General features: G+C 41.3%; 1 protein-coding gene across 2 annotated transcripts; it reads right to left on the bottom strand.

Moving 5' to 3' along the window:
* Positions 1 to 4,951: 4,951 nt before the first annotated feature.
* LOC148014451 (purple acid phosphatase 2-like) lies at positions 4,952 to 48,707 on the bottom strand. Of its 2 annotated transcripts, XM_087666158.1 has the most exons (10): positions 48,366 to 48,707; positions 47,763 to 47,959; positions 47,414 to 47,595; positions 43,452 to 43,652; positions 10,535 to 10,646; positions 10,158 to 10,381; positions 6,405 to 6,543; positions 6,047 to 6,267; positions 5,616 to 5,737; positions 4,952 to 5,377 (listed from the first exon to the last, which is right to left on the bottom strand). In XM_087666158.1, the coding sequence occupies exons 3-10, from the start codon at positions 47,573 to 47,575 to the stop codon at positions 5,206 to 5,208; spliced, it is 1,353 nt and encodes a 450-aa protein (XP_087522284.1). In that variant the 5' UTR covers positions 47,576 to 47,595; positions 47,763 to 47,959; positions 48,366 to 48,707; the 3' UTR covers positions 4,952 to 5,205. The 2 variants fall into 2 exon arrangements, with proteins under 2 accessions (XP_087522284.1, XP_087522285.1); XM_087666159.1 differs by lacking the exon at positions 47,763 to 47,959 and having other exon boundaries at positions 4,953 to 5,377; positions 48,366 to 48,539.
* Positions 48,708 to 72,089: the final 23,382 nt, after the last annotated feature.

Here is a 72,089-nt window from a genome sequence, read left to right on the forward strand (position 1 = left end):
TAACATTGCTTTCAGAGATGCAAGAATGCTCAAAGAATTTTACTTTAGAAATTTTACAATATAATGAATAGAAGTTTGATCTGACACAATACATTGTATGAAAATGTGGATATTATAGAGTAGTTGTTACAAGGATGGTAGCCACATGGTAGGCAAATTTGAATAGGCACATTGGACTAACACCTAAGATATTCTATGCCTCAACACATTATGCGTTATATAGATGATATCATACAAGAGTTTCATGGATCATAGCCAATTGACATGGAGATTCAAATGGACACATAGGACCAACAAATCAAATAATGTTTGAACCTCGACTTTCTGTAGATCCATATCATCCAGCACAAAGGAATCACTCACCCCACATTGAAATATAGTCGATTGAGAGTTTTATGCTTCACCTAATCCTTACACAATGCCTGGATATCACAAAAACATAGCACTTCAATAACAACCAAAATAACTAATTGTCAATTATTTATTGTAATATAAAAGAGAAATTTTACCTATAGGGTAGAATATATACAATACTCTGTTGATTCCATTAATAACAATTGATTTTAAACCTATAATCATCAAAACCTATTAAAATCATAGACATGAGAAAAAAATGACTAATTTTTTCAATTGATGAATCTCTTTTAACAAAAAATATTTAGATAGTTACATGAATAAAAGTAACACAAAATAAGGTGAATTCACCTATAAGCTAATATACTGAAGATAAGATTGAATTGTTGTTGATCAAAATCTATTACAAATGATATATAAAAGAAAACATCAATCCCAACAAACATAAAAGTAACTAATCAAATTAATAAATTTTGGTACTATAAGATATAGCAAATTTACTTGCAAATTGAGCTAGAAAATCTTTATTTTACCTTTTCTTAAGTGATGCAACAACAATTGATCCATTGATCCCAAAGTTACAACTAGCATCAAACCCTATTGTAAAGATAGCAAAAAAGGGAAAACACAAAGAGGAAGAAAGAGAGTGTGTGTGGATGAGTGGGAGAGTTAGCATTTACATGAAGGTATAGTGAAAAAGTACTAGAAAAGAGAAAACACAGAGGGTGAGAGAGACAAACACTCATGCAAACTCACCCAAAATGATCACTGCAATAAAACAATAAGGATTAGAACCAACATTATGTTGTTTTGAAAAGATAGCAACAAAGAAAAATCAGAGAGAGAGAGAGAGAGATCGGCATCTTTACCTCTTACTCCAAATGAACTCTACAAGAAAACAACAACAATTAGAACCAACATCAAGGTCAATTGAAAACACAACAAAAAAAATAAACAATACATAGAGGGGAGAGAGAAAGAGAGAGATCATTACCTTTATCTCTTGCTCCAAATGAACTCTGTAAGAAAATAACAACACAATTTGAACCAACATCAAAGTCTATTGAAATCACAACAAAAAAGAGAATATGAATATATATATATATATATATATATATATATGAGCACTTGTGCATCCTGCTCAAAATAACCTTTGCAACAACAAAATAACAATGATAGTAAGAAACGATATCAAGCCCTACTAAAAAAATAGTAAAGAAGATAAAACTGAAAAAGAGATGGACACTTATGTTTTGTCCAAATTTTAGAGCTGCAAGGAGGTGAAAGTGGAGAGATAAGTTCAAATGCTAAAAAATCCCAATTACTCTCACTAGAGAGCTTAAATAGAGATAAAAATTCACCAAAATGGAGAAGAGAGAGAAAGTTGTGTGCTGCTCAGCTTTTGGGTCAAACTAATTTCACAAGAGGAAAAAATAGTAAAATTAAAAATTCACTAAAAAAATAGGAAAACAATGAGATAAGAGAAACTCAACTTTTGTGTACTATTCATTCTCCCTTTTTTTATCCCCCATTATTCTTTTTTTAAATTAAAAACCCAAGATTTTGAGAGAAGATTCACCCCCATGGATGTCAATATCTAGCCTTCCTCTCGAACAATCCAAAATGCCCACATTATAGACTATATTATTTTTAAGGGCCCATTTTAGTCCAATTTTTTTCTAATGAAATGAAGTTTGTACCATCTATCTTACCTTCACTAAATGTTGATGGATAAATCCTCAACATTTGAATTGCCGGTATAATAACACCTATACTTGATATACTAGACCACATTGCTCCTCTTCAGCTATTGAAGCCCTTGCCTCTCACATACTCTTTATTCCCTAGAGTTCCTTGGACTCTAATACCATGTAAAACACAACACACATAACCTCAACAAGAAGTAGAGAATACACAACAAATATGAGAAAAACAAAAACTTCTTTAATTCCAAACAAATCAATGCAAAGATGGCCCTATCAGCCCATGCACTTTCAATTTGAAACTTAGATGACGATCCAAACAAATGATATGTAAAGTACTTAAGGCTAGGTGGAAGAACTCTAACTAGGTGAAAGATAGATTGATGATGGATTTGGACGGATCTTCCTTTTATAGCCCAAGAAGATAGTCTAGTTGGCATGTCCGATCATATTATGAATCTTCCTTAGTCGACCAAGAAATATTTCATTTATTGTCAAGCCGAAGGCACTATCCCAAGACCCTCTTCAACACAATATCACTGGCCTCCCTAGGATCCCCCAACCAAGGGCCGCTTCTACGACCCCTTCTTCTAGACTAAAATAGGGATCCCTAATAATTCCCACACCTTGCAACTTGATGTATTGTACCTCAAGTTGCTACCAACATAACTACTCTATCCAACCCAAAGACTAGACCCAAAAATGTCACCTTTTTGACACCCAATCACATAGACCTCACCTAACCCCTGAGCTTACACATGGCTTCTCCTCATAATGGATTCCTTACAACTTAGATCACCATGGATCATTGATGGCATGTTACGAGGGTGGAGCATTGAACATATCTAATATCTCATCGATAGGCTATCTGTGCTACAATGAGGTTATCCTCATCAAGGTAGATTTCCTCCCCCCTTGAGTGCATTCCTTTTGGAGAGGAAATCTCTCCATGCCTCCAAATCAACAAATGTGTGCGCGTGCATGCATGTGTATTGCATAGATGTGTGTATATGTGCATGTGTGTGTATATCTGAATGTGTGTGCAGACCACCATTTCTCTGTTCCTCAGAAATTAGAAGAGCAATCAACTCCTCAAAATCAGGAAATCTTTCACGAACTGAAATGAATGTCCGAAACTGTGCATAATCCTTTCCTAGACCATTCAAGGTCACAGAAACTAAATCATTATCTTCCACTGGCGACCCAATGGAAGCAAGTGCATCTGCAATCTTCTTCACCTTCATGTGGTAGTCATTGATGCTCATACTTTCTCTTTGCACATTATGCAACTCTTGCTTGAGCTGCATTTTCCTGGCTTGCGTATTTGTGCTATACATTTTTGACAAAGTATCCCATGCCTCCTTTGGCGTACTTGCATCCTGAATATGCATAATCAGAGTCTGAAATGCTGATAGACAGCCAGTACATAACTTTCCTGGCTCTCTCATGCCATGCTTTAAATGCCTGCATTTGCTGTTGATTGGGAACATCAGGAAGAACTGGTTCTTCTTCATTTCCTGCAACAAATTCTCAATATCCTTTTCCCATAAGGAAATTCGTCATTCTAAACTTCCATGCTTGGAAGTTGTTCTTGTCAAGCTTTTCAGTGACAATCTGTGAAAGAGAATCAGACGCCATTACAGAACACTGCAAAAAATTCTGTCACTGCAAAGAACACAACTTCAGCCTCACAATGGCAAATCTGCAAAACTGACGAAAGTGGTATTTGACCACACAGTCACTTCCTAGTGACGATTTTGCATCAACAGGCAACAGGGATGATTTTGTAACTCCCAATGTCTCTGCGCACAGGCATACGATGTAATTTCTACAGTAACTTTTCACCGACCTGTAGAACAGTGGCTGCACAGCACAAAACTGAGCCTTTTCCTGAGTGCGTGTAGAAAACTTCCGCCTCCAAAACAGGCCCCGAAATGGCCTCAAATCAAAAAAACAGGGTCCGCAGCATATACTGCCCTCTTGCTTCACCGCGAAGGGCATCTCAACCTGAGACAATGCACTCTTGCAATTTCCGGCTGTGCTGCCTGCAGAGATCTGCTCCCAAAACAGAAAATGAAAGCAACACTGCTCCTCTTACCAGAACACGCGAGCTTGGCTTGCTTTCTTGAGCTCCTTACCACGAACAAGGCTCTGATACCATGTCAAGATTGTGGGAGAGAAGGAAGGAGTCTCACTTGTAGCTTTCTTGCTTGCACAATGGGGGAATACACACAAAGGTGGAGGCTGAAAACAGTTTTCCTCTTCTTAGTTGTGTAAGCCAAAAAGAAGTCTCATATAAAGAAATAGAAGAACCCTATATATGTGTCTCAAACCAAAGACAACTACTAAGGTGGCATACTAACTGAGCCACGAACTAGAGTAGATAAGGATAGCTGTCATCTCGCTATTATTCATGGGCAGTGTATCAACCGCATCTACAACTGACAAGTCGGTGACATAAATGCACAACGGTCACCCTGGCATATCACGAGTGGAGCTCGATATCTCAACAGTGGGTATGTGTATTTAGTTATGAGAGTTAAAATTCAATGTTTTATTTGGTAGTCATGCACATTTATATTTTGGAAAAAATATTCATAATATATGAACATGCTAATATGCATATGAATGTATGTGTGCATGCACTCACACGCACAGTTTGAATGCTACAAATATAGATTTTAAACTTGAAACCTAAGCCCATGCCATTTTTATAGAGATACTTTGGCCATTAGGGACAGCTGCAGAGATCTAGCATGGGGTGCTAGTATGACTAAGATAAAATTAAGTCATCAAATTTTAACTACTCCACTCTTAAGACTTGAGGCCTTCTAATTTTTGCAACTTTTGGTTGAGACTAAACCTTTGTTTAGTTGTAGCCTCTACTCGTGCTAGCCTCTATTGGTACAAGAAGGACCTCTTCCCTCTCTCTCTCTAGATGATTCATCTCTTGGACAATTATTTGAAGCAATGTATTAGATGGTAAAAAATAAGTCTCAAGATGTAGATGTCACAACAATTTATGAATAAGAGGGGGCTAATAGAAATGCAAATAGACGGTGCTGCATCCTCCAGTCTTTGGGGTAATATACACCGATTCATGTAAGATTTGTTTTATTTAAGAGTAGTATTGGACTTGCTTATGCGTTCAATTGGTGAAGTGTCGATTGTAGAGCCAGTATGAGTCCGCCACCACAGCTTCACCATCTGCATTGCGATGCCAGTGGTAGTATGCATGGGTTCTGTTTCTGATTTCGAGTATAGCATGTCCGAAGCTCGCTTCCCTGAACGCAGAGTATGCCGGTTGCGGCTCTGTGAATCTGACATGAATGAAGACACACAGTTTTGAGTGTATGCAAGTATTATGTGCACAGACAGCTTTTGCTAAATGCCAAGGCCATCAAATTCTCATCTCTTTACCACTACAAGCAAAGACTCTTAGTTTAGACAACCATCATCTTTCTTTTATGTGGAGCTAACCTTCAAAATTACAATTTAGAAGGCATGCATGGAACTGTGTGTATGGTGCAAAGTACAGGAAACAAGAGGAGACTTTACTCTGCAGCAAGCCCTTCAGCATTTCCACCATCACCGATCGTTATGTAAACAGGTGCAGAGTCATTGCGCACTGGCAGGCATTCTCCATTCACAATGTTGTACGCGACATTTGAAACTCGGTACTGTAAGCAATTTTGTCGTGTTATGCGAATCAATTCAGAGACTAAGACATCCATAAGATGAAACAAAGAGACAGGAACTAGCAGGTCAGCTTCTGTTATCTTTAAAGCACCAAATGCAGTGTGGTCTATTTCCAAGATTAACAAAGTCAAGCTTTTCATCAATGAATGGACACTAGCTCCGCAGACAAGACTATAGGCATCTAATCTATCTAGGTGCTAAATTAACGTTGCAAAAACAGCAGCCAGTCACTCAGAAGCGATATTCACTAGTTTTCAATGTACAAAAGCGAAGGAGAAAACGATACTTACTGTCCTCTCATATGCATGCACATGGCCAGCAAAAACAATGTCAACCTTGTACTGTACAAACCAGGCCTCAAACTGTACACGCATGGTTTCTCCCTCCATGTAATGATATTGATTACTATTGTACCATGGTGAATGCAACAAGACTATTAACCATGGTGTTTTAGATCGATCGACAGCACCCAGTTCACTCTGCAACCATCTATACTGTGGAGTGTACTTACCTGCAGCAAACTAGAATGGGTTATGGATTGTTTTTCTATGGCTATCTTCAAGCTTGTTTTTCTGAAAATTCGGTTAGAGGTTTAACTGCATCGACTTTTGAACATCCTGCGGAAAAAGGGACAAATCATTAACATACCATATGCTGAATATGAAGAGAGAACAATGATGTGGGCAGAAGCTCTCTTCAACGAATACCAGAGGGGTGATGTACTGTTAGAAGAGGCATAAGGAACTTCATAACGATGTAGGTATGGTTTAAATGGCTCAGTTTCACCCTGAAAGAAGTACAAGCAAAATTTGACTACTAAGTATTCAAAGAAAGCACTAGAGTCTCATGGTTGATCCAAGAAATAACAACAATCGCCATAATAAGCACTACTACTCCAGACTTTAAGACAATTAACCTATGAAATATTTAGATTTGTACCAAATGGCAAGCTCAATTTATAGAACTTTAAACGTGACAACATTAACAAAGATGCATCTACCTTCAAGATTTTTGTTTCAACAAATTTTCTCATTTACTCCTGAGTATGCTTTGTTCTACTCCTGGGGACATTTTCTACAGGCACCCTTGCATACTATGATACAGGTGATAACTCTTGCACTGGCAAACTCATTCTAACAAAGTGAAAACCTTTCACTCACCGTGCAAAAATTCAAACCATTGACTGTTGTCTTTCCGAAGCCCTTACTCTGGTATCTCTCCATGCAGTGTGTATATTCCTTTGCTATATTCCAAGTGAAACAGCTGGCTGCCAGCATGCATACCTTTATGTCACAAAGAATGAACTGACACAAGCCATCATGGCATGCTCCATTCTTTCCTGATTGTATTGCATCTATTGGTTTCTGAAAGACACATCATGGAATGTGTAGGAAACAAGTACAACACCAATATGGCCGAGAAACTTTATCAAACCATTTGTGTGTCAGTGCTGCGAAGAATACAGATATGCTTGAAGAGGGAAACTGGATTTTGAAAATCTAGCCATAATATATTGGAACCAGCAGAAAACCAAGAAAAACAGGTCCAATCTTAAATCCTGCTTTCTTCGATTGATTGGGAAAAACATTTTTCATGAGCACTGCTATGGGCTTCTTCCTACATGTATTGCAATTGCAGCCAATTTTCGTATTTACTTCCTTGATTTTTTCAGTGCCACATACACAAAAGGCCCACTTCCTTGATAGCATTTGTGGTGCCAACCATCTTCACACTATCACCATTGCACTTTCTTTGCAAAGTTTCTCTTCAGTCATGTGCAGATTGACCCTAAATTTCAACCCCGAGGCTGTTTTTTCCTGCTTTGGGACTGGCCTTATTTGAAAGCAACATGAAGATTCAGCCGTTATTCTAAGGTGATGATACTAATAAAGACATTGGCAGGCTGCATAAACTGCTAAGATAAGCATTAAATGCTTTTCCAGATTAGCTATCAAAATTTTCACCAAAGCCTATAAGGAAAACACTATAAAAATGATAGCAATTCTCTACAAATAAGGCAAATAACATTGATCATAAAAAATTGGCATGGCTTTGAATGTAGGATCTATCACCCAAGTACCAAGAGAATAGCAGAGCAAATTACATACGATTTGTGACAAATAAACAAAACAAACATACAGTTAATTTCCACAACCAGTAGCTTTGGCTGCAAATAAAGAAGTATAATAACTTGTTGAGCACATATTAAACAACATCCTGAATTGTGGACTGGCCCCATTTAGAAAATTCAGTTGGCACATTTAGCGTTTAACAGTACACAGCTAGTTCACTGTTCACCATCTCTCCCCACCTTTTGTGAAATAAGAACAGGAACTTGTTTAGCACAAATTGGAACACAACCTTGAGCCTTAGAACAGTGAACGGCAAGGTTCACCAATTCTCTCCACCTTTGACATAAAAGGACAGAATTCCTCTTAGTGTGAATCTACTAAACTGAGATAGATTTAAGAGTTGGATGTATATAAGAGCAGTTATTACAGGGCATGCTGGTTGAAATATGTGGATCTCGAACATTCAGAAGCATGTGGGACAAGAAAAGGCTATTACTTGATACCTCTGCGAAATGAGCACTTCTAACCCCCAACCATCATGTCAATATACATCCTGACGGAGATGTCACAACTTCCAGCCTCAGACACAAAGCTGTGCTATTGCCTCCTTCCATATGTATGCAATAATCAGAATGGGCAAGTGCATCTCTACATATCATCAAAAGAAATATGTTGCTTGGCCTACTTGAAGTATAGAGAGAGGAGCGCATCCTCAGATGCTTTTACAAGTGCAATGGGAAACAGGAATGAGAGACATTCAAAATGCCATTCCTTATTAACCGCATGATAGTTCACTGATTTTTCAGCATATTTGGTATGATGTCTTCAAATATAACTGGAGTCCCTTTATTGGCTTTTTGGATTAGGGCAAACAAACAATCCTCCCTTTTAACGGTGGGGATTGTTGGACGATAACTAGATGTGACAAAATTGAAGATATCCCATGCTTTGCAGTGAAGCCAGCCAGACAAGTTTTGGTTTTGAGACCAAGATTTGTTTGGTAGAAGAAACCAATCAATCATGTGTCATATTTCAGTTCACACTATTAGCAACTCCTCCAGCATATGGTTTGCACCCTTGAATAGGGTCTGTAGTGACTTGAAGCATGTCCTTCTGGCTACTGTGCTTCACTTTCAAAAGATTTCAACCCCAGAAGGGCACCCCCTTTTCCAGTTAAGTTTGAAATGCAAGTTGTTTGCTCCTCAGCAAATCTGCCAGAACAGTGACACTCCAGAAACATTGGGAACCTATATTTTTTTGATTCAAATAAAATGCTGGAACAAAAACCACACTCCTACAAAAGGTCAGGTTTCTTAATTCTTTTACTTGCTTTCACACAGAGATTACCAATCAGTGAATGGCGCTCTGTGGGGATGATACAAGCTGTCCCAGATGTCGTAACTGTGATAGCACTGTTCCCCACTGAATCTGGAAATGCAGAGATGCATCATGCACTGACAAAACTCCCTGGATAGCTGGCTAAAGGGACATCTAAACTCTTTTCCAGAGAGAAAAAAGGACACATACATGGTGGACAGTAACTTGAGTGTCATGGTCAGGGACCCAGCTTTTCTTTGAGGGAAATAACCACGATATGGCTAAAAAGGGTGGACCTTGGTAAGCTGAAAGGTGCTCCCTATGGAACTCCACTTTTACCTTACCAGCACATGCTTTGCTTTATTGGGAGTTGATTCATGAAAAATTTGAAAGCAAGTGTCCCAAGGGTCTCTAGAACTATATGCAGCTATCAGTGATGCATTTGGACAGACATCATTTAGACTCTTACGACCAGATAGAATTGCATCCGAACTCGAAATCTCTACTATCTGGGTAACTTGAACCTAACCAACTCAACATGAATAGGAGTGCAGAAGCCCATCTTTAATCAAAAGCACAGGAATGTTCCAACTTTTCTGGAAAAGAGAGACTCTACATGCTTCTTCTCGGTCTAAAACAAGTGCACATTAGCTCACAAATCCATCTTCAAGGCAAATGTTGTAAACCCCCAACCACAAAAGAAAATAAAGCAGAATCCAGCTGAGGAGGATCCTGATCAAATTGGCTAAGCACTTTCACATTTGAGATCTTTCTTTTGTTTATGGTTCTTGACAGACTGTGAGACTCTTTAGAGCAGCATATCTGTCTTGTATAACCCACTAGTTGCATACTGTGCAAGCACCCAATTGTGCACATCAGGTAAGTTATACCATAAACTTGGTGCCATGTGAATGAAAATATCCCAATGTTCTGGCCCTGATCATTAACAAGAAACATGGAGCTGGAAATTTCACTAGACATCGTGCTACTTGAATTTTGAAAGACAAATTACCAGTTCTGGAGCATAATCAAGCTCATGATTTCCTGCAGTCCAAATCCAAGGCTGGTATGCAGTGCTTGGTTCTACAAACCGACCCCAGCTGTCCCATCTTACATTATTATGATTGGGATAATTATCAGCATAGGACAGATCACCCACATATAGCACAGTTTGACCGTGGCTTTGCATGTAGTGGTGAAAAGTCATGTTAGAATCATAAGTTTGCCCCAGGTCACCTGCCAAATGAACTTCATGTCAGCAATTATTTTTTTGATTGATTTCAAAAAATATTAGGAAAGGAAAAAGGGCCCCAGTCCTGGGCCAGGGGGCAAGGGGGGCAGTGTGTGCAGGGGGGCACATTAAAGTTGAATGAAACATAATACTAGTACCAATGATGCCAAAAATGTAAGCTGCATCGGGACCAACTTCTGGGGGAGTGACAAACCAAAATTCTCGAGCTGATTGTCCTTTCCCAAGTCTATAATAATATTTTGTGTCATGCTGCATAAGATCAAAATATGCTTTAACATCTTTAACATACTTTGTGAGAAAAGTAGATTCAATGGAACTAATCTTTAAGTAAAACGTGGGCAAATCCCTGCAGAGTTTCATTAGAACTTTAAAACAGAAAGCTTCGAAAACCTTTGAACTATAATATGACAGAGGCACTCCTAGCTGTTTTTGCAGCATCACTCCAATGATCTTGCAATGTATTGACTTCAAAGAAACCTTCACCCCTGAGGTGACTGAAAAGTGACTACTTACAACAAAACCTATTAATCTTTTGTGCTCCTGGTCATTTCAGGGGGTATGTGAACCCTGATTTAGAGCCAAAGTGGGAGCCAATGATACAAAAGGGAGTAATATGCTAGTAATATGCTACATAGTATGGGCAAGCATCCCTGTGAACACCTGCATACCTGTTGCATAGCTCTTGATCCTTCAAGCCTACATTAGTTAGTACAGAGGGACCAACTAGCCTCCATACAGCTGCCAGGTTGACTGCAAATCCATTGACTTTTCATTTAGACTGATTGTCAGTGACACCCTGAAATGTTATTTCTCCAACACAGTCTCACAATATTACAAGTTGTATGACTGTTCTGGAACCCTTCAGACTAGAATTCTCAGGATACAGTTGGTGCAGTCAGTTCTCTCGGGTGGTGGACTTACGCATTTTCCTATCAGTTTGGGCATCCTTTTCAGCAGCCGCAGTTTCTGCGGCAGTTTTAGCAGGCAGTCTTTTGCCACGTGGGCAGGCAGAACATGTTGCATTTAGTGCAGGTCTGCCATCGGCCAGTTTTAGTGGGATTTGGGCCAGATTTGGTAGGTTGGCCAAATCTGGCAGCAGTCGGCCAGATTTGGCTGACTGAGGGTCATGCCATATTTTTCTCATTCTTTCTTGGCTATTTATTGGCCATTTCAGCCTGCCCTTATTACTTGTGTTTCAAGCATTGGTGAGAGAGATCCGGCTCAAGGAGATACATCGACAGCCCCTTGTACATCTGCCCTCTTCATTTCAGCAGTGCAGATTTTGCCATTCTTCTAACTCTTTTCTCTCTCCCTCTTCTCTCGTGTTCATTTTCTTTCAGTCTTGTCCATACACTTCCGCATTCATTGCACTTTGACATGGTATCAAAGCAGTGTAGAAAGGCTGATTGATCGTGGGCAGACCTGATCGGAAGGATTCTTCACGACAAAAGTATGTGTTTTCAGTCTATGGAGGCTGAGGTGAACAGGTACAACATGGAGCGAAGTTGCTGTTTTTTGCAGGTCCTTGCCGCTGTGGAGGAAAGGCCGAGTTTTCAGCCTTATGGAGCAAATTTTGAGTTTTCATCGCCTCTGGTGGGTGAAACTCTTTGAGCACAAGAGGAGGAAGCCCTAGCAGTCACCGGCACCGTGTGCAAAGTTAGAGGGGCTTTCCCTTGTTTTTTTGCATGTCATTCCATTTACAATGTCGCCCGAAATCAATGTAGAGTTTCAGGCTATTGTGGACCGTAAGGTCCCTATGTTGCCCGCTCTTCCTTCGGATCAGAAGCTCGATGGGGAGAATTACCGCATTTAATGCGTAATGATGCTTGCCATACTAACGTCTTATGATTTGGCAAAGCTCATAACCAAGTCTACAAACCGTCCTACAGCCCGAGATGCCTCCAAGCTTTCTATAGAAGAGAAAGCCGAGTTGATGAAGGTACAAGCACATTGGGACAAATTGAATGCCCACATCTATTCTTTCCTCTTTCTCTCTTGCACTTCAACCATCATTGCTCACATCAAGCACTTGACCGTGGCTTGGGAGATATGGTTGGAGCTAGACCAAATGCACAATTGGATGACCGTGATGAAGCGGGTGTCTCTAGAGGTTTTGATGAGGACTTTGAGTCCTAACAAGTCTTTATCTATGCAAGAGCATGTCAATAACCTTCCGCAATTATAGATGCAAGTCTAGAACGCAGGGAAGGCGATTACCTCGGAGGACATGGCAATAACTCTTATTTCTTAGTTACCACCCCGATTTAGTACATTCTACTCCATCTTAATTGCTTCAAGGCGGATAGAGACCCTTAGTGGGAGGACTTGGTTCCTATGGACCAAGAGGAACAACTCAAAGGTCAAAACGCTTCCAAGTCAGAGGCTTTGACCGGTCAATCTTCCCAACAGAAGAGAAAGAACAACAATAAGAAGGAGAACGAGAAGTCCAAATAGGACAATGCCAAGGAGTCTACTTTCCACATCTCTGGCAAGAAAGGTCATTGAAAGAAATATTGGTCCAACAAGGACAAGAAGGACACCAAGAAGGAGAAGACTACAAAGGACTCAAGAGCGGTGGCTGCTCCGTTAGCTGCCTTCCTCCATCTGGAGGTGATAGAGGATGTTCCTCCGACTGCCACTAATGCAGCAATGATGGCCCTACAGTCTCATGAGTTGATTGTGGGCAATGGCACTTCCCACCACATGACTCCTTCACATGGGATTGCTCGTATGCATTCGATGCATGGGAAAATTCTCATAGTTGACAATCCTTCGGTCCCTATCAAAGGCAAGGGTGATATGCAGCTAATTCTGGATAGGCAAGACGGTTGTACCAGGTCTAGGGTATTATCTACTTTCAATGAGCAAGATCTTTGCTCTTGGTTTGACAGTTGAGTTTAATAAGAACTCCTTTCAAGTTCTTGATGGAGTATCTCAACAGGTTCTTTGTGTAGGATATGAGGAGAATGGAGTCTACAAGATGTGGTCTTCTTCTATCTTTTCTTCTTTCTTCACAGACTCTAAACATGCTCGATTTGCCCATCTCAACTACAAGTACCTTTAGAAGGTAGCTCGTAGTCAACTGGTGCATGGATTGCTAGAGATTGGGGTGAGCCACCCGCCATGTGTATCTTGCATTTGTGGCAAGTAGCATAGGGATGCTATTCCCAGCAAAGCTTCACGATGGGCTAAGGAGCCCTTGAAGCTTGTTTTGATAGACTTGTGGATCCGTGAGAACAAAGTCCCTTAAGGGGAGTTTGTATTTTATGTTGATTGTTGATGATTTTAGCAAGATGACACGGGCATATTTCTTGGCCTTGAAGTCCGAAGCATTCGCACATTTTAAGGATTGGTTGATCTTTGAAGAGAACAAATCTGGCACAAAACTTAAGACCCTGCATTCCGATAAGGGAGGGGAGTTTGTCTCCCAAGAGCCGACTCATTTTTGTGATGATCATGGCATTCACCAAGGGTTTACCAACATGAATACTCCTCAAGAGAATGGCATATTGAAGCAAAAGAATTGTAGTGTGATCAAGATGGCCCAACTGTGAGGGAGGATCAACAGACACCTCAGTGTCTTTGGGCCAAAGTAGTAGCCACCGTTGTCCACATCCTTAATCGATCCCCTGCGTCAACCGTGGTTGGTATGACCCCCTTTTGAGGATTACTTTGGAGAAAAGCAGGATGTCTCTTATTTCAGTGTGTTCGGGTACGATACCTATGTTCACATCCCGAAGAAGAAGAGGGACAAGTTTGAGCCAGCTTCCAAGAAACAGGTGTTCTTGAGCTATAACTCGCAATCCCAAGGATACATGCTTTATGATCCTGCTTCCTAGGAGGTGTAGACAAGTCAAGATGTTTGGTTTGTGGAGTTTCCAGCTACAACACGAGGTGTTGAGCATCTCATTCTTAGAAATCCAGGTGACAGTTGGGCACTCGCTCCAATGCCTTCAAAGCCTCTGCCTATTGAGGCTCCACTCTCAATGGAGGAGGAGATTGCTTCACCACCAGATTCACTCGTTGAGTTAGTAGCGGTGTAACAGAGAGCAGCAAGGGGAGTATCGGCCTCCTCCTCATTGGGCTCATGATACACTCCGTGATTCAAGGATTGAGGGGGTCCCTAAGGAGTGGCAACCACAAGATTGCCCATGGCATTCTTGGACGACAAACCAGGCGCATTCCACCAAGCTTGTTTATACTAATTACTGTTTGATAACCCATGCCATGTAGGATAGGAAACCCACCTCCATGAAGGAGGCTTTGCAATCACAGCATTGGAAGCAAGCTATGGAGCGAGAGTTGGATGCTATTGAGCGGAATGGCACTTGGGATCTTGTGCCAAGGCCGGTTCATAGGTAGATGATTAGTGTTAAATGGGTCTAAGACCAAATACCACAATGATGGCACTCTAGATAAGCACATAGCACAGCTCATTGCAAAGGACCTTGCACAATGCCCAAGGGTGGATTTCCATGATACCTTTGCACCTACAACTCGAATGGCTACCATTAGGTCCATTCTTGCCTTAGCCAGCCCATAGGAGATGGTTAGTTTATCAACTTAATGTAAAGTCTGCCTTTCTTAATGGTGATTTGAAGGAGGAGATCTATGTTGAGCAACCTCTTGGCTTTTCCTCATCAGATCGAAAATTGTACAAGTTGAAGGAGACCCTTTACAGCTTCAAACAGGCTCCATGTGCTTGGAAAGAGAAGATAGACTTGTTCCTCCAAGCGAAGTTGGGGCATCGACATTCCTCTTCCAATTCCCAATTGTATGTCTATACCTTAGTAAGAGGACACGCGTTGTTCATGCTTTATGTGGATGATCTTATCTTGACAAGTGACTATGCCCAGAAGGTCAAGCTGATGAAGGAGGTACTACACGAGGTATTTGAGATGATGGATATGGGCCTTCTTCATTTCTTTTTAGGCCATGAGATTTATCAGACTTTGAGGGAGATTTTCATCTCCCAACAGCGGTATGTGCAAGACTTTTGGCCATGTTTGAGATTGAGGGATATAAGGCCATTGAGGCTACTTATGAGAATACAACTCTTGTCAATCAGGTACATCTCATGCGGAAGTTGGTCAACTTGAAGCTTGATGAGTCCAAGCCTGCCTTAGAGCATTTGAATGCTTTCACTGGTATTTTGAGTCAGATACAGGATGTAGGTTTGCTAGCTTTTAATTCTAAATTAAGGACTATCTTCTTGCTCATGACCTTGCCCAATTCATGGGAAGCATTGGTTGTGTCCATGAGCAATAACCCCAACTTGACATTTGATGGTGTGCATGGTTCTATTCTAAATGAAGAGATTAGACGCAAGGCAAGTGGGAAAAATAGTGGATCAGCCTACAATGTAAGAGGAAGAATTGAAGAAAGATATAATGCTGCAAATAAAAACCAAAATCGCAGCAAAAGCAAGGAAAAACAGCAAGATGTAACTTGTTATCAATGTGGTCAAAAAGAGCATAAAAAGCTCGATTGCAAGTACTTTAAAAAGGAACAAGAACGCAAGAAGCAAGCTAATGCAAAAGGCAAAAAGAATGAATAGGATGGCAGCTCTACCCCTAAAGAGACAGAAAAAACAAATGTGGTACCTAGTGTTGTTATTTAGGAAACAGAAGAGGATAAAGATGCTAATTTGCTGGTTGTGCTATGACAGTGAAGGACATGTATATCACTAAAACAGATGTGACAGATGCTTTGTTGTCAACTCATGATGGTTTGTCATAATCGTTTTGTTGACAACAGTGCTTCTTTTCATGTAACTCTATCTCTGGAGTGTTTTTCTACTTATGCAGAAGGTAATCTTGGAAAAGTCTACCTTGGCAACAATCATGCATGTGATATTGAAGGAATGGGCACCATACACCTAGCTCTAGAAAATGGTCAAGAATTGATTCTTCATAATGTTAGGTATGTACCTGGCATCAAGAAAAGCTTGCTTTCTATAGGCAGCTAGACAACAAAGGTTACTTCACTACTTTTGGTGATGGTATGTGAAAAATACAGAAAGGATCTATGCTAGTCACTAGAGGTGGTAAAAAGGGGACTTTGTATTATCTCTACTGCAAGGCACTTCCTGGAAAGTTTGTTGTAGTTGTTGAAGTACATTCACACATGGAGTTATGGCACAAGCATCTTAGACATATGAGCCAAAAGGGTTTGCACGCACTCTCTTCATTTGGAAGATTTGATGTAAAAAACTCAAAGCTTGACCTTTGTGATGATTGTGTTCTTGGTAAATATGTAAAGAGTCTATACTCTCATAGAGCCTCTAGGAAGGCATGTATCTTGGATTTAGTTCATTCTGATGTTTGCACCATACCAATAAAAACTCATAGTGGTTTCCGTTATTTTGTGTATTTTATTGATGACCATTCTAGGAAGCTATGGGTCTACTTGCTTAAGCAAAACAGTGAGGCATTGGATGCTTTTAAAAGGTTTTATGCATTGGTTAATACTCAAAAAGGCTTAAAGTTAAAATGCATAAGAACGCATAATGGGAGAGAGTGTGTACCTAAATAATTCAATAAGTTTTGTGATAACAATGGGATTAAACAAGAGCTTACAGCTCCTTACAATCCATTATCTAATGGTGTGGCTGAGCGAATGAATCGTACGTTATGTGAGAAGATTCGGTGCATGCTGTCCATAGCTAATCTCTCACAATCATTTTGGGGAGAGGCACTTAAAACCGCGGTGCATATTTACAACTGATCTCCATATCGTGCACTTGAAAGTAACATCCTTGAAGTGGTTTGGTCTGGCAGACCTGCTTCATATAACCGCTTAAAAGTCTTTGGCTGCAAATGCTATGTACATGTACTTGTTGATAGCAGAACCAAACTTGACATGAAATCTCATAGAGGCATCTTCATGGGTTATGGAGATGAAGGTGAAATGGGCTATAGAGTTTGGGTTCCAAGCATGAAAAAGGTGCTACGCAGCCGGGATGTGGTATTTAATGAGTCAAAGCGGCTAAAAAATGTCACATCTAATGACTCAGACAAAAAGAAAGTTAAATTTCAGCATGATCAGTTACTTAAGCAACCATTAGCCACTGAAAATTCAGCTCCTTTTGATGCTGATTATGACAAGCAGCGTATCATTATTGAGCCAGATGAAAATGGGCAACAAGGGGATGTTGAACATTAGCATGCTCAAAATGAATTACAGCAACCTGAACATTCAGTTCAGCAACCAAACAATGACGTCATTGGCATTCCCTTGGATGTGGATCCATTACTTGATAACAAGATCATTGGGTAAGAAGATCTACACGTGTCAAAAGACCTATACAAAGATTTGATTCTTCTTTGGACTACATTTTGCTCACAGATGAAGGTGAGCCTCTTACGTATAAAGAGGCCTTATCATGTGAGTTAAAGAAAAAGTGGGAGCTAGCTATGTAAGAAGAAATAAAGTCATTATATCAGAATAATACTTGGGATTTGGTTACATTGCCCAAGGATAAGAAAGTCATTCCTAACAAATGGGTATTTAAAATCAAATGTGTGGATGGCAAACCCAAATACAAAGCCAGACTTGTGACTAAGGGCTATACACAAAAGGAGGGCATTGATTTTCAAGAAGTGTTTTCTCATGTTGTCAAAATGACCACTCTTCGAGTGTTATTTGCCATTGTAACATCTATGGATCTTGAACTTAATCAGATGGATGTTAGAACTGCATTTATGCATGGTGATCTGGAAGAAGAGTTGTATATGAAACAGCCCAAAGGCTTTGTTATACATGGAAAGAAGCATTTGGTATGTAAGCTTAAGAGAAGCTTGTATGGTTTGAAACAGGCTCCTAGACAATGGTATAAAAAATTTTATGCATTCATACTCTCACATGGATTTAAAAGGAGTAGTGCAGATCACTGCTTATATATTAAGAAGGCTGATGATGGAAGCCTTATTATACTTGTGCTTTATGTGGATGATATGCTTATTGCTAGTAAGCATAAAAGCCAAATTAATGCATTGAAAAGACAACTGAATTCAGCCTTTTCCATGAAGGATTTGGGTGCAACTAAACATATTTTGGGCATGCGTGTAACACGAGATAGAGAACAACAACTCTTATTTCTCTCACAAGAAAAGTACATCAGCAAAGTACTTAATCATTTTTCTATGGTTGATGCTAAGCCTCTTGGTGTATCTTTTCCACCTTATCTTAAGCTTAGCAAAGCAAATTACCCAAAAGATGATAAGGCAACTAGTACTATGAAGGGTGTTCCTTATGCTTCAGCTTGTGTTTCACTCATGTATGCTATGGTTGCCACTAGACCGGACATTGCTTACGCAGTGGGAGTTGTAAGCAGGTTCATGTCAAATCCTCGCAAAGCACATTGGGAAGCAGTGAAATATATCTTACGGTACCTTAAGGGTACACAAAGAAAATGTATTTGCTATGGCAAGGGTACGTTAGATCTGCAAGGGTATTGTGATGTAGACATGACAGGTGACTTGGATACTCGCAAGTCTACTAGCGGGTACATCTTTACCTTGACTGGTGGGGCAGTTTCTTTGTGCTCTAGATTGCAAAAAATAGTAGCACTCTCTACCACTAAGGCTGAATATATTTCAACCACTGAAGCTTCAAAAGAAGCAGTTTGGCTTGGTCGTTTGGTCAAGGATTTTGGGCTGCCCACCAAAACACCTGTACTTAGATGTGATAGCCAGAGCATTGTATGCCTGGCTAAGAATGCCATGTTTCATGCACATACCAAACATATTGATATTAGATATCATTTTATCATACAATTTCTAGATGATGGTCCTCGATTAATGTGCTTTCTCTCATCTCTCTTTCTCTATCTGCTTCCACCTCAACTCTACAGTGGACTAGCAAGAAGCACCCCACAGTTGCCCTTTCTTCCACAAAGACAAAGTATAGAGCGGCATCTTCTACTACATGTGAATAAGTGTGGCTTCAGAGGTTATTAGGAGAGGTTGGCTGCCCTCGGATAGGTCCTACGACCCTTCATTACGACAATGAGAGTTGCATTGCTTTGGCACAGAACCATGTTTCATGCTAGGTCAAAGCACATTGAGATACAGTATCATTTCATTCGACAAAAGATCTTGGATGAGACTATTGATGCAATTTACTGCAAGACACAGGATAATCTTGCAGATTTGTTTACGAAGGTGCTTCCTCAAGTTGTTCTCTAATAGCACTCCAAATCCCTAAGCCTTATGCTGCATCTAGGATCTAAAAGACAGTGTTAGAGAATAGTCATCCCCTAGACTAGCATTCTCAAGATACAGTTGATGCAGTCAGTTCTCTCAAGTGGACTTACGCATTTTCTTGTCAATGCCAGTTTTAGTGGGATTTAGACCAGATTTGGCAGGTCGGCCAAATCTGGCAGCAGCCAGATTTGGCTGGCCAAGCTGCCATATTTTTCTCATTCTTTCTTGGCTATTTATTGGCTTTACTGACTGCAGATTTCTGTGTTCTTCTATCTCTTTTCTCTCTCCCTCTTCTCTCATGTTCATTGTCTTTCAATCTTGTCCATATGCTACCGCATTCGCTGCACTCTGACACCCTTCTTGATTATGTCTAGAGCTCGTATGCCTATTTTCACCATTCATCAGCTACAATCTCTAAGTATGACAGAGGGTAAATCACTCTGTACCATAGGACAATACAACGATCATTCTTGAATTTCTTACTCTAAATTATGCACACTATAATGAGCATTCTTTGTTTTCTTACTTTAAAGATTTAGAACTTGTCCAACTGCATATGCTGCCATCATCCAGAATTGTTAAAGCCTGGTTGGACAAGCCTGAGTACTAGTTCTGGTTTTATGTAGTAATCTCAATTCTTCAACCCAAAAGCCATAACTTTTACACCACTGTTTGACCCTAGTTGCTCAACCTGTTTTTGAATGGAGTTGATTGAGAAAGATCAAATTACTACTACTGGATTTGTGTGGTAATTTTAATTCTCCGTCCACTGAAAAAAGTTATATTTTGACATCAAGGAAGCTCCAGATGAATACTGCCAACTAAAACTTCACATCCCTTGACTGTGGCTGACAAGTTACTAAAAACTTTGACTATCTAGGTCCTAATCATAGTATGTATTCTGCCCAGATAGATGGCTAAATGGATGGATGGATGAATTGTATTACAATTTACTTCACTGATTCGTTGTTAGTAGAAAGTCATTTTTCTTACTATAATCATTGAGACCCCTCTTAGGCCTCAATGTTTCTTATCGTGACTAGGTTTGAGGACTGTACAAGACGTTGTCCGGTCAGTCTTCTGCCATATCTGTCATTACTTTCGGGTTCCTCAGGTTACAAGCTGATTTGAACCAGCTCGGAGGAATGGATTTGGCATCATTTCCCTTGCCTATTTCACGCTTCAGCCCCATGTGTGGACTGGGCTACTGTGTACCTGGACGTTTTCCTGAAATGATCAGTTAATCAGGTTTATCGTAAGGTGGTTGAGGATAAGAGATGGGTGATGGAGAAAGCAAATAAAGTTTGGTCTTTTTGGAATAGTAAACCTAAGTCACATGATCAGTTGTTTCAATTGAGGTCTGAGCTTCGCTATGAAACCCAAGTAGTGAAGGCTGCAGAAAGGGCATAAATTTTTGGAAATTTTACTAAAAAGGTCAAAGTCAAAGTCTGGTCAAAGAAACCATCTTTTTGAAGTATAAGATATAGCACATGCACTGAAAAAGTCCGCAGGTAGCAGAAACTTAAAATCCAACAACTACCCATTACTTGATGCTATCTTCATGCATTTTAATTAAAAAGTAAGAGCCAAGCTCACTCCCATGTAAATTGTAGAATATCTTGGAGTCATAGTTTGTATTTTATTTTCTATTCATTGTCCACAAAGATGCATGTACGGCTTGCAAGAGTAAAATGAGAATTGACAAGCAAGTCAATCAGTGAAATAAGTCACAAGCATGTTCAAATGAAGTGACTAGACATGGAAAAGAGGCCAAGGATTAAGGCTACCCAACCAGGAAGCCCTATGTATGTAACGTGTATAATAGATAGAATTTATCATTCTTCTGCATGTATTTTTGTGTATTCCAACACTTTTCTTCTTCTTTTTCTTGCTTCTACCATAGTGCATGCGCACGTGTGTGTGTGTGTGTGTATGTGTGCTGAGAGAGGTTGAGAGAGTGTGGGAGTGAGAGAGTGTGAGGGACTTGGAAAGTGAAGCTCTCTCTTGCATTCTATTCATCTCTTTCTCTTGTCCTTCCCCTCTTTTACACCATGTGAGCTTCCTTGCGGCACCCATATCCATTCTTGAGAGAGAGAGAGTTAGAATGGAGGAGAGAGTGAAGGCTCAAGAAGGAGAAGCCTTCTCTTCTTTTGCTCATCTACCTCTTCTTGGCAATGTGGAGTAGAGCACGCCAATGTGGCAGATCAAGAGCTTGGCACATGAGAAGCATCCACTTGGATCTTGTGGCTGTCTACTACCTTCAGTGGACTAAAACAATAAAGTGAGCAATAGGTGAGCCTACTACAAACTTTGAATCCTTCATGCTTTCATGCGATTGAGACAGAGGCTTGGTGGGTTGGAGCTAGGTATGAGTCAACTAAGTGAGAGGTAGTCTAATCTCACATACACAAGAAGCTCTTGAAAGAATAAGAATCTGTCCGAAGTCCCAATCATTGGAGATCCACAGTGAGCTTTCAACTTTCCCTACCAAGAGAAATTTTTTACACAGAGGCTCCTTATCGTGGATCTCCTTGCAATCTGCAAGGTATATGATGCATCATTGCAAGATCTCTAGTGGTTATCTTCTACTACATATGATGAGACTACTCATCTTATTTCTTGCCCACTTGTTAGACAAGTCTAGAGTTTCATTTCTTGAGTATGGACAGCATACAATCATCTCTAGTGGTAGATGTTGTTGCACTAAAAAATCATTATCCACTAATTAGCTCTTTAAAACATCCCCAAAACAGTAAATTACCAAAAGTTTCATTAAACGGGGAGCCGTTCTAGAGAGTTTCTATATCCCAAATGTAAAACCCTAATTTTGGGAGGATCGTTCCACTTCTATACATCTATAAATAGACAAGCTGCCTACCATTTAGCCCCATCCTTGTCTTGCAAGTTTCAGCCACCATTAGCCTTCTTCCGCTAGCTCTCCAATCCCCCCAAACACCTCTACAGATGTTGCCTAGCCTTCCATTGCTGCTGTTGATCAACTTCCATCATCAACATCAGGCCGTTTTTCTGTTTTCAACACTTTTCTCCATCAACCTTTCTCTGACTAGTGGTTACTGCACTTGGGATCCATCTTTGGTGGACGACACACATCAACACCTCCCTCAACCGGCTCCCAGGAGAGCCACCAACTGTTGAACAGCTTTGCCCTTGAGCATCTTATACATTCTTTCCTTCATTTATAGCATTCACCCATTCACTTCAAAGTTCTCTCTCTTCTCTATTTGTGTTTGTGTTTGTGTTTCGCATTTTGCATTTTGAGTTTTACGTTTTGAGTTTTGCATGTCACTATCTGAGTCTCTCTGTTTCCTCAATGCAAACCGTAGCATATCTTCGCATGGTATCAAGCCGGTGCTCTTGTAAAGAGTATCCTATGGATATTGTGGAGGCTTGGTTTTATGCAAGGTACACAAAGGACATGTAACTGATTCATACTGTCTCAGACACCTTCTTCTTGAGCTCCCACAATGTCTTATCACGCTCCTATATCATTGGCGGCCCTAAGAAGGCATTAATAACTTGGCGAGAAAGATGACACCCCACCTTTACTTTCACCTTCTTTTTCTTCTCCTATTCCAGATTTCACTCACTCGACAGAGGAGGAGTTTGAAGAGTACTTGCGCATCACGTATAGTCAAGCTTATACCTCTCCTGCTAGCTTTGCTACTACATCCAGACCAATTGGTGAGACTAATCACCTCTCTGATCATGGAGCACATACAACATTTGGGATGGCTAGCGACCCATCTTCTTCATCTCTGCCAAGCCCACTGTGAGCAGCAGACTAAGAGTTAGATCTTCCATCTCTGTTCCTAGCACTTTCTCTTTCTCCACACCATATTCTACCTACCCTCACTCCACTACCCCTTTGCACCATGGTATATCATTAAGGAGAATACCATTCTTCAACATTGTGCCTTCCCCATACCCACAAGTGAGCACTTCTTTTCACCCTGGAACGGTTGTGATGGGCATCCCCTCACTACCCTCGATCACTCACCTTCCCACTCATTGACCTTCCAAACACAATGATTTCTATCCTCTGCTTATGATGTGTTGTCACGCACTCCATGGTACACTCTTATGCAAGGATTTCCATCTTCTACTCCACGTGTCCCTATCCCTCCTCCATGGGCTTCTCATGTGGTCACCATGCACAGTCAATTCCCAATTTTGGATCCAATGTGCACACTTCATGCATGCAAGGTGAATCTCAGGGCCTTTGGAATCTCGTCGTTGGTCTACATTCTATATTGGACCCTTGCCTCACTCACTCTAAGCACATCCATCAATGGAGAGCCCACAATGCCACAGCCAATGTTGAGTTAATGCAGGGGTTACTTCCTCAGTTCCACTCTTAGTCACAGCATTTTCCCCTTGCACCTGAGCGTTGGAGTCATCTCATTGACCACTATGCAGCGAGAGATCATACTCAGTGCATCAATCTCGATTTTGAGCTTCAAAAGTTTTCTATTAAGGAAGGGGAGGATCTAAAAGTCAAGTTGGCCGAATATCAACGATTACTCGTTGAACTTGCCACTACTGGCTCCCTGAAGTCGGATGACAATTAGGTTACATTCTTCTTAAACAAGCTGCTTGAAAAATACTTCCGTTTCATTTAGCACATTATCTCATTGCCCTGATTCCTGACCTCCTATAAATTTGGAGTGTCAGTTCTTGCCTTATGCGAGGCTACAGATTCAATCCACAAGAAGTCCTCCATATACTCTTATTCAGATAGGGGTCCGGTTGCCTCTTCTTTGCAAGGAAAAACAAGAGGTAACAAGAACTCACAACTTACAAGATGCGAAAGCAAGCCAAAACAAGGGTGACACCCCTTCCTCCAATGTAAACAAAGAATCAAAACCTATCTGGCAACAACTCCCTAAGAAAAATAGGTTTTGCATACGCTACCAGAAATCAGGCCATGTGGATGAGAAGTGTCGTACCAAGGCCCAAGGTCTCCCTCCTAAGAAACCTTAGTAGTCGCAGCGATTGCCTCCATTCCTATTGGATAGTCCAATGGAGCTACACCTCCCATTGCTGCCCCATCTAGTCCTACTCCAAGAGCCGCTAGACATGTGACACAAGGACCACCCTAAGCAGCCTCTATCTTTCAATACTCTTGAAGGATTAGCTAATTGGTCTGCTAGCTCCTCACCCATTGCAATCTTTGCATCCATTCCTAGGTCATCCTTTGCACCTCTATCTAGGACCACTTCACCTTGTCAAGCATTTCATTGGCAACAACATGATGATGGATGTACACAATGGTGGCCACATCCTTGGTCTTTCCTTCTTCAATCTTCTACTGCGCATAAAATCATATACACACATTCATTGCATCGTTTTTTCATTTTGCTCCCATTTATTGTTTTGTTCTACTTTGAGGCATCTCACTACTAACATCTATTTTGCAGACTTTGATCTCTCTTGCTGAGTTTTGTATTTCAATATTGTAGGGCTAATATGCAGGTTTACATTAGTCCTTCCTAGGCTAGAGACATGGAATGCACATCGTCCCTTTCATGGTTTCATCTTTCTAGGAAATTTGCTCTTCTACTAGCATGAAGGCTTCCCCTTTCGAGACATCGTGTAGCATCTCTCTTGATGCTATCATGGGGGTGACTTCTATCTTGCTCTTCTAATCAGGGTGCTTCATCCTCATTCTTTATCTATCATCATGATTCTCAGCACCATAGGAAGACCGACATCAAGCTTTTCTTCCTCCTTTGGCATTGGCATCCAAGGTTGAGAGGGGGTTTCTACCCTTCTTGGTATACAACACGATTCGGCACTAGACTTCGACATCGGCCTCCCTTTCCTATTGTACCTTCCCTTTGCATTGTATGATCATCATCATCTTTGTAGAAGGACACTTGGGCAAGTGAACAATTTTCCCATGAACATTGTCCAAGTGACATCTCTACTATATGCACATTCTAATCACTTCATCACCCCTTTCCCTCAATATCGATACCCTCAAGTGATTAGCTTGTTTGTTTTGTGATGTGTTGGATCTAACCATCCCTATTCATTCTCCCCATGGGGCATAGTTACTTGAAAGGTCACAAACCAAATCCATTCTAACACAAAAAAAATTTAAAAACACACACACAAAACCAAAAAAACACTACACTTCAATGTGGTTCCATCTGCCTTTGCAAATCCTAGTAGACCACTCCGCAGTCAACAAGTACCCTTTGTCTAATACTTGGGCCTCTCTGGGGTAATCACTTGAACTCACTTAGTAAGATAACCATAGCCTCTATAGTCTTACTAGGCTACTACGCAACCAACGTGCACTCTTTGTCCAATGCCCTAGCTAGTTTGGGGTGGAATACCTTGGGGTACAAATAGGCTTAAGCTTTTCTTCCAATCTCTTCTTCTTAGTTCCACTTTTGGACCTGAGAGAGGATCTTGAGTTAAAAATTCATTGCCGCCTAGTTAGCTCTTTCAAACAGCCCCAAAACAGTAAATTACCAAAATTTTCATTAAACTGAAAGGTGAGAAGGATCGAAGCTTGCACTCGAGAGCTATGGCGGGAGAGCAAGAGCAAGAAAGAGAGACAAGAAATGGAAACTCCAACAGTCACAATGTGTAACCGGGCCTTCCTTTATTCAAACTGTCACTAAAAGAATAAAGAATAAAGTGACGGTGACGGGCGCCCGCCACCTGCAGTGTGCAGTGGCGGTGACTGTCAGTGTAGTAATACACGCGCGGCTAGGCGGAGACGCCTTTACCCCTAACAACCTCCCACTTAAAGGCAAATTTGTCCTAGTGAGGAGTGAAAAGAAAAGGAAAAAAGACAGTACAACATGTACACATGTACAACAGGATGAGAAAAGACGTTATCTCATCCCACGCCCATCAATCTCCTGAGGAAGGCAAAGCGCTCTGTAGAGAAACTTTTCGTGAGCAGATCTGCAGGATTCTGGTCAGTCGAGATCTTGACAAGATCAACAGACTTGTCCTCAACGACCCCACGTATGAAGTAATACCTCACCTCAATGTGTTTCGTCTTTGCATGGAAGACCGGATTCTTGGCTAACTGAATAGCACTCGTAGAATCCGAATGCAGTGTAGGGGTAGCATCAATACCAAGGTCAACAACCAAACGACCCAACCAAATGGCCTCCTTACAAGCCTCAGTGGCTGCAACATATTCGGCCTCTGTAGTAGAAAGGGCCGTGCATTTTTGCACCCTGGATATCCAAGAAACAACACCTCCAACATAGGTGAATACATAGCCGGAAGTGGACTTCCTACTGTCTGCATGTCCTGCATAATCAGAGTCAGTGTACCCCACGACTCCTGTATCCTGGCTGCCATAGCATATGCACATATCTGCAGTGCCCTTCAGGTACCTCATGATACCCTTCACGGCATTCCAATGCTTCTTGCCAGGTGTAGCCATATAGCGTGCCATAACACCAACTACAAAGGCAATATCTGGGCGATGGCGATCATGGCATACATAAGACTGCCCAATGCGGATACATAGGGAATCTTGGCCATCTCGGCCATCTGCTCATCTGTCTGCGGACAATCAGCCTGTGATACCTTCACATAAGAAGGCAATGGACAGCCAATAGGCTTTACGTCCTGCATACGGAAGCGCTCAAGGACTTTATGAATGTACTCCCTCTATGATAAGTAGAGGAGTCCCTGATGCCTGTCGCGTCTAATGCGCATACCAAGTATGTGAGCGGCCTGTCTCAGATCTTTCATCTCAAAGCTCTTCTTGAGCTAAGCCTTAAGAGTATCTAGCTCATCATGAGCTTTCCCTGCTATCAACATATCATCCACATAGAGTACTAAAATCAATAAAGAACCATCACGAGCTTTCTTCATGTAAAGACACGGATCCATAGCACTCCTGCTATAGCCCTGTGACTGCATAAAGGCATCAAACTTATGATACCACTCCCTAGGTGCCTACTTCAAGCCATAAAGACTTCTTCAATTTGCGCACTAGGTACTCCCTGTGGGATAAGCCCAAACTTTCCGTAAAAAATCATCTATGAAAGTAACAAAATACTTTGCACCACCGATAGACTAACAAGGTATGGGCCCATAGACATCCAAATGTATCAATGCCAAGGGCTCACTCATGCATGGCCTACCAGGCTTCTTATGCATAGACCTAGTCTGCCTGCCATAAAGACAATGCTCACATGAATCAAAACATGCATAATCAAGGGGCAGTAAGTACTGCAAACCAGAAAGCATTTTCATTCCCTTCAAAGACATATGGCCCAAACGGGCATGCCAAAGAGATATATGTGGGATAGAACCCACAGGTAAAACATGATCAAGGGAAGAAACAGATACAATCAAGGGATAGAGACTGTCAGCCTTGGCACCTCTCGCAATCACAAGTCTGCCACAAGTGATCTTCCATGCAGAGCCTTCAAAAGATACATGATAACCTCCGTCATCAAGCTGTCCAGCTGACATGAGACTGCGTGTCAAAGCAGATACATGACGTACATCCTGCATAACAAAACTGCTGCCAAAAGGAAACTGCATCCTAACATCACCAATGTCCACAATATCAAGAGAGCTGTCATCACCCAAGCGCACAGAACCCGAAACAGTACGGTATGAATGAAACCACTCTCTATAAGGTGTCACATGAAAGGACGCACCTGAGTCCAAGAGCCAACACTGTGCATACATAGAGTGTATCTCTGTCATCTGTGAAGCACTAGAAGAAGCTGCAAGGATATAATTATCATCAATATCCTCAGGCTGCATAACATTGATCTCTTCAATTTTAACACTGGACTTTGCAGGCACTATGCTGCGATCAGAAGACTTATCCTGCACTTTGTCTTTCCCCTTATCTTTGCGCCTTTCATTGCGCAGTTCATGGCATTGTGGCCTAATATGGCCCTTTTTCCCACAATGGTGACAAGTAACATCTACATTCCTGCCACGGGATTTGCTACGTGACTTCCCACGAGACTTGGACCGAGATTTCTGAGAATCCCGTCCACGGCCACTGCCACTGCCATGCTTTCCATATCCATCTTCCTGCCTCTAACTGTCATAGCATGCGACATACGAGAGGCATCCAAATTCTTACGGTTAACCTCTTCCTGCAGAAGAGTACTCTTAACATCAGATAATTTCAAGGTAGCAGTAGAGGCACATAATGCAGTACAGAATACATCCCATGACTCATTAAGAGTACCAAGCCAAAAAAGAGGAGTGACATCCTTTGCAAAAGTGATGTCCTGTGAAGTCAAGTTCTTGAGTATAGCATGGAACTAGCTCAAGTGAGCAGACATAGTCACATTATTCTTCATGCGCAGATCCATAAGCTACTTCAGCCAATACATCTGACTCGCTGGACTTTTCTTGTCATAGAGATTCTTGATTTTATCCCACAACTGCCATGCACTCTGTTCTTCCTCAAATACATTGTAATAAACCTGTTCTGTGAGAGATAATACAATAGTGGACTTGCATAACTCATCAAGCTCAAGCCATTTCTCATCTGGCATAGTTCCAGGCGACTGCCTGCTGAACCTCAATGGTTTGATCTACGATTTCTGCACCAATACCTGTCAAATCTGGCTCTTCCAATAAGAGTAATTTGTACCATCAAGCTTAGTGATGTTAAAAATAGCATGATCAGTGAACGAACACGCCATAATGCAGGCTGGAAGACTGTAGACAGTTCAAAACTGCTTGCTGTTTACTGCAAAAAATGACCAAAAAATCACCAAAATTGAGAGAAAATGGCGAGAAAAGTGTAACCAAAGCTGTTGTCCACCAAGTACTAGTGAAAGTACATTTCAGAATATTTCAGAATGAAAATCCATGTCAGTCCGGAGTTATATGCTTGCCGTAATAAATGACAGCAGGGTACTGTGAGAGGCAATTGCTGACCAAATCACTGCACCAAGTTAAGAAATGACAGCCAAGGCATAACCAGTCATAAACGAGCATAAATCAGCACCAAACAGCCATCAAGACCTTGAGCAAACACCCAATCATGTCATCAAAGCATCCGTCAGTGAGTAGGCATACCCCCTGGACAATAGGGCAAAGTATACATAATACTAGCAAGACCTGACACCAGTAGGTGTATGCTCACAAGAGTGCAAAGCCTAAGCTTAGGTCAAAAGCAACTCCAAGATATCAGTGCATGAACCATGCAACATTTAAGTGTAAGAGATCCCAAAGTTTCAAGTATCTGCAAAATGCTCAAAATAGCATAAACCTCCTGCTCAATGTCGGTCAAGCATACAAGATGCTCCCACTGGCACAAAAGGGGGATAAACGAGCTCAACAGCTCAAGCAAACCAAGTCAAAGTACCAAAGACAGGTAACCAAGACAATGCCTCAATAGCATCCAAGGTCGTAATGGAAAAAGCCAAGTCGTAATGGAAAAATCCAAGTCAATGTCCAACTGCTCAAGGGAATACTCAAATGAATGTCGAGACGAGCTCAAACAACTGCCATCCACAGCCAAAGCATAAAGCATTCACCAAGACATCATAACCCGTACTGGGTAGCCTAGGCATAAACCATGTCATAGATGAAATGCCAACTGCAAAGAAGTGACAATAAAACCCAAATCGAGCTCTAATCTCAGCTCAAAATCATTCTAGAGCATAAACAATACATGTGGCATAGTCCAAATACATCATGACATCATACCGAGTAGCCGGGAGCACCCCATGACCAATAGACATAACCCAACTGTAGCATAAATAGCTTCAGCCCTGAAGTTTCCAAGAGCATATAACCTCTATAAACTAAGCAAATCAGTGCTCAATCCAAGCTCAAATCCATAGGCAAACCATAGGCATACATTCCCGTATGTATAGGCACCAACCGGGCATAATCGGGCATCAAATGCCAAGACCTGTAAGCATAAAATTGAAGTAACAGGTGGCTGCCCTGTTTTGGATAGATCTGGGATTGTTCAAAACAGTTAATGGCTGAGCTACATCGGCTCCAAATGCGTCTCACATAAGAGGCATAACATCCACAAGTGATCCGGTATCAATAGACATCAGTAGAAGCATCACATAAGCCATAGGCATACAAATGCATGTTATCTCAGACGTGAAATCTGTTGTAGAATATTCTGTCATCAGAATTTGGCAAATCCGACATCACCATCGCATCCGGAGCATGCCAAAACCTCAACTTAGACTCTTACCTTGCCTGAATCGGATTCTGAATGTCCGAGATATGACAAAAAGAGTGATTTTTGGGTCAGATTTTGAAACAGGTGCAAAAAAAAAAACGTGAGCTGGCTGGGGGAGTCTACTGTCCCACGTGTCAACAATGGGGCCCAAAGGGGGTACAAATAGGAGCCAAAGAAGGCCTACACCAAGCCTCAGCAAGCCTTGATAGGATGGAAGCAAGATCCAGGTAAAGGAAGCTCCAAGAGGTGTAAGCTATGGCTGCCCACAAACTGTGAAAACCCTGTTTACCCAGACCTGTGGACTAAGATAAATCTCTGAAATAATGAAGCAATACCTCAATGTCAATGCCCTGATGGTGCCTCAATAGGCCGGGAAGCCGGGGAGTGACAGGAGCTCAAGAGAATGAGCTATGGCTGCCGGGAAGGAGACCCAATGCGAGTGGGGAGTCGATGGAAAGCTGAGAATGCCATGAGCCAAGCTCAAGAGCCAGGAAGCTGTGCTCTGATACCAATTGAAAGGTGAGAAGAATCGAAGCTTGCACTCGAGAGCTATGGCGGGAGAGCAAGAGCAAGAAAGAGAGAGACAAGAAATGGGAACTCCAACAGTTACAATGTGTGACCGGGCCTTCCTTTATTCAAACTGTCACTAAAAGAATAAAGAATAAAGTGACGGTGACGAGCGCCCGCCACCTGCAGTGTGTAGTGGCGTTTGTCAAGATTGTGGGAGAGAAGGAAGGAGTCTCGCTTGAAGCTTTCTTGCTTGCACAATGGGGGAAGACACACAAGGGTGGAGGCTAAAAAACAATTTTCATCTTCTTAGTTGTGTAAGCCAAAAGAACTCAAGTACAAAGAAATAGAAGAACCCTATATATGGGTCTCAAACCAAACTCAACTAACTAAGGTGGCATACTAACTGAGCCACGAACTAGAGTAGATAAGGATAGCTATCATGTAGCTATTATTCATGAGCGGTGTACCAACCGCGTCTGCAACTGACAAGTCGGTGACATAAATACACAACGGTCACCCTGGCGTATCACGAGTGGAGCTCGATATCTCAACACTCCCCCTCGAGCTCAATCCCAATTCCTGCACACCAAGCAGGTCTCTGAACTTGCGCAGCTTCTCTGCGCCCAATGCCTTCGTAAATATGTCAGCCACCTGATCCTCTGTGCTGACATAAACTAGATCAATAAGACCTAGTAAAACCCTCTCTCGCACATAGTGATAATGCACCTCAATGTGCTTTGTTCTAGCATGATAGACTGGGTTATTTGCCAAGTGTATACTACTCATGTTGTCACAATAAATGACAACTGGCCCATCTGTAGACTGATGCATATCATAAAGTAGCTTATGCAACCAAGCTACCTCACATGCAGCCATTGCTGCACCCCTGTACTCAGCCTCTGTGCTCGACAAGGCAACTGTAGGCTGTTTCTTGCTGCTCCAAGTGACTGCAGCACTCCCAAAAGAGAACACATATCCACTGGTAGATCGTCTATCAGAAATGCTACCAGCCCAATCAGCATCAGTGTATCCATGCAATTGTATCTGAACCCCAGTCTCATAAAATAGTCCATACTGCAATGTGGACTTCACATACCTGAGTATGCGTCTAGCCGCATCCAAATGCGGTTTCCTTGGAGCCTGCATAAACTGACTTACCAATCCAACAGCATAGCTCAAATCTGGCCTGGTAATAGTCATATAAATCAAACTTCCTACTATGCGTCTGTACACAGTAGGGTCTTCCAGAAGCTCACCTGCATCTGTGCTCAGCTTCACATTCTGCTCCAAAGGAACTGAAATAGGCTTACAGCCTGTCATCCCATATTTGGACAGCATGTCCAATCCATACTGCCTCTGCAAGAGCTGTATCCCACTTGGTGATCTAATCACCTCAATGCCCAAGAAATAACGCAGCTCTCCCAAATCCTTCATCTCAAACTTCTGCTTCAATAGCATTTTCACATGAACGATATCTTCATCACTGTCACCTGTCATAATCAAATCATCAACATAAATGACAAGTAGCATAATACCTTTCTCTGTTTTTCTCACATAAAGTGATAAATCTGCCTTGGAAATCTGAAAGCCAATAGTGACAAGATACTGTCCTATCTTGTCAGACCATGCTCTAGGTGCTTTCTTTAAGCCATACAAGGTTTTCTTCAACCTGCAAACAAACTCAGGATGAACAACATGCACATAACCTGGTGGCTGCTCCATATAGACCTCTTCTTGCAAATCACCATGCAAGAAGGCATTCTTTACATCCATCTGATGTAAAGACCATCCCTTTGATGCAGCCATAGCAATGACTGCTCTTACGGTTGCCATCCTTGCAACCGGACTGAATGTTTCTTCATAGTCAATGCCATATGTTTGTGCATACCCCTTGACTACTAATCTTGCCTTGTATCTGTTCACAGAACCATCTGCATTGTGCTTCACCTTATAAACCCACTTACAGCCAATTACATTTTTACCTTTAGGCAAAGGTACCAATTCCCATGTAGTATTTGCTTCCAAGGCATCCATTTCTTCATCCATGGCTTTCTCCCATTTTTCTTTTCCCATGGCTTGCTCAAAAGAAGTGGGTTCTGGTTCCTGTATCACTTTGACCATATATGCATAGTGAATGGCTGTAAATCCATCATATTTCAGCCTATCCACAGGATACCTAGCTCTCGTAGATCTGCGCAAAGTAGGTTCACTCCCAGGTGCTCTCAAAACATCCCTGGTCTTCCTTACTCCAGGTGTAACAATAGAAGGAATACCCAACTCATCATCAATGCTTTGTTCTGAGCCACTGGATTCACCATCCACATAAGAGTGACCTGCATTCACATCAAACATGGGCTGATCAACCTTCTCTTTTCCTTTTCGTGATACCTGCATACCACTATCTGCATTACTTTGAGAAGATTCTCCTGATCTCAATCTGCCTGTCCATGGCGAAGAATGTGAACCACTACTAGAGGACACTCCAGGTCCACTAATATTTTGTGACTGCTGCTGTGAATTTTGTGCAGCATTACCATTTTGTGCATCTACATCATCAATCACATTTACTGGTTTATACCAGCTACTCATCTCATCAAAAACAACATCTCTGCTCACTGTAAACTTACGAGTAGAAGGGTTATAGCATCTATACCCTTTTTGCTGCAGAGAGTAACCAATAAAGATGCACTTCTCAGCTTTTGGATCCAACTTGGATCTCAGCTCATCTGGCACATGTACATAGGCAATGCAACCAAAAATTTTCAAATGAGAAATATCTGGTTTCCTACCAGTATACCTCTCCTCTGGAGTCATTCCATGTATTGCTGCAGTGGAAGTCCTGTTCATTATGTAGACTGCTGTAGCAACTGCTTCAGCCCAATAAAAATCTGGCAGGTCTTTTTCATTGAGCATGGCACGAGACACCTCTCCAATATGTCTGTTTTTTCTTTCTGCAATTCCATTTTGCTGTGGGGTATGACTGCATGAATATTGCTGCTTTATGCCATGCTCCTGCAGGAACCTTGCAAACTCATTTGAGAGGTACTCTCCCCCTCCATCTGACCTTAGGCATTTTATCTGCAGGCCTGTTTCCTTTTCAACCATAGCTTTAAGAGTTTTGAAATGCCCAAAAACTTCACTTTTCTTTTTCATAAAATACACCCAAACTTTTCTGCTATAGTCATCAATAAAAGTGACAAAATAATGACAGCCTCCAAGAGATGCAGCTTTAGTAGTCCACACATCAGAGTGGATTAATTCCAATGGCTTCTTACTCTCTTGAACATGTCTAGGAAATGGTTTCCTTGCCTGTTTTCCAAACTGACAGGCTTCACATACCTTATGCATTTCTGCAACCTTGAATTTAGGCAATCCTGCAACAATGTTTTGGGCCTGCATTGATTTAAGTCGCTGTACATTAACATGACCAATGCGTTTATGCCAGATATCAATATCTGCAACTACACCGGTCCCATGTGCAAACATTGCTGCACTCAATTCAGACATGTCTGCATCCAATGTAAACATTCTGCCCTTCTTCTTTCCTTTTGCTATCAAGCGACCTTTATTTTTCATATCCTCAACAAAGCATCCATGAGGATTAAATCTGACCTGCAAGCCCTGCTCAACCATTTGACCAACAGAAACCAGATTCTTGGTGATATTCGGGACATGAAATACATCGGACAGGTATTTCTTTTTCCCATCCTGCATAGACAAGGGAATTTTTCCAATCTGCACAATAGGATGTGTAGTATCATCACCAGTCTCCACAAATCCTGGTTTTTCCATTTTCCTTGCATCCTCCATCCATTCTGCATGACCTGTCATGTGGTTTGATGCACCTGAGTCAACATACCATACATCGTTGCTTTCTTCTACACTTGTCACAGAATTGTTCATGTGCTGCACCATGAACAAATGCTCATTTCTGTAATCACCCTGTCTACTAGAAGATGCATAATTCCCTTGTTGCAGTTTTCCATTCATGATGTCATTCTGCTTTTTATAGCAGTCTTTAGCCATATGACCCATTTTACCACAGTAGTAGCATTCAACATTACTGTTTGCATTTTGGCCTCTCTGCCATCCACCACGACCTCTTTGGCTCCCCCTGCCTCTAAAGTTACCACGTCCTCCTCCATAGGACTGGTTTTCTTGAGTTTGCTGCATATTCTGATTTCTACCACGGCCTCCAAATCGGCCTCCTCTACCTCTGCCTCTACCTCTTCCAGCATTTGAGTAGAAGACAGCTTCTTTTGAAGTTCCTCCTGAAGAAGATGCACCACCATTTCTCTGCTCCTCAGAAATTAGAAGAGCAATCAACTCCTCAAAATCAGGAAATCTTTCACGAACTGAAATGGATGTCCGAAACTGCGCATAATCATTTCCTAGACCATTCAAGGTCACAGAAACTAAATCATCATCTTCCACTGGCGACCCAATGGAAGCAAGTGCATCTGCAATCTTCTTCACCTTCATGTGGTAGTCATTGATGCTCATACTTTCTCTTTGCACATTATGCAACTCTTGCTTGAGCTGCATTTTCCTGGCTTGCGTATTTGTGCTATACATTTTTGACAAAGTATCCCATGTCTCCTTTGGCGCATTTCCTGCAACAAATTCCCAATATCCTTTTCCCATAAGGAAATTCGTCATTCTAAACTTCCATGCTTGGAAGTTGTTCTTGTCAAGCTTTTCAGTGACAATCTGTGAGAGAGAATCAGACGCCATTACAGAATACTGCAAAAAGTTCTGTCACTGCAAAGAACACAGCTTCAGCCTCACAAGGGCAAATCTGCAAAACTGGCGAAAGTGGTATTTGACCACACAGTCACTTCCTAGTGACGATTTTGCATAAACAGAAACCAAGGATGATTCTGTAACTCCCAATGTCTCTGCGCACAAGCATACGATGCAATTTCTGTGGTAACTTTTCACCGACCTGTAGAACAGTGGTCGCACAGCATAAAACAGGGCTTTTTCCTGAGTGCGTGCAGAAAACTTCCGCCTCCAAAACAGGCCCCGAAATGGCCTCAAATCAAAAAAACAAGGTCGCCAAGGGCTAAAGCCCTCCCCCGCAGCATATACTGCCCTCTTGCTTCACCGCGAAGGGCGTCTCAACCTGAGACAATGCACTCCTGCAATTTCCGGCTGTGCTACCTGCAGAGATCTGCTCCTAAAACAGAAAATGAAAGCAACACTGCTCCTCTTACCAGAATACCGCGAGCTTGGCTTGCTTTCTTGAGCTCCTTACCACGAACAAGGCTCTGATACCATGTCAAGATTGTGGGAGAGAAGGAAGGAGAGTCTCGCTTGAAGCTTTCTTGCTTGCACAATGGGGGAAGACACACAAGGGTGGAGGCTAAAAAACAGTTTTCCTCTTCTTAGTTGTGTAAGCCAAAAGAACTCAAGTACAAAGAAATAGAAGAACCCTATATATGGGTCTCAAACCAAACTCAACTAACTAAGGTGGCATACTAACTGAGCCACGAACTAGAGTAGATAAGGATAGCTATCATGTAGCTATTATTCATGAGCGGTGTACCAACCGCGTCTGCAACTGACAAGTCGGTGACATAAATACACAACGGTCACCCTGGCGTATCACGAGTGGAGCTCGATATCTCAACAGCGTTGACTATCAGTGTAGTAATACACGGGCGGCTAGGCGGAGGCGCCTTTACCCCCAACATGAAAAAAAAGCCATTCTAGAGAGTTTCTATGTCCCACATGCAAAACCCTAATTTGGGAGGACCCTTCCACATCTATAGTAGACAAGCTGCCCACCATTCAGCCCCATCCTTGTCTTGCAGGTTTCAACCATCAGCTCTCTTCCACTAGTTGTCCAGCCCCCCACAACAATTGCTACATGGTCTACAGTTATCGCCTAGCCTCCCACTGCCTATGGGTGATTAACTTCCATCATCTGCATCAGGTCATTTTTGTGTTTTCAGCACATTTCTTCATCTGCCTCTGATTGGTGGTTACTACACTCCAGATTCATCTCTAGTGGATGAGACACATCAACACCTCCCTCAACCCACTCCCACAAGAGCCACCGGTTGTTGGGCAGCTCTACCCTTGATCATCTCGTACATTCTTTCCTTCATTTACAGCATTCATTCATTCACTTTAGAGTTCTCTCTCCTCTGTTTATGTTTGTGTATTTTGCATTTTGCGATTTGAGTTTTATGTTTTGCATTTTGTGTTTGAGTTTTTCACGTCACTGCTTAAGTCTCTCTGTTTCAATCATGGTCGTACTTTTTGTGTTTCCTCAGTGCAAACCCTAGCATATCTTCACAAATGTGTCTTCTACTACATGTGATGAGACTCCTCATCTTCTTACTTCTTGCCCCCTTGCTTGACAAGTCTAGGGCTTCATTTCTACAGTATATACTTAAAATTGCACGTCAATGTATAGCCATCCATTCCTAGGTTTTGTGCAAGTTGCTAGGACACTTTGAATCAAATCATACCAATGTCTTTTATTTTTTGCTTTGGATTGGTCTTTGGCATGTCTTGCGGACATGCTAAGCATTGATTTTTTGTTCGGCCTTGGGTGATTGTGGTCATATGGGTTGTGTTCAAGGATTGTTATTGTGGCAAGTTAGCCCCATGGTTTGTATCTACTGCTGCATGGATATCATTGTCAGAAGCAATGCAACAATGGAAGCATACACAAGTACTGAAATAAACTATTCAACACAAGACAAAAGAGAAAGAAAACAGAAGAACGCTGCAAAGGAAGAGAACTCAGAGATGTGCTTGGGAAATGGAATCCGTATACCAAACACGAGATAGTTGCATACAACAATGAGTCACTGGCTACATGCGCACTAGCACTGCGAGAAGTCCACCTGATAAATTATGATGACTGAGGAGGAGGAGAAGGAGCCCCACAATAAATAGACATGAAATAGACCTAAATAGCAATTGGTCGACCAGCATTAAATACTGGCTGACTGGCATAAAATGCCACACAAATAAATCACAATAAAATGCCTAAAATAAGACAAGTGTACCCAACCCTAACTGGCATGCACTGACTCACACATGAGTTGACAATCCTGCTAACACTCTCTTAAATCATGGGTGACCTAATACAATACAATGATACAATGATAATGACTTATCATAATCCATACAACATAGAACCACCAAAGTAGAACCATGGATACCCAAGCAGTGGATGATCACACCACCACCATGGTGTCTCGCAAAAAACCTGAGGTCAATATCGATCATACCAGCTCCTAAAAATAAAAAAGAACCATAGCATGTCTCTGTGTCCATCATCGATGTCTTACAGTAGCATACAAGATCATCCTCTCAAAAATGCCTCTAAACATATGTGACCACGGATTTCCCACCTTTGGCCAAAGTGCCAAAGTGTCCCCTCATGTGAGCACAAGACTAGGAACCAAGCCCACTCTCTGTCAAATACGAACCCATCATGAACTTGGATGTCAATCCCAGCTCCAAGGTTCGAACCTGCCAGACTTCAATCCATGCGTCAAAGACATCCCTCTCTAGAACCTGTATACTATACCTATATAGATGAGGCACGACTACTCCATCATGAGGCACGACTACCCCATCTCACCACCCTCTTACACTCCCTCTCTGACACTAGAGAGTCACAAGGGATGACCCCATCACTTGGACTAGAAAGAAGCAGAGGAAGGGGCTACCAGTATTATCACTATGGTAAGAAGGGCCTATTTGTTCATATTAAATCGTACGAATACGTACCGTACGGATCGGTCCATACTACATACAGAGACAACCCTAGGCCCTTCTTACCATAGTGATAATACTGGTCCTTCAACTTCTTTTTCTTGTCGCCACTCTCTGAAGCTATAAAGGCCTCACTGGAACCTCCATAATGAGATAGAAGCCCTCCCTATAAACACAAAGATGCCTCATGCTCAAGTAACATCGAGGACATATGGGTGAAGCTCACAAGTATAGATGATGTCTGCGTCCTCAAAGCATTTGCCACTCTATCGTGCCTATGGAAGGGCACATTGCATGTGTTAAAGTTGGTCCTATACCTATGTAACATGGAGCAAAAATGACTCAATGGTGTCCTTAGGCTCAAACTTCATCTGTTAAAGCTATCCATAAAGGGTCACTACACGCATAGTGGAAGATGCCTCATACAACATGTGAAGCTTTAACCATACTTCGGGAGAGGTCTTACAAGAGGTAACCACCAATAGAACTCCTTTAGAAATACATCGAAGAAGAGCAGAATAGGCACGTGCATCATCCGAATCCCGTGTAAGCACAATTTTCTCATGGTTGTCCTCATCAAAATCGACGGGAAGTGGAAAAGGACGTTGATGACGGGAAATAGCTCCACAAACAATGTACCAGATCCTCTTCTGCACAAACCAAGCTTTCATCACAGCACTCTATGGAAGATAGTCAAGTCCATGTAACTTATCATCTGTAGAAGTGCACGGAGGAGCCATATGGAGAGGATAAGAAGAGAAAATAGAAGGTAGACAAAGAGAGAAGATAGCCAACCAAGTAGCATAGATTGCACAAAAAGAGAGTTCACACGCAATATTCATAACCCAAGCATAAAAACACAATGCTGCCAGTACCAAAATCTGCAAGAAAACTGTGAAAAGATGTCACCCGGCAGTAAAGAAGTGTCTGATGCTGAAAACACAGAAATTTTGGGTTAAAAATAGCAGGCGACAGCAACACGAGCAACCAGATGCTGCCAGACAGTCACAGCCTGAAAACACAGATCCTGAGAGGGCTGACGTCAGCTGACGCTACAGAAAATGCAGCAAACGCAGAAGAATTAGAGGGAAATCTGCATGATGGACAGCAGCAAACAGTTGCTTGATCAGTAAATGAAGGAGAAGGCCTGAAATCAGCAGTGAAATTGCAATAGGAACCGAGATCCTAAAATCTAATACCACGTCAAAAGTAGAGTGGTCCGACAATGGAAGCATAGACAAGTGCTGAAATGAACTGTTGAACACAAGACAAAAGAGAAAGAAAACAGAAGAACGCTGCAAAGGAAGAGAACTCGGAGATGTGCTCAAGAAATGGAATCCATATACGAAACATGAGACAATCACATACAATAGTGAGCCACTGGTTGCATGGGCACCAACACTATCTCCTCTCTCCAACGGGAAGTCCACCTGATGAATGATGATGATAGAGGAGGAGGAGCACCACAATAAATAGGCATGAAATAGGCCTAAAATAGCAATTTGTCGGCCAGTATTAAATGTTGGCCGATTGGCATAAAATGCCACAAATGCGACACAAATAAATCACAATAAAATGCCTAAAATAAGGACAAGTGTGCCAGCCCTAACTAGCATGCATTGACTCACATGAGCTGACAATCCCACTAACAATCATCCCCACCACCCTGATTATGCCCAATTCACAATTCCCTTCTTTTGTCTTTTGTAGCCTTTTGGCTCAACATGTTATTTTCTACCTGTCTTTGAGTCCATTTGGTTTGCTAGAAGGCCCTTTTTAGATATTTAAACTCACTAATTCAAACCTCTTCACAAAGAAATATGTTGACAAATATAATATCAACTTTGAATGTGCACCAAGTCAAATGTTATTTTCAGTCCATCGTTTCATCAATGCATAGACTTATTCAAGGAAACAATTATGTGACAAGAAATATTGCTTCTTGGCCATTTTTCAAACCTTGCCTAGACATTTCTGTAAAGAAATGGTAGGGTTTGCAAAGAGGAACAAAGATGTGTACGGTAGATACTGAGACACAACTTGAAAATACAAAGAATCAATGAAATGATGAATCATGTATGATGATCATACAATGGGAGGATCTTAGGGTTTTGTGTCTTAGTACTGAGGTGAGTAAAGTCGAGTTGATGACCCCAATTAGAGATCAGAGATGACTACAATGTCTTGGCTGATCGAGTGGCAGCACCTATGGGTGAGAATGCTTTGCGGAGAGAGTTTGTGCAGGAGTAAAACACAATCCTCCAAGTAAGGGGATGTCGGAGAACACAGCGGATGATGACGTACAGTAATAGAGGGAGTGGAACACAGTCCTCAGGAGCAGTTGGTGATGACAAAGTGATCTTTAGTGGCTGCCATACTGAAATGCAGATGCAGACTAGTTGATGAAAAACAGTAGAGGGAGTGTAACGCAGTCCTCAGGAGCTGTTGGTGATGACAAAGTGATCTTTAGGGGCTGCTGTACCGAAATCCAAATGCAAACCAGTTGGAGGCAGCTACCAAGAGGTGGGTGACTGGCTAGAACGAGAGCAGCATTGCAAAATACAGGTGATAATGTATGATCAGACCTGCTGGCAACAAAGAAGAGTGTGCCAATGATGTCTGCTGCACTGCCCACCAAAATACAGCAATGAGAGGGCTGTCAGGTGGTCCGAGGCCACAAGGATGATGTTGCCAACAGGTAGGGAACCTCCATGATGCAAAATGCAGGTGTAACAGGGCTGAATCTGATCATGGAGAGCAGAAGAAAGCCATCAGCATATCAGCTGAGAAGTGATGACGGTGGGCGGCTAGTTTATGGATGAAACACAACCAACCAACAGTGAAGGATCATGTCGGCTTCTGCAAATGCTCCTGTCTAGCAAAAAGCAAGGGTGGAGGCAACAAATCTGGTTGCAACCAGCTTGAAGGAAGTCGCCAGATGTGGTACTGGTGCCAGGCCGAGATAGGCTCATGGGCAGCCGAGGAAGAGGAGGTGATCTGATCTGAATGAGAGTTCGTCGGAGAACGAGGGGGCTAGAGAGGTGACGAATGCCCACAACATGCCCTTTTACATGGGATTTTGGTGTACTTGTCCTACTGTATGAAACAAAAGCCAGAAGTACAAATAGAGTCTCTTTGGGCCAGAGCAAAATTAGGCATTGATGCACTACAGTTAATTGTTGATGCATGCCGTGATTTTGGTTGTTCATAGTTGCCTTGCCTGTTTCTAAGATTTGGGCCATTTCTGCCTGTTTCTGAGAGCCAAATGAAAAACTTCTACCCTTTGAAACCACCATTTCCTGTGACTATGGCTCCCCAACAGCCCAAGCCAAGTGCCTCCACCTTCGAAGGGGCCACACCCCATCAGCACACCCCCCACATCGGCAACCCTCCCCCCCTTCACCAAAAGCAGCATCACCCTCCACCCCCACCCCATCAGCACAGCCCCCTCCCTCCCCCCACACCACGAGCACCATCACCCTCCACTTTCCCCATGCCACTACCTCTGCCTCTCTTGCCAACCCTACACCCTCCTTCCCACACCCACAGCCAACCTCACAATAGGATGTACTGCCTTCTCACCTTCCACATCTCCCCCCCCCCCCCCCGCCAAACCCTGGATGCCACACCTCATCCCTCATCACCCACACCCCCTACCAACCCCCACTTCTAGAAGGCCCTTTGTAAATATTTCAATTCATTAATTCAAACTTGTTCATGAAAAAAAGGCTTGCACAGGGAACACTTCTTGATAAGTTGTGATATGAAGGACTCCATGTACATTTTTATTGACACGTAGCCTTATCTTGCTGACCAAAAAATATCCAGATAATATCTTATCTAGATATCCAACCTTTTAGAGGCTATTCACACATAGGATAAATATTAGGCACAAAATCTTGTTCGCACAACACGAGAGCTAGGACATATCGAAGATATCTAAAATGGAACAAAACAACAAACACGTTCTATGAAATCGACCTTGGTTTAGACTTCAAACCAATAAACTTGGGGCCTCTCCCTCCTTCCTGCTCACCACTTTTCAAATCCTATTTTAGCTTATAGAAAAATGAAATTGACACAAGACAAGAAGCAAAGCTCAAGCACACAATGGCTATAGAACTAAATCCTGACTAGGAGGTCTAAATTCAAACTTTTTCCCTTGCAATGTCTCCACAAAACTCTGAGATAAAGATTCATGTTATCCCTCTGAGAAAACAAGATGCAATCAGCTATGCAACAGTCAAACGATTAATTCTCGACCATTCCATCACAAATACACTGACATATTCTATGAAGATGCACTTTACTTCTCTATGAGAAAACGAAATTCAATTATATATGATGAAAGAAACCAGCAAGCTGGACTGTTCAAGCATTAAACTTGTTTTTCCTTTGTCAAAGACTTACCTCTAGGTTTTTGAGTGTACAATGATGGATGAATCCTGACGTGTAGTTGTAATAATTGTATTTTGTTACAGTTCCTTTGGCAGTGTAATTGTAATTTCCCTTTTCAAGGCCATAGTGAACAAACTTAGATCCAATTTCTGAAGGTGTGACCCATGAGATAATCATTGCCCTTCCTTTATAATCTCCCTGAGTTATGTGTACCTGCATCAGTAAATAACCTAAATATTAACACAGAATCACAAAGGAGTTTTGTAATTAGTTTACATGACCCTATCTGGTCTAGGCGAGCAAGATATGCTCTTGATTCAATGTATAATGCACTCCCCATTTACTGGCATCAAGCCCCTCACTGCTATGTGACCCATGCAAGTCATGTGAGAAAGTGTGCTTTACGCTCTTGTGACCTCTAGGCCAGGCTGTGGTCAACCAGGTCACTCTGATGATATACACCCACGTGTGGTTAGGGAGGAGACAGGCTTTGTCTTATGCAAGTGACAAGGGACAGGTATGGTGATGGAGATAGGGATGTGATGGGGGATGGCCAAATGAGAGAGTTGGAGACGGGAATGGGTACTGCATTAATAAATGCATATTAAACACAAGAATTGTAGAAAATTAAGCAAATTTGAGAATGTGAATGATTATGTCATCACATACACACATGTGTGCAACGTGTCTCAACTATCTCCCTCCATGACTCCATTATCATAGTATAGTGTGACAAATGTGAGTGCCTGCATACATGTGTGTGTGTGTGTGTGTGTGTGTGTGTGTGTGTGTGTGTGTGTGTGTGTGTGATGTTGGCTATTTGAAATCAAATTTTCAAGTTGAGTTTGTGTGCATGTGTATGTGTTGAAGGAGCCAAAATGGTACAATAAAACTGCCTAAATTTTTTATTCTTTAATTTTGCAAAAAAAAATTCAAAAAATACCATCTGTCCCCTTGTGTTGGATGGACAAGGAACAGTGGGACAGCTGTGTAAGACAGCATAGGGAACATCCCCTTGTTTCAGGACCTGACATCCCCCAGTTTTGCGCTACAGGGACGGTGTTCCTGCATCCCAAGGCCCCATCCCAGCTGTTACTTTTGTGCCTATGCTTTGCCTACTCAAAACAACTTGACCTCAAGCTTTGGGTGCTTGGATAGGCTTACAGTTGCATTGGAAGGTTTTTGATCCAGGTTAACTGAATCTCATGCATAGAAATATAAGACTCTCCAGTAGAGGAAGCCTCCCTCAAAATTCACAGTTTGAGCCCTCTGCCCCACCATGATCTGCCTGCCCACATACTGGTTCTCCTTTTCTACCCTTCTCTTGCATGCTTCCCTCCCCTTCCCCTCTTGTGGCATGGTCTGTCAGCCTGTGTGCAATGTCAGGCTGCTGCCACTCCACCACCTCCCTCCTCCTCTTCTCTCCTCCCTCTGCCCACCTGTACCTCATCTTCTCTCCTTGACTCACTCTTCTCATCTTTCTTCTTCTCCCTCACACCAACTCTCACTCCTCCTTTCTTGTCCTATTGTGTCTCTCTTTACTACTCCCTTGTCTCGCAGCAGTCTTTTCATGATTTGGCAGGTAGGTTCCTGGGTGCAAGGTCTCCCTTAACAAGCATGCAATTGGAAAAAGATGGTCCAACAGGCACAATGGAAACTGATGGTCCAATGCCAGCACAACCGACGTCAAATCATTGACCTTGCATTCTGTCCTTACAGAGGATCAACTCCAGTTAGTTTGAGCCGTGGGAGTACTCTGAGACTCTGGTTTTTGGAGAGATGTCAGGTACTCCCCCTTACAAGCTCAACTTCATGATTGGCTCCGATATTCTTATCAGCACCTCTTAAGTCATCAAGGCAGCAATACTTGGACGAGGTATATTCATGGTCTGGCTTAACTCCCCCAACAGTGCTATGGAGTTGGTCAATAACTCTACAATGACATTGAAGAATGGAATCACCTACATCATCTCCTAGTACAGCAGCTTCACTGGATTCAACCTGTGCAACAACTTTCCCTGTTACCCAGTCACTCTCCTCTTCCTAAATTTCAGTGTAGTACCAAGGTCCAACCAAGGTGGTTGTCTCAAAGATATGTGTAGTGCATTCTAACAATGGATCTCTATGGGATTCCCTCTTTCCCTGATACTGTGGAAGGTGACATCTTCACCCAGTAGCAGCACTAGGTAGCCAGACCAGTGCCTCTAATTTCACAAGTTTGGCCACCAGTCTGCTGGCTGTCCCAAGTTTGAGTGAAAATGCCACATAGCAGGATTCCTCATTAAACATCACTAGGCCTCAGATTGTGTGTGGCCTTCAGTACTTGCCCCCTTCCCCCCTCCCTTCCCCCCCGCCCCCCCCCTTCATCTTCCACGACCACCCCACTTACTAAGACTCCCACATCCTCCCACATCCCACCAAAAAATGTCCATCATGCTTAGGCTGATGCTTAGGCTGGGGTAGTGGATGTCACCCCATAGACCAGCCACCAACCACCACTGTATGACCCACAATCACCTTCATCCTTGTCTTCTACTCTGAACGCAAACCTACTCAGCCAACCCACAACATAGTTTATGTGTATACATTTGGGATCCTGCAATGTCAATAATCTCCATAATCCATTACATTGGACTGCACAAGCTAGTTCTTTGGCTAGAGCTTTGGAAAGTTGTAGCCAAGCAAAGGACCACTCACTTACTCAAAAACCACATGCGAGAGGGATCAAGAAGACACACCCTAGGGCCCTTTTACTTACGGGGAGTATATTATCAGCACCCATGGCTGAAGCAATGGTGTGTGCATTTCAATAGGAGTGAATCTTCTTCATACAGTGGAGATCATGAAACTAGTGCATCCAAATGCGCACTCTATGTTAAGCTAGATAAATATGCACCCGCAGAGGTTGAGTCAGGGCACTACTTTCCAGGAACTGGTGGTGCCTGCAGCCCTTTGGGTGCACAGTTGGATTGTTAAAGGTGACTTCAACACCCTGGAGACCTTTTGGTGGAGCTCTAAGGCATGGCAGGAGGAGTGGGAGGCATTCCTCTTTGCAGTGGATGCCCAAAGTATCTGGGGAGGCCCAGCTTTTCGCAAGACGGAGGGGTCCCAGCTAGAGTTCTCTTGGCTGCCTCTTGGAGCACCTAGAACTGTCCTATGTAGAGGAAAGTGTTCAACTATGTCAACTTGTGGGTACCACCCTCTTGAATCACATTCCCCGTCCTTTGGCTAGACACACCTGGCTCACCTCTAAATCCATGCTATGGCCAGGTTCTGACTCCATCTACAAGAGGGATGAGGTCACATGCAGGTACAGGAGGTTTGAAGCAGGGACTGGAACAAATTGGGACTTTAGAGCTGGTGGCATTACTGGTGGAGGAGTGGAGAAAGATTTGCAAGGAGGCGGCCTTGCAAGCTAGGTAGCAATGTTGGGAGGAGAAGACAACCCTTCAGAGGGACTTAGGCACAAAACAAGAGATTGTCCCAGGGAGAACCCAAGTGACCATGTGCTTCAGGCACACAAGATCCGTGCCACATCAGTTCTTTCTGATGTCAAAGATGGGAGAATGAAGTCCTCCTTCAGAACCTGAGTAGCAATTTTGGCTCGAAAATGGACACCACCTGCAGGAAGTCTTTTCAGGTTCACCAGATTCATGACTCGAGTCATCAGACCGGCAGCCTGAGGGATCAGCTTGGGAGATAAGGACATGCCCCAAGGTACTTCACTCCAAAAGATGAACCTCTTCAAGTTGAGGACCTAACATCTCCCCTACCATACTTCATTCCAGGATCCAAGCTTTGCTGGTGGGAATGAGGATTTCAGATATACGTGTCTAACTCTTTCTGCATTTTGCCACCATTTGGCACGATCCATAATTGACACCTCATTAACTATTCAAGCATTATTTCTTAGGATTACTATTCCTTGAAAGTGTAAGGAAGACTGCATTAAAAGGAGTCAAAGATTCATTTACCTGCTGAGGAGCATTGTGGCCTTCAGGAATTCGAAATACATCACTATCAAGAGGCATGTCAACTGTTGCTGCCAGCTTACGCCTGTAAGAGCTAGTCAATCCACCTTTACAAAGGCCTACATTTAGAAGTATCACAACTGCAAACAGTAGTGTGATTCCCATCCTGACAAGTAGAGAATATCCTGTAGACGATTCACAAAGGTAAGGACCAGTGTATTAAATCACAAGTCTGAAGCATGTATAATAGGCTTCACTGCAGTGTAGCTTATCTATGACAGGGTACAACTTTTGGAAAAAGTCTTATGGGTTTTGTGCAAAAAAAGCTGTATTGTGTTGGGCAGTACTGAACTGTTTTGTACAAAGTCTGTTTCTGCGTACACGCTGCGGCAATACACTGGATGAATTATTTCAAGGTTCTTGATATGCTGCTACAGAAGAGGAGATTCAGCCACTTGAACAGTACTGGACTATTTTGTACAAAATCTGTTTCTGGAGAAATGATAAACATAAACACTGGCAATGCATCATTCCAACCTTCTTGAGATGCTGTGACAGAACAAGAAGAGATTCAGCTCGGAGATTTCGCTTACAGGATTGGCCATGCCAATTAGCAAGGAAAACACATAACATGCGAATTATGCAGAAGGAAGAAAGACATTACATGACTTAAAAGAACTACATAAAGGGACGAAGACATTATTACATCTGAATCATGTAGACGGATAAAGGGAGAAATTGGCATACGAATAATGTAGAAGGATTAAGGAAGAGATTAACGAGCGAATTATGAGCAAGGATTTGGAAAGGATTATTGCATGCAAATTATGCCGAAGGATTGAGGAAGACTTTAACATGCCTGAAAATAAAGCATGAAAAAGGTTGCAAAACAGGCAGGAAATGGAGTATAAACGGCAAAATTTGAGGAGGAGAAAGATCAAAACAAGAGACTGACCTCGATCAGATCGAAGGGTGAGGTCTGGAATCGTCAAGGTCGATGTTGTGCAGGAAAATGGGATGACGGTGGATGTTTGCAGGAAAAGGAAAGGCGGAGGGCGTGCACGAGTGTGTCTGTCTGATAAACGTACAATGTTATACACCCCATTGTTAGAGCGAGCGAGGTGGCAGGATGGTCATACATGACAGCCCGACGGAAGGGATATCCAACCGCATATGACCCTGCTCTCTGCGTTTCAATTAGTCGCTATGACGTAACTGACGAAGATTCCAAGCGTATTCCTTGCTTCTTCTTTTTCCGTTCGTTTACTGGTATGTATGCCAAAGGTCTAAGGTTGCAGCCTTCCCATAATGCATCCACATAAGAAGGTAGACTTTGAGGCACTTCTCTTGTACTATGTGTAGTGTTGAGGGATAAGATTTTCTTAATCTAACTTTCTACTTGGAACTTTCAGTCCTTTTTTCAAAACTTTGGATAGTGTTTCACTATATCTATATTTATACTAATAGATTATTATGGTTGTAAGTTTGGAAATCCCCTAACCTCTAGGGCTTCTCTAACCTACCTCCCTTCCCAAATCTCCTCTTTTTATCTATATTTATATCGATATATATATTTTATATTATTATATTATTTTGTTTGTAGGTTTGAAAAGCCCCAAACTTTCAGAGGGCTTCTCGAAAACCTACCCCGCACATAATAACCCCTTTATATTACACTCTTTTGTATGTAAAAAATATATATTTATAAATAAAAATATTTATAAATAGACATTGAACACACATGATGCAAAGCATAAACATGTTAGTAACTTCCCTGAGGTTTTAATTAAAAAGGGGAGGTTTGAGAACCCACGTGATGCACACATATAATCATGAGTAACTTACCCGAGATTAAAACCGTCTCTCTTTTACGTGTAATCTCTTCCTCTCCCCTTTGTAATTAAAACTCTCTCTCTCTCTCTCTCTCTCTCTCTCTCTCTCTCTCTCTCTCTCTCTCTCTCAATTAAATCTTTTTTTTCTTTTTTAAATCAAAAGTTTCTCTCTCTATGTGTGTGTGTGTGTGTGTGTGTGTGTGTGTTAAATTAAACTTTTCAATTTAAACTTTCCTTATTTTTCTTCTTTTTTTATTTTTGATTAAATATTTTTTAAAAATAATTTAAATTTTGTGGACATAATTTTTCACATACTTTAAGAGAGAGAGAGAAAGAGAGGAAAGATATAAATTGAGAGAGAAAAAATTTATGGGAGAGAGAGGGAAGAGAGGAAAGAGAAAAATAGATAGATAGCTATATATAGAGAAAAATTATGGGAGAGAGAGGGAAGAGAGGAAAGAGAAAAATAGATAGATAGCTATATATATATATATATATATATATATATATATATATATATATATATATATATAAAGAGAGAGAGAGAGAGAGAGAGAGAGAAGAGAGCAAGAAAAAAGCTGGAGAGAGATAAAGAGAGAGGAAAACAAAAATGAGAGAGAGAGAGAGAACAAAAAACCGAGAGAAAGATACAAAGATAGAAGAAAAGAAAAAAGAGGAGAGAGAGAGGGAGAGGAAAAGAAAATTGAGGAGAGAGAAAGAGGAAAGCAGGGAAGAGAGAACAAAAAAACAAGAGAGAGATAGGGAGAAAGAAGAAAAGGAAAAAAAAGAGGGGGAGAGAGAGAGAGGGAGGGAAAGATGAAAGAGAACTTTTTAATTTAAATTTCACTCCCTTTTTTCTCTTTCTCTCCTCTTTTAATTAAATATTTTTAAAAGACTTTTTTTAAATTTCATTGCCTTTTTTAGTAAACATTTCAAAGTCTTTTTTACTTTAAAAATTTTTGACATAGTTTTCCACATACTTTGAGATAGAGAGAGAGGGGAGCAAAGAGAGAGAAGAAGAAGAGAAAGAATATGAATAGAGAGAGAGAGAGAGAGAAGAAAAAGAGGAAAGAGAATTTGAATACAAAGATAATTATATAGAGAGGAAAGTTATAATTCAAAAGAGAGAGAGAGGGAAGAAGAAGAAAAAAAGGAAAAAAGAGGCGAGGGAGAGAGAATGAAAAGAGAGGAGAGAGGGAAGAGAAGAAAAGAAAAGAAAGAAGAAGAAGAAGAAGAACAAAGAGGAAGAGAGAAGAGAAAAGGAGGAAAGAGAAAAGTACTTTGTAGATTTAAACATTTTTTGACAATTTTTGAAGAGAGAGAGAAAGTGAGTGAGAGAGAGAGGAAACAGGGGGAGAGAAGGTGGAAGAGAGGAAAGAGAAAAATAAAGAGAGAGAAAAGAGTGTGAGAAAAAAACTTGAGAAGAAATAAGAGAGAGAGAGAGAGGGAGAATAAATAAAATGGAGGGAGAGAAAGAAAAAATAGAAGAGGGAGAAAAAAACAAAAAGGGCAGGGAAAGAGGGGGAGAAGGAGAGAGAGAAAGAGAACAAAAAAGAGGAGAGAGAAGTAAATAGAGAATAAACAAGGAAGAAAGAGAGAGAAGAAGAAGAAAAAATAGGAGAGGAAGAGGGAAGAAATAAGAGAGGAGAGGGGAAATCAATTATGAAATAGGAGAGAAGAAAAAAGAGGAGAGAGAAAACTAAAAAAGCAAGGAGAGAGAAGAAGAAAAGGGGAGAGAGAGAATAAGAAGAAAATAAAAAAGAGAAAAGAGAGAGAGGGAGAAAAAAATATAAGGGAGAGAGGTGGCAAAAGAAATGAAAGAGAGAGAAGAAGAAGAAAAAAACAAAAAGGAGAAAAGAGGGGGGAAAGAGGAGAGAGAGGGGGAAAGAGGAGAGAGAAAAGAGAGAAGAGAGAGGGAGAAAAAAGATTGAGAGAAAGAGGAAAGAGTGAGAGAGAGGGGGGTAAGACAAGAAAAAAATAAAAAACAATTGGGAGAGAGAGAGAAAAGAAAAAAAGAGGGGATAGAAAGGGGAAAAAAAAGAGGAGAGAGTGTGTGTGTGTGTAAAAGGAGGGAAGAGAGAGTGTGAGAAAAAATATGAGAGAGAGAGAGAGGAGACAAAAGAGAAGTGAGAAAAAATGAAATATATATAGAGAGACAGATAGGAATAAAAGAGAGAGGTGAGAAGAGAGAGAGTGAGAGAAAAATACTTGAGAAAGAGAGAGAGAGAGAGAGAGAGAGAGAGAGAGAGAGAGAGAGAGAGAGAGAAGAAAATATGGAAAGTTGACTCACATTGAGTAATAAAGCTCAAGTGGCAAAGTAATTAAAAGCATGTAATAGCCAAGTGACTAGGGAGGGGATCAAAGAAGAGAAGATAGTGTGAAGAAGATAGGAAAACAAGTATGAGAATGTACCTTTGAGTAGAAGTAAAAGTTTAACACTCCATGCTTATGGAGTCAAAGGGCTTGAACCATAGAGGCGAGTGCCTTCTTGTAACAACTTGTAGCATTGAGCCAGAGGCTTGCCTTTGAATGATAGGGAGTTTGGGAGAGCCGATTATTATCTCTTAAGCACTGCCCCAATTAATTAAAATTTAAATGGATGGAATATTTCCACGCAATTAAAAGTTAGTTGGTTAGTTCAAAAATTAGTTAGTCAATTAATAAGTTAGTAAGGTTACTAACTAAAGTAGAAACTAACTAACATTAATAACTTAAAAATTTTAATTCAACTATATATATAATCGAGAGCCGTAATCCAATATTTTTCTCAGATTAACAAGGGCCGTAGCCACCTTTCACAGAAGTTACAACGTGAACGAGAGTTATGAGCCTTATTAATCACTAGTATTAATGTGTATAGTATGGATGGTCCAAAGATATTAGATTTTTGGGTAAAACTACTATATTTTAGATATTACTTATTGTGAATATCCTAAAAAGATATGGAAATTTCTAAAACAGGATGATGTCATGAAAAAAAGCAAGTGATTTTCTAGCTAGTTTTGGAGATTTAATACAAAAAAAAGAGGGATTTGCAAAATCATGCGCGTTGCGATCGTAGTCTACAGGCAATGAACAACACTTCGAACAGGGAGAAAAAGAAGGAGTGATTTGAAAGATTTCTAATCAAGTGTCTTGTGGTTTTATCCCCCTTTCAGAGCCAATTGAACCATCAGATTTATTATTTGAGCACCAGATCACTGGTTTTTCCAAGATCCCCTCCACAAAGAGCTCCTCTTCTCAGCCACAACCCTTGTTCTCTAATTCACTATAAATATGAGGCATAGGGAGGCATAAGAAAGCATAAGAGACCCCGAGAGGCTACGAGAGAGAGAGAGAGAAAGAGAGAGAGAGAGAGTTGCCTCGAGAGACTGCAAGGGAGAGAGTTAGCTCAATTCCCCCTATCCCGGTCTTCGACCTAAGCCATCTTCTCTTACGCTCTTCCATCTCAAAATCCATTCCTTCCTTATCTCTCGAATCTACTTGTGGACGATGCCCTCCAAGCGAAGAATGTCGCATGCAAATGGCAATCCTGTAACCAGCAATGAAGCTTCGGGCGAATGCATCACTGTCAATCCAATTGCAGTACCGATCGTAAGTAATGTATTTCCAAATTGATAGATGCTTACTTTGATTCTTGCATGAGATACATTAGGCCCGTACTTTGCCGTGCTAGAATAGGTCATTGAAAATGATAAATCGCATCTCAAATATTCAAAGATGAAGTTGCGAAGAAGTGCTTGTATCAAGGAAAGTTAATTGCACCTAGTTGCTATATGCGACAAATCCATACATATCATAAGCAACATATGGGACTCTAAAGTATTAAGCATTGATGAGTCTTCGATTAATCTTTACCTAGGACAATATTGTTTAAGGTTCGCAAATGCACATAGACAATACATACATGGGAGAGATTATGTGAACTTTACATCAATGGCACACAACTCCTTGCCTGAGGGAAAGGAAGATAAAGTCAAGATAAAATGCTGCATAGTAGGGAAAGGCTAAAAGATAAATATCACTTAGAGAAGAGGCATAAATGCTATTGCTCAATTGATTAATTCGCATTGAAATGATAGGACTTACGTCGTGTATAGTATTTGAATCCTTAGCATATGCCTCAGCCAAAAGAAGGGAATGCTAAGTAAATTTTACTCTTGGTCCCAAGGGGGAGAGCAAATGTACAATGGGAAGAGCAAATGTGCAATGGAAATGTTATCGCATCTATTCATGCATTGTTTGGGAGGCATACAATTGGTTTTTGTTGGTTGGTCGAACAACATCCAAAACGCTTTTACATTCAACTGGTTGTTGGTTTGTTGCTTGGATGATTATTCCAAGTGCTTGTGATTTATGGTAAATGCATGGCGAGGGTCTGTGATGACAAGTTGCCATGGAAATAAGGGAGTGTTTTCTTGGAAAATGATATTAGGCTTGATTGCCTTGATTATGCTTGATTCTTAAAGGATTTAATTAAGGAAGGATATTTTGCACGGGTGGATCACCTCCATGATCGCACCACGGATTAACTTGAAGAGAGCACTGCTCAATTCATGGACCGAAGGTCAAGTGGTGAAAAGGTCAACCATGGGAATGATGTTTCACTCCTAGACAGCTTGCGGGTCAGGTGGAGCTTTGGACACCCCTTGCTAGGTCTAGAATGGAGTTGAAGACCTCCCTGGCCCCCAACATCTGGGCATGTTGGGAGATCCTATTCTAGATAAAGGATAGAAATTGTGGTGCCATGTGATTTGGACCAGTTACTTCTGCAAGGCAGAAGGGGTACTTCTGTTGGACACAAGGGATACATAGTTTCTCCTGTATGGGTAGGAGACAAAGATTAATGTGGAGATAAGTTAAGGAATTTGCTCGAACTTGGTTGTCAATGGATTGCTTGCTTTGTATTCGTGTCTGTGCTGTAAATTATGCGAACAAACCCTATTCCCTAAAAGGCTTAATTAAGGAAGCTGATTTTAAATGTCACACATAAATGTGATAGGAACTAATTAGATAACTAAAGAACGCCTATTGAGGGAAGTGGGTGGGCGGAACCCCCGATGGGTCTATCCTACGGCAGGGTGGTCCTAGAGAACTGAAAGGCTTCTCACAAGGTTTTGCTGAAAATTCAAAACAGGTTATGGGCTGTGGCCCTTAGTTCCTTCTTGCAGAGAAATGAAAGTTTAGTTGATGTTCCTATCCATTTTTCCATTTTTATGCCAAAAACCCTCATTTTTCCTTGTTTTTTCATGTTTTACGTGTTTTAGCATATTATTTTGACCCACAAAATGCATATTTTTCTGATTTTCTGATCATGACCAGCAAGAACTCATAGAAAACAGTATCATGAACAATTATTATCCCACATGAACACCATTTCATCCATCAAAAGCCATAAAAACTCAAATTTCCTTTGAAAATCTTAAATTACCGCTTATTTGCGTGTTTCGGGTTTTGTGACCATGGCTGTACCATTTTAGGGGATCGGAATGGAGCTAAGCCCTACAGGCAAAGAGGTTGAGAGGTGCATCCCTCTCGTTTCTCATTTTTTTAAACCAAGTGTGATATGGATTTGCTTCGGATTGGGTATCTCTATGTAAAGTAGGATGTCCAAAACCCAACGTTAGAATGCTGTTAGGAAAACTTGGCCTTAGGAACCCAGATTTTAGGTCGATCCTAGTGGGTTTGGCCACGAACGTTGTGTTGCGAGGCAGACTTGGGAAACCCTAGGCGACAAACCCTGGAACATTCCATGGGAGTGTCAGGCAGCGACGCTTAGATTCGTTTCTCGATGGACCGCTAAAATGTGCTTGGATAGCCGATAGGCGGGCACGTTACAGTTGGTATTAGAGGAAAACTTTGTAATAATATGAAAGTGATTAATGTATGGTTCATAGACATATTCTAAACAGAATAACCTAAGTAGTATGACTTGATTGTCAGGCACATTCTGCACCCACAAATGCTCACATGCAAGAGAAGAAATTCCTTCCCAAGAAAATTAAGGTACCTAAGTTTGGTGGAAAAGGATTAGATGTCGCAACCGAGGTGGAGATATGGATTGAATCGATGGATGATTATTTCTCTGCTTCAGAAATTGCCTCTACTAATCAAGCAACGATAGCCAAACTTAAGTTACTTGGCTAGGCTCGGATATGGTGGAAGCAATGGTGCAAGGATCAAGGTATTTCTGAAGCTGCTGTCACGTGGGTTTAGTTGGAAGATGTTGTATGCGGACGATACCTTCCGCCAACTTACCATACTTTGAGGATGAATGAATTCTTCAAGTTAAAGTAGTTGGAATTAACCCTGGAAGCTTACTACTTAAAGTTTGTAACCTTACTAAAATATGCACCACCTATGGATATTGCGCATTAAGTATCCAAGTTTTTCCATGGTTTGAACACTCCTCTGAACCACCGTCTTGAAGCAATGCATCCAATAGACTTGCAAGATGCATTACTTCAAGAAAAGCCAATTGTTCAAGAACTTAAACCGGGCCATTGTGACAAACATGATCCTTGAGATCAGGGCAAGAGATGCCATACGTGTGGAGAGATAGGCACATCCGTAGGATATGTCCTTACCATCAATGCTTCCATTGTAATGAGCTAGGACACATCCAAGTAGACTGCCTTGATCTAAGTCCAGAAGACATTGAGCCTCCAAGAAAACGAAGCTACACAGGCGCAATCTATGGTTATATAGAGGAATCAGATGAAGACAAAAACCTAGAGCCTACAACACCTCTTCAGGATTATTAGAAATCCTAGAAATTTTGTTGACATGAAATACAACTTGTATTGGAATAAACTTTACTCTTGTAACTACAGTTAACTTGAGTAATATGAGTTGCATCTATTTTGAGCCGAGAACTTGTAAATGATTAGAGATACTCTCGCTAGGAATGACAGTTATAACTTGTAATGAATTTCTCTTAAGTCATTCCTTCTCAACTAATATAGATTGGGTCTTACTAGAATGTCGAAGCTTAGAAGTATCCTTTAGTATTACAAGCAAAGCCGATTGTCCATGGAGCTCAGTCCCGAACTAAGAAGAGGACAATCTAGGAACATAGTTTTCAAGATAAAGGACCACTTTGATTTGCTAAAAGGATCCTAGGATAATTTGGTCTAAGAAAAACTCTTGCCAAGGATAACCAAGAATCTTGTGACCCCAAGTGATAAAGCTCAACGTTATTTCTATTGCAGGGAGTTAGGTCATTTCAGAAGGGAATGTCCAAAGCACCCTAAACACCAATGCTCTAAGTGCCACAACATTGGTGTTAACCCTCAAATGAACAAGACCAAGACAAAAGTGAAACGGAAGACGAAGGTGTGCCAAGCAAAATATGGAAACACAAGAAGTGCAGAGAAATCTTAAATCAAGGAAAAAGGCGTTGAGAAAAAGTGCAAGTCAATACTTTTGTAAAAGAGTGTAATGTTGAGATATCGAGCTCCACTCGTGATATGCCAGGGTGACCGTTGTGCATTTATGTCACCGACTTGTCAGTTGTAGATGCGGTTGGTACACCGCCCATGAATAATGGCTAGACGACAGCTATCCTTATCTACTCTAGTTCGTGGCTCAGTTAGTATGCCACCTTAGTTAGTTGTCTTTGGTTTGAGACCCATATATAGGGTTCTTCTATTTCTTTGTATTAGAGTTCTTTTGGCTTACACAACTAAGAAGAGGAAAACTGTTTTCAGCCTCCACCCTTGTGTGTCTTCCCCCATTGTGCAAGCAAGAAAGCTACAAGTGAGACTCCTTCCTTCTCTCCCACAATCTTGACATGGTATCAGAGCCTTATTCGTGGTAAGGAGCTCAAGAAAGCAAGCCAAGCTCGCGGTGTTCTGGTAAGAGGAGCAGTGTTGCTTTCATTTTCTGTTTTGGGAGCAGATCTCTGCAGGTAGCAAAGCCGGAAATTGCAAGAGTGCACTGTCTCAGGTTGAGACGACCTTGTTTTTTTGATTTGAGGCCATTTCGGGGCCTGTTTTGGAGGCGGAAGTTTTCTGCACGCACTCAGAAAAAAGCCCTGTTTTATGCTGTGCGACCACTGTTCTATAGGTCAGTGAAAAGTTACCACAGATATTGCATCGTATGCTCGTGTGCAGAGACATTGGGAGTTACATAATCATCCTTGGTTCCTGTATATGCAAAATCGTCACTAGGAAGTGACTGTGTGGTTAAATACCACTTTCGTCAGTTTTGCAGATTTGACCTTGTGAGGCTGAAGCTGTGTTCTCTGCAGTGACAAAATTTTTTGCAGGATTCTGTAATGGCGTCTGATTCTCTTTCACAGATTGTAACTGAAAAGCTTGACAAGAACAACTTCCAAGCATGGAAGTTTAGAATGACGAATTTCCTTATGGGAAAAGGATATTAGGAATTTGTTGCAGGAAATGAAGAAGAACCAGTTCTTCCTGATGTTCCCAATCAACAGCAAATGCAGGCATTTAAAGCATGGCATGAGAGAGCCAGGAAAGTTATGTACTGGCTGTCTATCAGTATTTTAGACTCTATGATTGTGCATATTCAGGATGCAAGTACGCCAAAGGAGGCATGGGATACTTTGTCAAAAATGTATAGCACAAATACGCAAGCCAGGAAAATGCAGCTCAAGCAAGAGTTGCATAATGTGCAAAGGGAAAATATGAGCATCAATGACTACCACATGAAGGTGAAGAAGATTGCAGATGCACTTGCTTCCATTGGGTCGCCAGTGGAAGATGATGATTTAGTTTATGTGACCTTGAATGGTCTAGGAAAGGATTATGCACAGTTCCGAACATCCATTTCCGTCCGTGAAAGATTTCCTGATTTTGAGGAGTTGATTGCTCTTCTAATTTCTGAGGAACAGAGAAATGGTGGTGCATCTTCTTCAGGAGGAACTTCAAAAGAAGCTGTCTTCTACTCAAATGCTGGAAGAGGTAGAGGCAGAGGTAGAGGAGGCCGATTTAGAGGCCGTGGTAGAAATCAGAATATGCAGCAAACTCAAGAAAACCAGTCCTATGGAGGAGGACGTGGTAACTCTAGAGGCAGGGGGAGCCAAAGAGGTCGTGGTGGATGGCAAAGAGGTCAAAATGCAAACAGTAATGTTGAATGCTACTACTGTGGTAAAATGGGTCATATGGCTAAAGACTGCTATAAAAAGCAGAATGACATTATGAATGGAAAACTACAACAAGGGAATTATGCATCTTCTAGTAGACAGGGTGATGACAGAAATGAGCATCTTTTCATGGTGCAGCATATGAACAATTCTGTGACAAGTGCAGAAGAAAGCAATGATGTATGGTATGTTGACTCAGGTGCATCAAACCACATGACAGGTCATGCAGAATGGATGGAGGATGCAAGGAAAATGGAAAAACCAGGATTTGTGGAGACTGGTGATGATACTGCACATCCTATTGTGCAGATTGGAAAAATTCCTTTGTCTATGCAGGATGGGAAAAAGAAATACCTGTCCGATGTATTTCACGTCCCGAATATCACCAAGAATCTGGTTTCTGTTGGTCAAATGGTTGAGCAGGGCTTGCAGGTCAGATTTAATCCTCATGGATACTTTGTTGAGGATATGAAAAATAAAGGTCGCTTGATAGCAAAAGGAAAGAAGAAGGGCAGAATGTTTACGTTGGATGCAGACATGTCTGAATTGAGTGCAGCAATGTTTGCACATGGGACCGGTGTAGTTGCAGATATTGATATCTGGCATAAACGCATTGGTCATGTTAATGTACAGTGACTTAAATCAATGCAGGCCCAAAATATTATTGCAGGATTGCCTAAATTCAAGGTTGCAGAAATGCATAAGGTATGTGAAGCCTGCCAATTTGGAAAACAGGCAAGGAAACCATTTCCTAGACATGTTCAAGAGAGTGAGAAGCCATTGGAATTAATCCACTCTGATGTGTGGACTACTAAAGCTGCATCTCTTGGAGGCTGTCATTATTTTGTCACTTTTATTGATGACTATAGCAGAAAAGTTTGGGTGTATTTTATGAAGAAGAAAAGTGAAGTGTTTGGGCATTTCAAAACTCTTAAAGCTTTGGTTGAAAAAGAAACAGGTCTGGAAATAAAATGCCTAAGGTCAAATGGAAGGGGAGAGTATATCTCAAATGAGTTTGCAAGGTTCTTGCAGGAGCATGGCATAAAGCAGCAATATTTATGTAGTCATACCCCACAACAAAATGGAATTGCAGAAAGGAAAAACAGGCATATTGGAGAGGTATCTCGTGCCATGCTCAATGAAAAAGACCTGCCAGATTTTTATTGGGCTGAAGCGGTTGCTACAGCAGTCTACATAATGAACAGGACTCCCACTGCAGCAATACATGGAATGACTCCAGAGGAGAGGTATACTGGTAGGAAACCAGATATTTCTCATTTGAAAATTTTTGGCTGCATTGCCTATGTACATGTGCCAGATGAGTTGAGATCCAAGTTGGATCCAAAAGCTGAGAAGTGCATCTTTATTGGTTACTCTCTGCAGCAAAAAGGGTATAGATGCTATAACCCTTCTACTCGTAAGTTTACAGTGAGCAGAGATGTTGTTTTTGATGAGATGAGTAGCTGGTATAAACCAGTAAATGTGATTGATGATGTAGATGCACAAAACAGTAATGCTGCACAGAATTCACAGCAGCAGTCACAAAATATTAGTGGACCTGGAGCGTCCTCTAGCAGTGGTTCACATTCTTCGCCATGGACAGGCAGATTGAGATCAGGAGAATCTTCTCAAGGCAGTGCAAATAGTGGTATGCAGGTGTCACGAAAAGGAAAAGAGAAGGTAGATCAGCCCATGTTTGATGTGAATGCAGGTCACTCTTATGTGGATGGTGAATCCAGTGGCTCAGAACAGAGCATTGATGATGAGTTGGGTATTCCTTCTATTGTTACACCTGGAGTAAGAAAGACCAGGGATGTTTTGAGAGCACCTGGGAGTGAACCTACTTTGCGCAGGTCAACCAGAGTTAGGTATCCTGTGGATAGACTGAAATATGATGGATTTACAGCCATTCACTATGCATATATGGTCAAAGTGATACAAGAATCAGAACCCACTTCTTTTGAGCAAGCCATGGGAAAAGAAAAATGGGAGAAAGCCATGGATGAAGAAATGGATGCCTTGGAAGCAAATGCTACATGGGAATTGGTACCTTTGCCTAAAGGTAAGAATGCAATTGGCTGTAAGTGGATTTATAAGGTGAAGCACAATGCAAATGGTTCTGTGAACAGATACAAGGCAAGATTAGTAGTCAAGGGGTATGCACAAACATATGGGATTGATTATGAAGAAACATTTAGTCTGGTTGCAAGGATGGCAACTGTAAGAGCAGTCATTGCTATGGCTGCATCAAAGGGATGGTCTTTACATCAGATGGATGTAAAGAATGCCTTCTTGCATGGTGATTTGCAAGAAGAGGTCTATATGGAGCAGCCACCAGGTTATGTGCATGCTGTTCATCCTGAGTTTGTTTGCAGGTTGAAGAAAGCCTTGTATGGCTTGAAGCAAGCACCTAGAGCATGGTCTGACAAGATAGGACAGTATCTTGTCACTATTGGCTTTCAGATTTCCAAGGCAGATTTCTCACTTTATGTGAGAAAGACAGAGAAAGGTATTATGCTGCTTGTCATTTATGTTGATGATTTGATTATGACAGGTGACAGTGATGAAGATATCCTTCATGTGAAAATGCTATTGAAGCAAAAGTTTGAGACAAATATGGGATGACAGGCTGTAAGCCTATTTCAGTTCCTTTGGAGCAGAATGTGAAGCTAAGCGCAGATGCAGGTGAGCTTCTGGAAGACCCTACTATGTACAGACGCATAGTAGGAAGCTTGATTTATATGACTATTACCAGGCCAGATTTGAGCTATGCTGTTGGATTGGTAAGTCAGTTTATGCAGGCTCCAAGGAAACCGCATTTGGATGCAGCTAGACGTATATTCAGGTATGTGAAGTCCACATTGCAGTATGGACTATTTTATGAGACTGGGATTCAGATATAGTTGCATGGATACACTGATGCTGATTGGGCTGGTAGTATTTCTGATAGACGATCTACCAGTGGATATGTGTTCTCTTTTGGGAGTGCTGCAGTCACTTGGAGCAGCAAGAAACAGCCTACAGTTGCCTTGTCGAGCACAGAGGCTGAGTACAGGGGTGCAGCAATGGCTGCATGTGAGGTAGCTTGGTTGCATAAGCTACTTTATGATATGCATCAGTCTACAGATGGACCAGTTGTCATTTATTGTGACAACATGAGTAGTATACACTTGGAAAATAACCCAGTCTATCATGCTAGAACAAAGCACATTGAGGTGCATTATCACTATGTACGAGAGAGGGTTTTACTAGGTCTTATTGATCTAGTTTATGTCAGCATAGAGGATCAGGTAGCTGACATATTTACGAAGGCATTGGGCGCAGAGAAGCTGCGCAAGTTCAGAGACCTGCTTGGTGTGCAGGAATTGGGATTGAGCTCGAGGGGGAGTGTTGAGATATCGAGCTCCACTCGTGATATGCCAGGGTGACCGTTGTGCATGTATGTCACCGACTTGTCAGTTGTAGATGCGGTTGGTACACCGCCCATGAATAATAGCTAGACGACAGCTATCCTTATCTACTCTAGTTCGTGGCTCAGTTAGTATGCCACCTTAGTTAGTTGTCTTTGGTTTGAGACCCATATATAGGGTTCTTCTATTTCTTTGTATTAGAGTTCTTTTGGCTTACACAACTAAGAAGAGGAAAACTGTTTTCAGCCTCCACCCTTGTGTGTCTTCCCCCATTGTGCAAGCAAGAAAGCTACAAGTGAGACTCCTTCCTTCTCTCCCACAATCTTGACATGTAAGGCGCACCATGATTTATTTTAAGAGTATTGGGCTCTCACCCGTGCAATTTGTAAAGGTAGATGGGAAATAGGAAGGAAGCTAGGAAGATAGGAGAATAATGGGAAAAAGGGTCTCGGCCATGTAAAAAAGGGGATAAGGGGATGACTACCGTCTAAAAGGGATTTAGGGTTTTGTATATAAAGTTGAAAAGTGAATGAGAATCTCATTCTTGTGTGTGACCAAAAGTAGCTCTCCTCTTCCTCTTCTTGTTGTTGTTATTGCTTTCTTGAGCTTGTGCTTGAGAGAGGGAGTGTGAGAGTGTGAGGGAGTGAGTATGTGAGGGTGAGGGACCGGGGTGGAGAAGCTCTCCGTCCTCTCCTCTCTTCTTTTTTTTCTTCTCTTCTCTTCTATTCTCTTCTCTTGCTCTTGGCAATGGAGCTTGAGGATGGAGCTTGCTTGAAGCTTGTACTTAGATCGTGGAGCTACTGGAGTGCTCGGAAGAGGAGGCAACTCGATCGGGCATGGAGGTAAGCTCACTACACTCGTAGAGATGGATAGTGTGTCGGCTATGTGAGAGGTAGCCATTAGTGCTCGGCTTGGAATGCTTGAAGAAATAAGCGGTCCGTGGGTCTCGGTGGTTGATTGCCTCTCCATTTTGGTTTCATTGTCGGGACCAACGGATTCAAGCCTTGAGCGCTTGCGTGCTTTGAATCAAGCATTGAAGTAGGGTTTTCCCCGAACCGGTGCTTGAGGTAGATAGGTAGGACGTGAGGGAGTTTGAAGAGGTATTCCATCTCCTTAGCAAGTAGGTTTTTGGTTTGTTGGAACTGGAAAGGTAGGTTGGAGTAGTGTAGGTACTTTCTTTATGATTTTTGTTTGCATTTAGATAGGATAGGAGCAAAACATTTGAGCACGCAGTAGGGTTTTTTGTTGCTGTATAACAGGCTGAAACAGGGAAAAGAATGGCAAAAAAAAAAAATTGGGTTAAATTTTGGTAAGGGGAGCAAGACTAAGGTGAATGCACGCCTGGGTAGGGTAATAAGAGGCTAGGAGTGGCAGGAGAGAGCTCAGTTTACACTTCAGGGATTCAGGGAGCTGGAGAGAGAGGAAGAGCTTCATTGTGTGGACCTGCTTCGATTTTGCCGCCGAGGAGTTCTTCGCCCATTACAGGTACTCTCACACCTTCTTCTGCATAAGTAGCTAAGATTTGGAGGTACTCGACTAGTAGGAAGGCCTCAATCGTTCGGTGTGACACGAATTATGCACAAGTCCGATAAAAAAATGCGTCATATTCGGCCTGTTTGAGTGACTGTGATTCTGGGCCGAGTCCTTGAATTGGCCCTCAGCCCACATGACTCGGACTACTTGACTCGGATGCCAACCACTCGAACCACTTGACTCGGACACTCTTCACGCGGCCCGTCTGAGTCAACCATTTGGACCAACTTGATATTCAGCCCTCGGCCCTGCCGATTCAGCCTAACCCCCCATTCGGGAAAATCACTCGGTCGTTGGCCCAGTCGATTCGGCCCACTACCATTCGGTCATTCGGCCCTTCGACAACCTTAGTCCGACTGTTCAAATTTGACATTCGAACTAGTTGCATTTGGCCCTCGGCCATTTGGACAGACCGAATCGGACATTTGGCCCCTGTAATTTGGATTTGTTGTGCCAAATTTGGATTTTTTCAAATATTTAACCTATAGACCCCGAAACCGACCTAGAGACCATATAGAGCTGAAAGCACATCATAGATTTATCACTAGACTAAAATCTAGAGCAAGTAGTTCAAAACTTGGCTACAAACGGTCCTTCAAATCATGCGTGGTGTTTACCCGCAGAGGGAGCTCTGCCCCCTCCGCACCTCCCGCAAGTAGGTTGGAGAGAAAACGTGTGTCGCGACAGGTCCTCCAAATTAGATCCTAGTGTAGTAATGGCTCTACACAAGCATTGAATCTCACTTACAAAACAATAGCCAAAAGCCCATACCTGAACAAAGACAAACAGAGACCTGGAACCTCAATGGACTAATCTAGCTAGCAAGGGAAAAAAGGCCACACCACAAAAACATGTATAGGTTGCATTCAGACTACAACTAGTCAAAGCGGAATGCAACAACATTAAGCTACAACTGTGAGGATGACTAGACATGACAATCCTAAAGATAGATGCACCTTGAACGGCATTGCACAAATGACCCAAGATATCAATAGAGAATCCAAATCTAGCTCTGTAGTTGGGGACTCAAGGGCATACATCAGAAGGCTTAAATTTACAAGCTAAGACCTGGAAGATGAAGATATAATACCCCCTGCTTATCTTAGGGTCAAACTCACCGCAAAAAGAGAGCATAGTATCAATGCTCTCATCGATGAAGGAGTAGATTTTAATATCTTGACCTATGAAGCATGGACCCTACTAGGCCAACACCAAATTGATGCAACTCTTAATCCTTATGGGGGACACCCACAAGCACTTATAGGGAAGTGCAAAATCCTTGTAACTATTGAAACTGAAAACTTTCCTATCCTATTCCATGTTCCTCCAAATAGTGCTAATTGTGGAAAGGAAAACCTCCTAGGATAACCCTTTAAAAGGGCGACGAAGTGTGAGGCCGATTACATAGCACACAGGATACACTTGACACTACCGGGTGTGAGGATAATCACAATCTTTAGTAAGGGTGACCTCATCAAACATTGAGGAAAAGATAAGGAATAGTCAGACATGCCAAGCAAGCCTAGTGATGAGAGCAAGGACTTGTTGAAAGAGTTGATACAAGCGCATGTTGAACAGAGAGAACCAATGAGGGAGGCCATGCTCGAAACAAGAAGTCAAGAGACAATGCCAAGGATAGGCTTTGGACTTACAAATATCATAGAACACCACAAAAGAAGCCCAATCCTTATAGATGAAGGTATCGATGGAGAGCCAACACAACACCTTGATGGACATCCAAAGCGTTGCTACATGCTCAAGGGTATTACGCAGGTAACCGATGGATTTGGGTACCAAAACCCCCTGCTAAACCACCTCTATTAGCTAAAGGCCAGGACATATCAAGAGCGAAGAGGCACATGAGGAAATCTAAATGAAAAAACAAGTCTTGAGTCAAAAACATTGGAGTGACCGAGCCCCTCACGATTGAAATCAAGAAACCAAACGGGACTGTTAGAAGGGTAGATCCTCAGCCCAGCGTGCTTAACAAGCGGATATCAAATGTAACCATCAAGTGTGCACAAAAGCCACTAGTGCCTAAGGAGCCTTTGACTTCCCAAGAGGATAATGAGCACCACATGCGCAATGTTACTCATGATAAGGCTAATTGCTCAATAAAGCAAATGGTAAAGTCATCTAATAACCACGAGCGAATCTTTCAGCCAATGCCAAGTCTACCTAGGAGTCCCAAATCTCCTACACCCACTTTCCCTAAACGGACACAAGAAGCACAACAAAAGTTGTCAAGTGCAACTTCTCAATCCCAATCTCTATCTTCATCTAAGCTTCCAAATGTCCAAGAGGTGGGACATGACACCACCCTTAGCTCTCAGCCTAAGGATATGCATGTGCAATCCATTGTGACTGATCTGCACAAGTGAATGCACAAAGGGCAACAAAAGACATGGCCACTTTTGATCTGCTTAAGGACTTGACACTGCAGTCTACCAATAGTGGCCAGTCCATGAAACTAGCAGCTACTACTTCCAATCAGGATTCACAGCAGTCATAGGGTTTGGCAGTGACGATGCCTCTTGTGGAACGTGTCCTTAGCAATTCACCTGTGGAAGAGGTGTCACAATCAACATCCTTGACACCTCTAGCACTGTCAAAGCACCTAAAGCCTAGGCTTGAGGAGAAACCTCTCGAAGATGTGGCCAAGGAGATGGCGCATCTGACCAATCAACCTAGCAAGGCTGTCCATCAAGTTGCAGCTACGTCCCATGAGGACACACTAGAGAAAGAGAAAGCTAAGGCCCAACCAAGCACATCAATAGCTAACCTAGTTCAGGGTCCTGAGTCTTTAAGCGATACACCTTCATTGACCAAGAAAAAGAGGAGAAAACAGTGAAAACAATAGCTGCAAACTCTAGTCAACTAATTCACTGGCATTTACACACTCTTCATGAAGAAAGAGTCTAATACACACTAACTCTAGTCAACTAATTCACTGGCATTTACACAAGTAGAAACTATCTGAAATAATTTTACTAATAACATTTAGCCATGTATTTATATTCCATCTTCATATAAGCGAAGTTTCAATTTTTAAGAGGAGAGTCTAAGGATACAAGTGCATGTGCATATGAGATGTATACATGTGGGTCTCAAGCTTTTCTGTGTAGAGTTTTGGACAACTTACCTTCACACCAATAAGATTTGGTAAGTAGTCAAGTTATACATATGTTTCACCATGAAAGAAGGAGTGGACTCAAAACATTACTATGAGACATTGATAGGTTGTCTATGCAATGCATTCAACATACTATGCCACCTATGGTTGAGAATCGTGTGATTATGTGAGAACTATAATGAAGATTACACATTTGGCGAATATACTAGTATGTTCTTATGATGATTGAGTATTGTTCCCAACCCTAGTGAAACTCTAGTGATTAAAAATAAAGATTTTCTCTATGGTGTGTCAATTTGAAATTGGCCCACTTGACCTAATGCTAGAACTCTTATTATGAAAAGATGCAAAATGTGTCATGTTGATATATACGATTCTATAAATGTTTAAAGAAAAAGGATGCATAAAGCATGTTTTAATTCACATAGAGAAACTTAAATGCATTGGAAAATTTATATATTTTGCTTCGACTTAAAAAGTTTAGTTGCATGACGAGGTACTTGCATTGCTTGCACTTCCATGGTCAAGGGTAGTTGCATTTTTAAACATATGATGCATAAGTTAAAAGGTGCAATTGTGCAAAGACGTCCTTGTTGCACCACGTAAAGGATGGGGCATATAACACATGACACACTTATGTAATAAATTCCTGGTTGTGACTCGTATATAGGATAATTATAGAAGGTCATTAAATGTTGACTAAATAGTTGCAATGAAAGGAAAAGATTTATGAACTTTGATAAAAAACATATAGTATGCAATTCGCATGCAATGATAGTTACATTTTAGGTTGAGTTAAGTGATAAATGAAGGATTAAATCAATGATGTATTCATTGGCATCTGGTCATGAATGAATGTTGCATCCATGCATAGAGTTCTTTGATCAAAATTCGCAATTGGGGAAGGATGCATCTTCATTCCATGTCATTCATTCATAATACATGACTAAGTATTAATGGCCTAATAGCATTTATAGCAAGGACCATAATACCCTATGCTCAAATATAATCTAGTGCTGTCAACTTCAATGAGAGTGATGATTGTACAGTTGAAAATGAAGAGACACTTTATGCCCATGTGGAAGAGTTAGTGAGACTTAATGGGAGTTAGGCGACTCCCCATTTTTTGATATGGTTAGTGAGACATATGGGGAGCTAAGGGACTCCCTATCTAAGGAAAAGTTTATCATAAACTTTGGGAAAATTGGGAGTCCCCCAAGGGCTTAATGAGAGGAGACTTCAATATGGTGCTTGAGGGTATGGATGATTCCACATTAGCAACCATATTGTTTGGGGAAGAATTCGAGGCATGGGAAGAGGTTTTAGATAGGCTAATGCTAGTAGATATTAAAGACTATCTACAATGGAGGAAGGATAATTGATATTCAATTTCTTAAGCTGCCCATGTTATTAGGCCAATGTGGATAGGGGGTACACTACCAATGATGGAGGTTGGCTCCCCCTTGTGGTGACACTTGAGATGGATTATAGGAGGATTAAAATTTCTTAATCTCAGATCATGATCTACTCATGCTAGTCCCTTGGACTTTTGAATTATGTAGAATTCTTAGAGAGCACAAGTGGTTAATGGTGAATGTAGGGAATTTTAAGTAGATACAATTTAACTACATGATGGAGGGGGTGATGAGCATCTTAAAAAATATTGAAATGGGAAAGGAGGGTCCTTGGAATCATTTACTAGTCACAACTCAACTACACATAAATTTCAAGGCTATGGTTACTTAAAAGTGAAAGGAGGGAAATGAAATGGGTAGAAGAGTTCTTGAGTGGATGGCAAAAAGAGTTAGGGGTAGGAGACTAGGGGAATAGGTACAAAAAGCACAACTCTTTAGATAGATTCCCCTAGCTCGAGGGGTTCACTATATGTAAATCCTTTATATCATGTGCATTCAAGACTTATGTGAATTTTCTCTAAATAAAGCACACCCCTTTTCTATTCAATATGTGAAGAGACACTTTACATGGCACCCTTCTATTTGTAAAAAAAAGTGTTGAACCCATGTGATGTGCTTACATATTTATGAGTGAACCCCCCCCCTCGCACATTCCCTAGTAAGGGAGATTGATAAGCTTAGCCTTATTTACAACATAAGGTTAATTGGAGACCAATAGTGCATCTCAGTCAAATTCATCAAAGGCCTTAGAAGGAAAAGTTTAAGAAGAGCTTTGGTGGCCTTGCAAAAAGATAATGGATCCTAGATTATTAGCCAAAGAGTGCTTGTAGGAGCTTCTTCTTCTCCTCATACCATCAAGAGGGAGAAATTCATAAGAGTGGGTGGCTAAAGAAGTGTTGAATGCTATCCTTAGAGAGGTATCTCAAGAGGGTAATGAGGTGTTGGTCCCAAATTTTGCTATGAAAGAACTAGATGGGGCACTTGAGAGCCTAGGCAAGAGGAAATATCAAGGTTCTTATATAGCTTCTAGTCGAAGATGAGGGTTTGTATCATAGACTTAGTGGAAAGCGTTTGTCTAAAGGAGATCTACTAAATTCTTTGATCAAAAGAATAATCTCCTTTATTCCTAAGCAAAAATAGTGTACACATCTTGGTCATTAGAGACCAATTTCCCTCATGGAAATAGCGTACAAGATATTCACTAAGGCATTGGCAAGGAGGTTAGCACATGCAATATAGAGGTCCATCAACCTAAATATGGATTTATCAAAGGTAGAACTATATTAAATAATGCATTGTATGCAATGGCCTTGGAATGGGCTGTAGTTTTTAGGCCAAAAATAATATTTTTAGTAATAGACGTTGGAAAGGCTTTTAACAAAGCCAATTAGGGTGACATGAAGCAACTAATGTTTCCTTTATGCTAGATGGGGGCGTGTAGGCACTCATCTTAGTAAATGGATCCCTCTTGGAACTTGAGAAGTCATAAATGATAATGATTATTGAGGACTGTTTGTAAGAATTGAGATGCTCTTAGAGAATCATCACTAAAGGAATCATATTCAAATATTTAGAATTTCCAATTAGCAGGGGAGCCAATGAAGCCACCAAAGCTAATTGGAACTTGAATCATTTGAGGAAGAGGATTAGTAGCTAAAAATGAGTAGCTTGGCTTTACATGTAAATTTCAATATTCTATTAGTCTTTGTCTATTTTCTTTGCTAAGGTTTTACCTTCCCATAATGTGTTGGAATTAGAATTTGCAAAAAACTTGGGATTCTCTTCTAGATAGCTTCCTATGGGCCATTATGGAAAAGCTAGATATCTAGCTAGATCTAAATTGTTGAAAAGGTGCTAGAAGCAAGTAGCAACTTGGGTAGTTTTGTTGGCTAAGATAGTATTTGCTAAAATTCCAAAGTTCTAAAATGTGTGGGTTTAGAGATTATGGGGATCCGCAATAGTCAAGCTGGTTGTTGTGAAAGTTCAAGTAGTTATCTTTAGCTTATTGGCTTCTTGGATGAGATTTTGTTTGAAAGTTGAGTTGAGAAACATGGCTAAAAAAGTATATAGAGAGGAGAATGTCTTCTAGTCTAGGAAGATCTAACCACCACTAGCTGCAACACTAAGAAGAAGAGTGCATAGCTAGTTAAAAGGGGAGCATGTCGAAGCAGATAATGACTAAATGAAAACGGCAATGTGGACTTAGTACAGCAAGGCTTGCTCAAGTGGAATCCAAAAAAATCCTTTAAGTTGGTTTGGGATTTTATAGTAGTGAATTTAACTTGATGGGAGGTAGAGGATGTTAAATTGATGGTCCAAAGACTCCTTTGCTTAGATTAGGAGCTAAGATACCTTTGCCAATCTCAATATAGTAACATGAAAGTGAATAGTAATTATGGAAAGACACTTCTATTTAGATTATGAGCTAATATACCTTTGCTGGTCTCAATGTAGTAACAAGGAAGCAAACATTAAGAGTGGAAAGCATATAAATCACAAGAGTGATCAAAGCATGGGAAGTATCGATGCCAGATGTAATGTTGGAAAATATACTCAAAGGCATATGTTCCTTGAACTTAACCTTCAAGGATTGTGTCTTTGCATGGAGATTGGTCATGGATGCCTTAATAACAAAACTAACAAACTTGGGAGAACATGTAATACTCATGTGAAACACATATGTGGGGTGGAGGAGTCCATGATTCACCTTTTCTAAGATGATTATGGGCCACTGAAGCATGGCATGAAATCCTTCCTCATTTAGGATTCATGGACTAGAAGAATAAAATTTTGTGTTTTGGTGAGAGTATGGGTCCCTTTGGGGGGTCACTCATAAATACATAAGCATATCACGTGGGTTCAAAAGAATGGATTTTTAACATTCTATTTTTATAATTTTTTTACATATAGAAGGGTGCTATATAAAAGAAGGGATATTCACATGTTGAATAGAAAAGGGGTGTGTTTTATTTATGAAAAATTCACATATGAGGGCATTTTTAAATTGGCCTTGAGTGCACGTGATATGGAGGATTTACATATAGCAAAACCCCTAAGATGGGCCATGCGAAGCTTAGATTGATGGGGTTCTATACTATTAAAATCTTGGTACTTTAAGAGATCTAGTAGACTAAGAACACTTGTTTGACAAGCTTAGACACTTGAGGTAATGTGGAGCAAAATGGTATTCAAAGATTGATTGTATTGAAGAAAGCATGTATGAGGGGGGAACTTAATAATAAGGACATGGCTAGAATGTCTCTATTGTTAAACTAGCCAACAATCCTAGATATATGTATGTTAGTGATATTAATTAACACAACATAAATTTTTGTACCTAAATATAATCTAGTGCAAAAAATATATTCTACAAAAATCATGTTTGTCATACGATATTGTCGAAAAGTCTATCTAGTGTGAATCCCTAGGCATTCTTTTAGAAAGATAACTATTGATTGGCCTAGTTAATAGATCATAGTTTATCTCAATCTTTTATATGACAACAAAACCTTCTTTAACTTGTAGTCGACATATGACTATTGCCTACCCCTAATGGATTATTTATTTCAACAATATAGAATGTGTGCTATATATAAATGCATGTATGTTCTACAAATAATCCCCTAAAACATGTATCAAACTCAAAAATTTGCTCTTGCGCATGGTTGTAAATAATTATGCAAGCATTTGAGGATCAAATGGACCTTTTTGATTTTGTGGCATCATATACACTAGAGTATATGGCATAGAGAATAGGAATTAAACATGTTGTTATTGGACAACATGCTAACTAAATACATTGCCTTCTATTAATCGATAATGGCATGAGAAGCTTTAATAATTGGAGTGTTCAAAAAATCTTAAGCATTGTTTATGCAAGTTTTTACTAAAGGTTGCAATATTTCAAATGATATCATTATCCAATATTATTTATTTTGAGAATAAAAACCTTATCTCCATAGTTTCAAGGTTGTTGAGAATTGGCTAGCTTAGTTGGGAGGGCATTTGCATGTGTAGAATAAGCTCATGGGTTCAATTCCTTGTAGGAGTTGAGTAGATGGAAGTTGCCTTCTCATTTGAGTTTTTGAGCTGGTGAAGGTGGCTTGTCCTACAAATAGAATGTTTAGAGATGTAAAGGCTTGCATTTTAAAATTAGTTTCAATGCTTATTCAACATTTTTCTTTCAATGGTAGGAGCACAAGTTTAAATATGTAACAAATTGCAATGGTCTTATGTAAAATATT

This window comes from Lygodium microphyllum, chromosome 25 (genome assembly GCF_053477565.2).
Source record: "Lygodium microphyllum isolate KBCC chromosome 25, Lygodium_microphyllum_v1.1.10, whole genome shotgun sequence".
Classification (NCBI taxonomy): Eukaryota; Viridiplantae; Streptophyta; class Polypodiopsida; order Schizaeales; family Lygodiaceae; genus Lygodium; species Lygodium microphyllum.

Excerpts from the sequence above, each read along its gene's own strand:
- LOC148014451 (XM_087666158.1), bottom strand. The coding sequence starts at position 47,575 with ATGGGAATCACACTACTGTTTGCAGTTGTGATACTTCTAAATGTAGGC. Across the intron at positions 43,653-47,413 it reads GCCACAATGCTCCTCAGCAG|GTACACATAACTCAGGGAGA; the intron begins GTAAATGAATCT and ends TTACTGATGCAG. Across the intron at positions 10,647-43,451 it reads GTACACTCAAAAACCTAGAG|CATGACACAAAATATTATTA; the intron begins GTAAGTCTTTGA and ends GATCTTATGCAG.